Raw genomic sequence first — 72,089 nt, forward strand, 5'->3', positions numbered from 1 at the left:
TAAGTGATATGTTAAAAAACATGGAGTCTTTTAAGCATATCTTGCCATGGCCAAATTTAAAATTACTAGGATAATATTATTGTGGTGGTTGTATACTATATTTTGCAAGTTTTTCAGTTTGATATCAAGTCATCCTTTTTAAAAGGTATTTGAATGAAGTTGTTTATATTGAACAACCCCATAGTTTTATTGTTGTTTTGCAAGAAAAGGAAGCATACAAAATAAAGAAATTAAGCCTTATATGGCTTGAAATAAGTGCCTTGATCTTGGTATAACCAGTTGATACATACTTCTAGCAAAATGATAAAGTGGAAAATGATGATGTTTTACTTATATGTATGTTGACGATATCTACTGGCCCTCCAATGAAGATTTGTGATCAATTAAGTTAAAAATAATGAAGGAATTTGAGATGTCTGATTTAGGTTGCTTGCATTACCATTCGGGTCTTTTGGTAAGACAAACTAATGACGTGATATTTATTTCACAAGAAAAGTATAAAGAGAGATTATTGAAGAAATTTAATCTAGATAGGTGCAAGAGCAGTTTTACTCCTATTAATGCAAGAGAAAAACTTAAAATTGATGATGGAACTACCAAAGCAAATGAGACATTTCTAAAGCATTATGGGTACTCAATGTATTTGACTCATACATGACATGGCTTTGTGTTTGCAGTTGGAGATTTCAGATTTGTGTATAACTTAGCTGTTCATCATCTTCTAGCTACAAAATAACACCATTTTATATTTGAAAAACCTCAAATTTGGGGATTTGGCTTAAACCAGTCACTGCTTTAAATTATATGGTCTTCCTGTTAATGACTAGGCAAGCTCAGTGCAAGACATAAAAATTATGAAGGGGCACATAGCCTATCTTATAGAGAAGCCTGTGGAAAACCGTCTCTCTCTACTGGTGACGACTGAGGGAGTTGCTGCGGGAGAGCACTTCGCCTCAATGTTAAAATAGAAAAGAAAATACAAAAAAGAGAGGAAGCAGAACCAAGTCAAGATGATACGGATCAACCCGTTCTTTTTGCGCCAAAGATCTTATCTTCTTCCGAAGGAACTGGAGCTACATCTCTTTTCAATTTCCATTCAAGAGTTCTTATGTGTTTCCACGCCCTTTTGGTTTTGAGACCTCGAAAAATGGATAAATTCCTTTTATTAGGAACACAAGATTCGTCACTACAAAAAGGATAATGGTAACCCTACCTAACCTATAGTAATTGAAATACATGACCGGGACAACCGTGGCTAGAAGGCCTCCTAGGCAGGATTCATCTGATCCGTTCAATAATTTCTTAAGGTCTAGCGAACTATCCACCCTAGAGGATGATCATCATAATTTCACTTGGAATAACCACCGAACGGGACTGAACAATATCTGCTATAGGCTGGACTGGGTGGCTAGAAACCATGCTTGGTCGGCTTTCCCAACATCCAGTTTCGTCTTCCTGTGTTGCCTCGGTCGCCCTCTGACAACAACCCACTGCTGCTAACCACCTCTAGGGCCCTTCCTCCTAGTGGTGGACGTGGACTGTTTAGGTTTTACTCTTTTCTGGACTAGAAGACAAGGCTGACATGAAGTGGTTGAGCAAGCTTGCAACAGTTTCCCCGGCGGTTGTAGAATGATAAAAGTTATTAGCAAACTTATGTTCCGCACTTGATCATGTCCAAATTAGTTTTGTGGTTAATGGTCTAAACGACCCGAACATTGAATGGCTTATCAGAGAAGAACTAGAGCAAACTTTGAAAGAGGAATTCTTGTTCTGGAAGCAAAAATCCAGAATCGCCTGGCTACAAGAAGGGCACCGTAACACTCTTTTTTCAATCAAAAGCCAATGCCTGGAAATGCAGAAAACAGAGTCTCCTCTATTAGCATAAACTATCTTATTTACTCTTCGCCCGCTCATATATAATGGAGGCTTGTTCTAATTACATCGCTGATTTCTATAGCGCAGATGCTTCAAGTGGACGCATGTTCGAGTCTCTTCCCCAGGCCCCTTTGTCTCGGCGGAAGAGAATAGCTCTGTTTTTGCTCCAGTGCAAGATGAGGAAGCCACCATGTTGTATTCTCTTAGGAAAGCAAGAAAGCACCGGGCTCAGACGGCTTCCCAGCGGGTTTCTATAAGTCTTTCTGGAACGTGGTCGGCAAGGAATGTCACGGTCCACATATTTTTCTCTCAATCTCAACCTCTCTCTCTCTTCTCCACTGATCGCTCGATGAATCTCCGGTCTCCTCCATCGGTAAGTCTCTCTCTTCCCCTCTGGCGAATCTCCACTATGCCTCCACCGGTAAGTCTCTCTCTAGTTCCCTCTCGTGTGGTCGGATGAGTCACAAACCTTCGGTCTCTCGTGTGGTCGGGCCAAGGGTGTCTATTTCTTTTTCCACAATCACTCTCTCCCTCCATGGCCGATTGGGAAAGAGGGCTTCGAAGCTCTCCTGCCGGCCAGAAAGTCCCCTTTCCCTACCAGAAATGAGGGCTCTGAGGCCCTCTTCTGCATCGGGAAAGAGGGATCGAAACCCTCTATTTTCAACAGAGGGCTTCGAGCCATCCTCTCTCTCTCTCTCTCGGCAACGACATAGGCTTTCAGTCCTCTTTCTTTAACAAAAAAAATGTCTTCTTTTCTGATGGTTAGGAGTTTTGCTTTTTCTGAGTTTATGGATGCGTCTGAGTTGCTGTGAGTTTCTTCTGATCACTATGATCACATATGTGATCGAGTGTTTATTTTTCTTGAACGCTGGAAATCCTTTGTTAAAGTGTTTGACCAAACCTATTAAACAGTTAAAGTGATTACTAAAATTGTTTTATGCAATAACCTACTTACTTTTGTTGTATATGTGTCCTTTTTTTTTTCCTAGTTGGTTGCGAGGACAACTGTTTTCAAGACACTTGTCTTTTGTCTTTATGTCCTAACAACAAAGAATCCTCCTTTATATGTACAAGCTATAATTTTTTTAGCATTTGTTTATATGAACAAATTTTTTAACTTGTCTTATCCATCGTTTGTATTAATGACTAGATGAACAAGTTTAACACATGTTTTCTATTTTTCTATATGTATACATTTTTCTCTCTAAAGCACATGATAAAACAAATAAAGAATATTTTTTTCTCTCAATAAAAAAATCACATGTGACAAAGGAAAATATTTTCAAAGCACACTAGAAATACAAACAAATAAAAATATTTACCCCCTTTTTTCTTTTTCTCTCTATACGCATGAGAAACTTAAAATCAACACAAAATGAAAAAACTAATAAAATATATAAAAATACTCCCTCTAGCTCTTTCTATGTCTACAAATACAATCAACCTAAAATATACTAACAAACAAGATACTCTTTTTTGTCTTTGCTCGTTCTTGTTTTCTCTTTTTTTGCTCTCTCTCTCTCTCTCTCTACAAATATAAATGATATAAAATCCATATATTATAAAAAAACATCAACCAATTATAAAGAATACAAAAACATAGCTGAAGAGTAAACATTCAATTTTGTTAGACACAAACCATATAAAAATGTTTAGAAAGTTTCTAAAAATCAACTACACATATGTCTAGAATGTTTAGAAAATGATGGTGAACACATTTGATCAGGTGGCCACTAGCAACCATAAAATAATGCTCATCATTGCATCTTCACCTTGTCCTTGCATTTCAGCAACAATTTATGTAAATATTATTGATAATACAATATACACTAATAAAGAAACAGTTCACTTGATCTAGTCAATCATGTACATTGGGCTAGCAGAAATAAGAATGGTGTTAGGCTGTTAGCAAGCTTACCAAAACCAAAAACAAATCTAAATAATTAAAGATAAAGCATTTCAATCAATGGAATCCAAATTAAACGGTTTCTTGTTGAGCTCCCCCATTGAACAAGGACCACACTGCAAAATGGTTGCTACCCTGTGTAATTTTGCAAACTAGGTACGTTGATTGAAAGTTTCTTAGTCCAAATTTACACGGGTAAACTGCCCTTAGGAAAGCAAGTCATCGTCTATTACCAATTATTGGTAACAATTTGGTCAGCCCAATTACAATGACCAGCTCACAACCATTAGTCAAGTAATTTATGCATCACTTCCATTTCCTCCTAGCTGTCCTCATTAAATAAGAGTAAAAGAACTGTCAAATGGATGGAGACTGATAGAAGCAACCTCTTTTAAGTGTATCGGACCTGTCTATGACTTGTCTGTAAGTAGATAGAAAGTTCTTCAGGCACTTCATAAGCATTCGAAAGTAGTGCAAAATTTGTGGGGAGCATTTAATTTTCTAATAGAATAGAGAATGAATAAGGTATCATATGCATATTGGTACTCTAATTTTCAAAAATGTAGAAGGTAAATGTTGAACTTAATAAGTTTGGAGCAAACTCTCCAAGAAGAACCTCAAAGAAAAAGAGAAGTGTCAGCATTGCATCTTTGCAACAGAGCTGGGTGTCCACCACTTCTTCCTTGGCAGTGCCCGACTGGTACCAACATAAGTCGGGAGGAGGTCTGCCATATATAGTCTCAAAAGGGAAGATACCTATAGAGGAGTGCCTTTTTTGGCTGATGAAAAGTAGCCTGCCTAGACTTTTCGTCACTGGCCTACAAAGCAATAGAGGTATGTCTGCAAACTTTTCTTAACAATTTCGGTCTGTCCATCTAATTGTGGATGGTAGGCCGTCTCATATGCAGTTTTGTCCTTTATAGTTGGAAATCCTCTTTCCAAAACGCACTCAAGAAAAGAGAGTCGGTTGCTTACAATGGAAAGTGGCGTGCCATGTAACCTCCCTACTGAGTCTTGGAATGCATGTGCCACTGATTTGACTGTAAATGAGTCAGCCAACCCTATGAAATGTGTATGTTTGGATAATTGGTCGACCACCACCAAGACCACCGACTTACCCCTAGAATTAGGAAGGCCTTCAATGAAATCCATTCAAACGCCTTCCCAGATTTGACTTGAAATGGGCAATGTCTGCAGCAGTCACGCGGGCTTCCTTGTTTCATGTTTATTTCGCTGTCAGACTTCACACCTTTGAATATATTCCTTGGCAGTTCGTTTCATCCTTGGCCAGTAGAAGGTGGCCTTGGTACGCATGTACATTTTTTACTGTCCTTCAAGGCCTGCAACCGTAGAATTGTCAAAATAAGCCATGAGCAGCTATGGCAGATCTGTTTCTGGTGGAATGTAGATGCGCCCTTGATAATATATGTATGGATCTTGCCATTCATACCCATAACATTTCTGCAAATTGTTTTAGAGTCTCTTCCTCACTTGTTGTACTGAATCTGCTGTGCGATGGGCCTGCTTCATCTGATCCCACAGACTAAAATGGGCCTCGGTGATAGCGGTTAGGATTCCTCCCTCTGATCGCATGTACGCGACAACCCATCTGCCATATTTAACTTCCCTTTTCTAAATTTCACTTCGAAATCAAAGGCCATCACTTTGTAAATCCACTTCTGTAGAGTTGGGGACAATGACTGCTGCTGTAGACAATGCCGCAGGCTATGATGGTCGGTTAAGACCACGAACTTCCAACCCATCAACTAATTCTCCCACTTGATCACTGCTAGCACTATCGCCATTAGTTCATGTCCGTAGGCAGATCGGTTGCAGAATGAGGGTCCAAGGGCTCTGCTGAAGAATGCTATCAAATGTTGTTCTTGGCTTAGAACAGCTTCCACTCCCCGATCTGAAGCATCTGATTCAACGGTGAATGGTATACAGAAATTTGGCATGCGTAGGACTGGGGTAGACGTGATGGCGTGCTTCAGGGCGTTAAAAGCAGACTTTGTTGCTTGGTTCCGACAGAATTTGTCCCCTTTGAGCAGCTCGGTAACTGGTGCTGCCACAAGCCCAAACCCTTTGACAAACTTGCGATAATATCCCACTAACCCTAGGAATGATCTCAGTTCCATAATGGATTGAGGGTGTTTCCACTGTCACACTGCCTTCACCTTGTCTTCCTCCATCTCTACTTGACTTTTACTAATAACATGCCCCAAGTAGGTAAGTTGGGATGCTCCAAAAGTGCATTTTGATAGCTTCATGTGTATATAGTACTGCTGCAGTGTCGTGAGAACCACTCGTATCCACAACAGATCTTTAGATCTAAAACTTGATCCAAATCTCAATTCTTGACTCATTCGATCTAAGTTTGTGCCTTCGTATCAGTTAAGACCTGATCCGAACCAAAGATCCAAAGTTTAGATCCATATCCTTGTTTGATTATAAATTCTTAATCCAGATCCAAGTTTATATCCAATTCCATGTTTTGACCTAAATCCAGATCTAAATTCGAGATTCATAACCAAATATGAGTTAGATCTAAATTCGAGATCCGATTCCAAATATATTATTTTTTATCGATTCTAAGCTTTTGATCAAGATCCAGCTCCAAATCCAAGAGCTAGATCCATTTTAAAATTCGAATACAAGTCACAGATCATTCTCAAACCAATTAACGAGATATTATGATGTTATCACCTCAAATTTTTCCAAAAGATGGTATCCTATACCAAGTTCATGATTATTCGATCCATAAATGAATTTTTAAACCCATGTCTGAACCCAAACGCAATACCTAAAAACAAAATCTGACTTTGTAATCTGAATTAAATCCAAAATCCAAGTTTAGATCCAAATCAAGCATTTCAAACTTAAAATCCAAAACTAAGATCAAAACAACAAATTTGGTGCTACGAGAGTCGCACACACACAGACCTTCCCTTTGTTTTATATTTCATTTTCACACTTAAATGTGTTTTAAGCCTAAATCTTGCATTAAATTGCGTCGGTGACTAATTAAATTGCGTCGGTGACTAATTGAACCCAATTCGGATTTAAAAATGAATAAAGAGCCATTCAAAATGGAGTCAGACCACTCATTTGGAACATAAACTAATTTTATACATATTTTAAATAAAAAAAGGTCTTATGCCTTTTATACTCAGTCACCTGGGTGCATACCTTTTGAGCCCACACCCGCACCGATGCGTTGCGGGTGCCCAATCACCACCCGCTGATGAGCTCGCACCCAAACCGCACCCGGGGGGGGGGGGGTTGGATCTAGTTTCGAGTCGAAACCAAATCCAAACCAAGTTCATTTGCGTGTTTGGTTTGAATCTGGCCGTTGGCCATTACATTTAAGTTAATACATCTATAGATATATTATATGTTCTCTTTTCTCTTTCAAAAAAACGATACATGACTAAAGAATGGTGGCTTTCATAAAACGATCTGTTTGCCTTTTTTCAAACATTTCTTTTTTGATTTTTTACCACTATCATAAAATGTATAATTTTAATTGTGTTATTTAATTTCTACAAAAAATTAATAATAATAATAATAATAATATTAATATTAATATTAATAAAATATCTTTACCGCACCGCCGCACCTAATTTTTTTGAGATGTGTCGCATCGGCACCCGCACCCGCACCGGCACCCGCACCCCGCATTCAGGTGACATAGCTTTTATATGAACAACCCTTTTTATTTATTTGTTTATTCATGTTATCACTTTTATTGCATTTTATTTCATTTAAATATAATAATAATAATAATAAAATAAAAAATTGTGCGACGCGCAATTGCGCACCGAGTGCCACGCAATTCACAAGCACACACCGCAGGACGTGCTGCTCCCCTGGCATGCCTGTGTCTAAGCCAAGACCTGCATACGTCGCAAGCCCCATTTTCATGCAAAAACTACCCCTTGGAGGGTGGTTTTGGGCCTGTTGGGTGGGCATTAGTCCTACCCGCACCCCAAAAAAGTATTTACAGTGCTAATGGCCAATTTAACTTAGTCAAAACTATTTTTTTTAAATAAACATTCAAAAATACTTGAAATTCGTATGAAAATCTTATCAAATTCAAAAAAATTTAAATGTTGAGTTTTGGCTTCAAAACTCTTTATAAATGCCCTCACAATCATTCTTCTTGGGTATGAGCTAACCCTTCAGGTGAGGAACCTGTAGTGCATTCTCACTTAAAGACTTAAAGTCATCCCTTAGCTCTCATTTTCTATTTCTTTCTTTTTCTTTTCTTCTACATCTTCTTCTTCTCTGCCATTGAGAGAATACTAATTTAAGGTCCAACTCTTGAAGGGAGTACAAGCAAATCTTCTTCTTCTTCACCATTGAGAGAATGCTAATTCAAGGTCCAACTCTTGAAGGGAGTACAAGAAAGTCTCTTGGAGCAATATCTTTATCACTGTGGAACTTCATCCGAAGTAAGAGATCCATTATCTAAATCATTTTCATTAGAGATATGTAATCAATATCTAACTCCATTTCTTTAATTTCTCCCTTTTTCTTTTTTCCATGAACATATAAGATGACTTTCAAATCTCCTCTTTGGAGTCCATAAACTATTCTTAAGTGCACCGGAAACATGAGAAGGTGAACTGATGTTTCATTTTAGGATTGAAATATGTTCATCTCTTCTTTTGAATGTTGATTCGTTTTGAGATATTGTTCATGCATAGTTCATTGATTTTTTCATTTATGTATGAATGAACGGTGAGAATGAGTGATTGGGTTCAGATTCTTTTCTATTATTATATTAATTTTGAGGTTAGAGATTGTCTAACTCGGGGATGCCATTCACAAATATATGCATGTTAAAATGCATCTTCATATCATTACGTTTAGTTTCCTTTTAATCATCCAATTAGGAACCCTCATGAGTACCTCGTTATGTTGCTTGATTTTATTCTATATCCAATGGTGAAAGAAATATATCCCTTGTAACAAACCAAATAATAACATTCTATATTAATATATAAAATATTTGAAATCATATTTTACAACAGATTTTCGAAAGCAAGAACCCTCTCTAATATGGCTTTGGAGACTTAGCTTAGGCCTTTGCATGAACCCAAGTTCATCTCCGACCTACATAAAAGTTGAAGTCGGATATTTTAGGTCATTTATTGATTTTTAATCTCATGAAGACACATACATATATACATGTTATATTCGTATATGTGTACAAGATGAGGTTCTTTATCCTTCTCTCTTTATGGTTCTACATACTATTTTATATATTTTCAAATATACATAAATGCATGTGTTTTTTTTTCTCTAGAATCTTTTATTTCTCTCTTTAAGTTAAATGTCTTCTTTTACAAATGATATATATATATATATATATATATATATATATATATATATATATATATATATATATATATATATATATATATATATATATATATATATATATATATATATATATATATATATATTTCCTTTTTTTCTTTTTAAAGTTCCACTAAAATCTTTTTTTTCATCGAATCAATATCTATCTTTTTATAAACTTTTATATATGTGTATGTGTGTTATTATGTACACATATTACATATATGTGCATCTCTCTCTCTCCCTCTCTTTCTTTTAATAACTTTTTTTTCCTCTATTTAAGTTATCTTTTCATTTTCAAAGGTTTTTACATATATATATATATATATATATATATATGTATATATATATATATATATACACACGGATGTGTATTTGCTCGTCTTTTAAATTCTTTCATTTTATGATCTTTAAAATCTCTCTTTCTTTTTATGGGATTGCTTCATTTTTTTCATCATTTTGGATTTTTTTTTACAAAGATCTAAGGTATCATCTTCCTATTTGTTGATTTTACTAAAACCAAAAAATCAAGTAATGACTTAATATTGCAATCATGTTTTTTTTTTCATAACCATATTGTTTGTGGTGGTAAGAATGGTTATAGATGAATATTGTGGTAAAAATGAATGATTTTTCTTTTTAATTATGTAGGGTCAATGCATTCACACTCACTCAACATCACTTATGATTATAAGCACCTTTCTGAAAAGACTTAAGCACGATGAGATGAAGCTCTAACTAGGTAGTAACTGAATTAGAGAAAAACCTCAAACCTATTTAAAGTCTTAAGAGAACACCAAACTGTTTTTCAAAAGTGATTTTTAAACATTTTCAAACAATATTTGTAAAGATTTCTCAATATAAAAATTTCTCAAATCAAAATGTTTTACAATCTCAATTGATTCTTCAAAAACTTTTCAAAAGTTCGAAAGGTCAAATTTTCAAACATTTTCTCAAACACAATTCCACATTTAGAATGAAAATATATTTAAGTCAAGATAAAATGCCTCAAGAATAAACATAGCCCTTGGATTAGCTACCATCGATAAAAGCACAAGGAATGGTCGATTCTCGTACCGACGAGTGAATCCTTTTTTCTCTCATTTCAAAAAAAACCTAACTTTTCTGGAGCATCCCAAAAACCAAACCAAAATTTTTTGGGAATGCAAACAATATCTCTTTCATTCTCTCTTTCTTTCATTTTTATTTCTCTTTATGTATTTTTATTTTTCACTTTGTTTAAATTTTTCTCTACCTATTCTTGCTCTCTCACCATATATCTATCCTTTCATTTTTCTATCTAATTCTTTATTTTGATGGTTTGATTGTGTGTGGATGTGTATTACGATGTGAGGATTTGGGGTGAGTTATTTTTTATTTTTATTATTTTGAGGTTGGAACTTGTTCAACTCACGAAATATCCAAACATGCTTGATGTACATGTTAATTTGCATTGAACATGTCATTTTCAATTTTTAGATTTCCAATCTATCTTTTATATTTTTTTAATCATTTTTTAGTCTTTCATTGGCTCACCTATATTTTTAATACACCCTTCAGTGACTCGCTAGATGAAATTTTATCTCTATGAATTTTCATCAATTTCTTTTCATTGCTTCATAGATGTATGTTGTGGTAGGAAGTCCTTATTTTTTTGTTAAACATATAAAATTTATGTAATCGCATACACAATCACTTATGAGACTTATGAATGTTTACAAGTACATCTTTAAAAAGACAAGATCAAACCCTCATGAGGTGATAATGGAAGTAAGGCAAAATCTTGAAACTTAAGATTCAAGGGAAACAACCCTACAAATTATAATATTTTCTTGTTTCAAATATCAAATCTTTACACTTTTCGACATAATATTTGCAATATTGCAAAATCTCTCTCTTTGGTCCTATGGTGAACTAGAACTATTGTCATCGTCCATCTATTTTGGTATTTTATTTTTCAAACAAAACTTGAAAAACTTGCTTTTGCAAAGCATGACAAGTTGAAGTCATGTTTTGTAATGCAAGTAATTTATAAGTCTGTTTATAATCATATTTCCTCAAACAAGTTGAAAAACTTCAATTTTATAAACTATTTTCAAATATAAATTATCCTTTATTTGAGTTATAGTGACAATATTTGAATGATTCAAATGATTTTACAAGTGTCTCTTTTAAACAATTAGTTTTTTATATTATTTGGTTATTTCAACAATTTAATCTCAAGTTTCTAAAGTTACTAATTATTAAGGGTTTATTAATCTTTATGACCATAGTTTCCGACTTGAAGGCACCACTATTTTTTATAACCAAACTATGTTTCAATCATTTCAAAGTTTGTCTTAATATTTAAAAAAAAAACTTGAGCACACATGTATATAGGATTTATGATAGCATTTCAAATATCGGAATGTGCAAGACAAGAGGCTAGTTTTTAGTCAGTTTACTCCAATAAAGGTGTTGGAAACGGCCGAACCTTGTACCGACAGACAAATCCATTTTTCTCTCATTTTAAAATAAAATTTTATTTTTTGAAGCACTCTAAAGACCAAAATAAATTTTGGGGATGCAAGCAAAGTACCAAAAAGCAAAGTAGGGTAGCCAGATCTAGTGTCAAGTCTGAATATAGAGTGATGACATCAACAACAACATAACTTACATGGATGCAATTCTTAATAAAGGATATTAGAATTCGTATTATCAAGGTTCCAGTATTACATTATGGTAATAAGAACTCCCTTTATATGATGGCAGAACACTGTTTCATAGTATGCAATTTGAGACTAAATAGATTTCAACCAACAATCAAGTTGCTGACCTCTTTACCAAAAGCTTATCAAAGCGATTTTTTAATTTCTTAAAAAACAAACTCAGCCTTCAGCAGCGGCTTGATTTGAGGGAGAATGTTAACAAAATTGACAAACATGACCAAAGTGTTAGAGAGAAAATAGTCAATCAAGAAAATCAAAAGATGGATCAAGATAAGAATGATAAAGACATCAACCTAAAGAAGGATAAAGATAAAAATGACAAGCTGGTGATTGAAAATAAAAATTGGATAAAAAAGGAAGGTAAATCTGAAGATAAGAAAAACCAACACTTTTGTGACCTGCCTTGTGATGGGACGTTGTAGTCCTTTTATAATTCTTTATAAAACCACTCAACACTGATCTTGTAATACATCTCCCACTATTAAAATTCAAATTGGAGTGCTTTTTGATCGTATACGTAGGCTCAGCCAAGCCGAACCACGTTAATTCATGCCTCTTTTCCTTTTTTGTTTTCTCTTCCTTGCATTTTCTTTATGTATTTGTTGCAATCTGGTGAATTTGGTCACTTTCTTGATTATTCTCTCCTATTTTTCTCCTATTTTGACAGTTTTGGTGGTGAAGAGATTTCAACATTTCAACCACCTCATTCCTTTCAAAGGAAGGTACGAACCAGGCGTCGAAACAAGCTGAAAAGTATACAACAATTCCAATCATCACATATAAGAGAGCCAATTCACCCAATTTGTTTCACAGATAAAACTCACCAAAAGAAGAAAAAAATAAACTCCTGTGGCTTCTTCGTTGATGAATTAAGGATAAAGTAAGAGTACACAGGCTTTGAATCCCAGTAGAGACTAAGCCTGGTTATCTTTTCCCCCAACAGGAGTATCATTTTCGGTACCAACATCATGGAGCTCCACATGTACCTCAGACTCTTCCAGAGGAGGCAAGCTACCAGCATCAACAGCCTGAATCTCTATATGTATTTCAGATCTATCCGGAGGCATAACGTTGGCATCATCGGCATCATGAATTTGCACGTTTATCTCTGCTTGGCTAACATTTCTTTCAAGGACTCTCACTTGGGCCTCAATCCGTGGGCTCTCACTTGTTCGCTTTCCTTGCGCTTGGCCGTTAACTTGAGCTACCACTCCACCTTCTCCTCCTGCATCACCAACCGCTGCTGCCTGATCCACAGCTCTGCTGACGATCAGCTGAACATTAGAGGCCCCGACACTCAACCGGACTTCGCTTATTACACGCTCACTCGCAGACACCTCGGCTCCATTCCGCCTACGGTACATCAAGTACAAGACGATCTGAACGACTCCCAACAAGAAGCCCAGCACATTTGGAAGCTGATCATCGCCAGACAATGTGACAGTCGCATCATAATACACTCTACAAAATTTTTTGTATATATATATATATATATATATATATATATAGAGAGAGAGAGAGAGAGAGAGAGAGAGAGAGAGAGAGAAGGAGAGAGAGATCATGAATCACTTGAACATCGAAGCAAAAACTTGGTAGGGTAGAAATTTGAATGATGCTACGGCTGAGGATTTGCTTCATGCACAGCCGACCCCATTCATTTCATTTCAAGGATTCTACTCATGCAAGCACCCTGACGCAATGCATTTGCGTAAGTATCTAAAGCTGGTTATATGCACTATTGTGTATACAATGTACCATTCTAATATAATGACGATAACGCCTCTGGTTTTTAAAAGGAAAATCGTTATTTATAATGATGAAAATGATAATTGAAAAAGTTAACAATTCCAAAAGACATTTCTTTTTAAAAAACCTATGAAAATATGTCAACTCTCAGTTCCTTTTTTAGTGATGCATGCAACTTACTCTCCTATGTGAGTAATGGGATGGATAGAACCAAACTTCGGATATAGCAAATTCAAGAATATATATATATTCAAAGAGTACAAATGGAAGTTGCTAGATAGCAAAAATTAAAAAATTATCACTATGAAAGAAATCGCCTCGGGAGCTTTTATGACGGCTTATAGTGGAGCAAGATTTATAGTGTTTTCATGGTGGAGCGTGATTGACATAATCTGTTTCATAAAATTTCAAGGGTATAATATCAATATTATTGATCTGCAAAAAGTATAATAGAAGGTGTCAAACCGTGATTTTGTAGAATTTTTCTTTCTAATATTAAATTTTGAAAAATTCACCACCCCTGCAAGGAAACATGAGTGTTGAACCAAGACAACAATTCTGGAATAAAATTTTGAATGGATATTTTGTGCTAAGCATGGAGAGAAATAATTTATACAATTTGTAGGATCAGCAATTAGACGTGGGGCTAAGAACAGCGGAGAGATTTTACCGCAACGAAGAGATCACGGATAACAAGGCCATAGACGAACCAGATGACAGCGCCCAAGGTGAGAAAGCAGGACAAGTGAATTGGCACACCCTTCACGCACTTCGTCCTTATCTCTTCTCTCTGAAGCACAACTGTTTCAGGTAAGCACAAAAAGTGAAGGAAAAAATAGGAAACTTCTTTATATTACTAGTGCTCACTTGATTAGCAGTAATTGCCCGTATTCATGCTCTGTTTTCAAGTTTTTCCAAGTGCATGCTCTACATTTCTTCTTTAAAATTGGATGAAATTCATCTCCTTGAGTTAATAAGAAAAGTATTTTATCCTACCATGCACCAGAAAGCCAAAATTTTCACCCTTTCCTTACCCAAGGTTCAGGCCTGTTTCTAGGTTTCATGCAGTGTGCTTTAATATATGCATTGATGACTTTCTTTTTAGCATTGCAAAGGGTTGACAACACCCTTGACAGTCAAATCAGAGACTGACTGCCCTACCATCCTTGACAAGATTACCTAAAAGAAAGACTGTCCCACCTTTGATTTAAGGATGATCTTGGACATAAACAAAGAGGTAAAGATGATTTTAAAACAAAGAATTAATTTTAAAATTGTGTTTTCTTGTTGTCTAATTAAGTATGATCCTATAAGGTTTTAGATATTAACAATCCACATTCCCACTTATAAAATTCTTTTCAATCAGTTTTTGGAAGTGAAGATGGCATTTGCTGATTTCCATGATTACGTTGAGAAAACAAACATACCTTCAAACCTCGACTAGATAAGAAACTAAAGGAAACGGAAGGACATATTTGTCAGTTACTTATAAGTCTGGCACTTTTGGAAAACCTAAATGAGGCTCCCATATCAAAAACATGAGAGATGTCTTTCTCTTTTTCTTTTTGTACCTTTTCCTTTCTTTTGAACAAAGAAGGAGGAGTTTGGCAGACACTTACGAGATTATCAAGTGCAGTTCCAGCAAGTACAACACGTCTTCGACTTGGAAATTTTAAGTCCAACCCTTAGTCAAGTGAGTGAAACTCTTATTAGCACACCTATTAGCTTATGTATTGCTAATGGTTTTTTATTCTAATGAAAAAGTTGAAAGCTAAGAAAAGTGTATGATTGAACAACATAACACTTTATCATTAGGAAACAACACACACACACACACAAACAGGCACAAGCACATTCATTTAATGGAGCCTTAAACTTGACAGTTCAATTCAATCACTGACTATTAATTGTAAACAGCGGTGGAGAAAGTTCTTTGGCTAGTTTGAACCAATGTTGTTAGTTTTTAAACATTTGCACAGTTTCTTTTTTGTAAAATATTTTTTGTTAGTATTTTTTGCCAACTCGCCATTTCAGACGGACAATCGTCATTTAAAACACTGGTTATTGGATGTATTGTATCGGACAGACATTCTTATAGACGATTTCAGTATATAATATATATAACTTTTCTTGAATACTTTTACTTTTTACAACTTTTTTGTATTTTTCATTAATTTCTTTTAAACCAACTTTTTTTTTAAAAAAAATTTTGGTCAACCAGCAGGCTTCAGCTGTTTCCAACACTGAATAGAACTGAATTTGACCGTCGAGTTATACATATGAACGAGGAGATACAAATCAAGGTTAGAGAACTAGGAACTGAAATACAGGGTAATTCAAGTACCCGAAATGTGTTTGTGGTCATATGTTTACATTTGTCATAAATAATACGAAACGCCACTATGCAAGATTCACCTTTGACTACGTTACTGGAAAATTTATTTTATCGTCTATTTAGAGTTGCGATTTGTGTCCGAAGCTGCATGTTATATTTCTCATGCTCATGCCGCGATCAAACCGTAAAATGTTAAAGCATTAAGACTAAGCAATAAAGTACCGCACATTTTGCCCGTGGCTTTTGGTTGTCGTGAGGGTTCGAATCCTTCTGTCCCCAATATTGACTTTTCCATGTAATAAGAAAAACGATGCATCGTCCTCCTGCCCCTTCCTTCTTGTTATTACAGATCCATCCCTTATTAGAATTCGACAACAAATACCATTTTTTGCTGTTTTAACTTTGTGAACTCAATGCATACTTGCCCAAAATATCCACGCCCTATGGTTTTAGGGTTTATGCATTCGATGAAAGGAAAACCAGCTTTATAGCCAAAATTAGTTGAATCAGTAATTTGGATTACTTAATAAATTGAAGGGAAGGATACCTTGTTAATAATGTCTATGAGGTAGTTATATATGAACGTGTCCAGGACTCATATGGGGCCAATGATTTCCTTGATTCTATGTAATATACTTTCAACAAAAAAATAGGCATGCATTCTTGTGCCTATAGGCATTTTTCTCTGAAACAAACCACATAAAAGCTTTGTGTTCATGCCAAAAACCTAATTACAGACATAAAATTAAGTAGGATTTTCCCATGCATGGATAAAACTGTATAAGCAAAAAATTTTAAATGGCATATCATATACATACACTAAGAGGCCGTTTGGGAGCTGGAATAAGTGTCCCATAAATTTGCCCCCAAATAGTGGGGAATTGTAAGCATTCCTCATGGCTAGTCCGGTTGGGAGCTTTTCGAGAATTCCCCACCACCAGCACTGTTGGGAATTCTCAAAGAATTACCAGTAGCTGATGTGCATTGGCAAAGCCCTGTATTATTGCCAACGGCTTTTAATGTTGGAAATTGAATTCCCCACAGTATTTTTCCCGACGGCCATGGATCCATGAGAAATTCATTTTCTCATGGCTTTAAGGGGGTTTGCCAACAGTTCAAGCCGTTGCTAAGACCCAATATTGTTGTATAGTGTTACATGAACCTGCATTAATCTTTGGGTTTGATTTAAGGGGCACCCACATAGTGTTTCATCTACCAAACAACCGTTAACTAGAGTATGTCTTTCTTGATTTGTATGTGAACTATTAGATATTTGAAAATGGAGAATGCTTTTGAGCAATCAAATTTGGGAAAATGCAGTCAATTTTTTTCCAAAGTTAACTTCCAAGATCGCCCAAATGGATTAAATTTGTCTGCCTCAATGGAATATTTGGAACATCATGAAAGGGGGGAAATATGAACGTGGTAGAGTGTTTGTTAAATTTTATAAATGCTTGAAAGTAAATTAATGACATAAGTAGGGGAAAGGATTTGTACCAGTTTGCTTAGTGGAGCTGCACAGACGAGGACCGCAACGACAGAACAGATGCCTCCCAGGATCCCTTCTTTCTTTTTTTTCGAGCATCGTAGCAACAATAACGGCAGCAGAATGCACAAAAAGATCACCCCATTCAGCACCAGAAGTTCAATGACTGCCCGTATCTGAAAAAATCAAATAGACCCATTACAATCAACATTTACTAATCCTGTTTGCATTGCTATGTGCATGCATTTGTGCGCACGCATGTGGGTACAATCGAGTAGAATGATGATTTCCAAAGGAATACTTTAAGATCCTTTTTTTTTCTGAAAATTCCAATCATATCGATGCATTGATCTCCCTATTTTGGAAACTCACACATCCACTCTTGCATCAGTTTAGTCGGCACAATATAAGTTTGAGGTCATATGCTTGTACTTTTTTACTTTTTACCTTGGAGATGGGATCAGAAGTTAATTGACATCAGGGGTGATTTGATTACTTCATATTTGAAATCCATAGGTCTAATGTGGATCTATGCTTTTTCTAAAGTGGCAAAAGGTCCAAAGTAAAATCCATGATTAATCAAAACAGGATCTTAAGTATGACCGAAGATCCACATTTGAAATCCTCATTTTGTCTTTTTGAATTAAAAAAATGGTGGGATTTTAGATAAAACAAAAACGCATGTTCCTATAATAAATGATCTTTTTTTCTTAAAAAAAATCAAACGCTTTCCATTAAGAGGAATGGTGTTCACAAAGAATATAGAAAAAAGAAAGGAAAAGAATTACAAAGAACAATCTACACAGGCCCAACATGGCCACAATAGGCCTCTTCACAGTAAAAAATAGCCTTCTTTGACAGGTAATTGCTACAAACAACAGTATCTGCTCTTGACAGCTTCCCAACCCCAGACCTCAGACAATCATTTTGAAGTGATAAAGAATTTATCGTTTAATATATATTTGGTCTATAAAATATACAGCTACAAGAAAAATATACGGTTATATTTTACCTTCCCCTATAAAATATAGGGGTATATTTTTCATGCCGTTACTAAGGAAAAGAAAAATTAATCTGAAGAGTTTGAAGCGACAGATGTTGGATCAAGTCCCAGCAACCTTGTTATGTGCGTGCTATATAATGGTGATGAATACGGTGATCACTTGTGGAACAATTTTGAAGTGCATAGAGGGACGTATCATACTCTGGCCTTCTTGTCTGCATAGCAGAGGAAGATAAATATGTATATACATTCTGCAACACATCCTACGATGTTGATAAACAGAATAGGAATGTTAACGCCCTTCATAGCAGTATAAGCCACCCATAATGAGGCACTGAACAGCGCAACAACGTAAGGCACCGAGTGATAGTTGCGAATGCTTCTCTTCTTCCTCACAATTCCGGTAAATGTTATCCTGCACGCGTGGATCCATGTAAACATGCATGAAATTTAGTTCCCACTAATTAACCTCAAAAGGGTGAGCACTTGAATGCATGAAACTCTTGCAGGACATCAAGAGAGGAAGAAAGCCATAGAAATTCCACTTACGCTGGTACAAGGAAGGACGAAAATGCCACCACGTTGCCTGACTTGAGAAATAAAAAATAGGGTTACCATGTGCCGGAAGCATGAAAGAGGAACAAGAAAGGGTCAAAAGAAAGAGATGATCAGGACCCCCTAGTGGGCCTATCTAAGGAATTACATGCATCTTACCAACCCTTTTATTGGGGTTTTCTAAAATTATAGATATGATGTGATTCAGCATGTAAAATTCTATTGATGGATTATTATATGTTTGATTTGCATTCAGAAACTCATGTTCATGCAGTACATCTGAAAATTTAAAAGAAAAGCTAAAAAGGATAATATTGAACATGTTACTGCACAAAATTTTGTAACTACATTGGAACAGAGGCTAGCTATCTATCTCAAAGGAGCAGAACCAGGTGCCATGCAACATTAGAAGAATTGTACGGGTTGCATTTTAAACGGTCAATTGATCTTTCTTTTCAAAGTTTTAACCACGAGGTGGCGATCGCCCGTGGTCAAAGGTTCTCAGAACTACTACTCGTCGATCTTGGTTTATTTGGAACCATAGATTAAGACTTTTATGGCGTAAAATTTCAAAAGAAAGTTTAGATGTCTATAACATGAACAACAACGATTTACAACAAAAAGAAAACATTTTGGCGCTTACCCAGAATACTAAAAATGAAAGCCACCTCGTGTGGAACGGCCATGACTCCGATATAAGCTAGTGAGGGAGCGGGCCTTCCAGATAATGCCTGTTGCAAGGGTACGTACTTGATCAGCAGGTTCTAAAAACCAATGCAATTTCCCCAACTGGTGCTCGTCATTAGCCTCATTTATAGCTTTCTGAAATGGGGGCGTGAGACATCTGAGATCTCAAGCGGGCCTGTAGACGAATTCAACACATGTGGTGCAACTGATCATCATGTCGACGGCGTTGAGTAATTGGTGGTTGTAGAGCACTATTGGCTGAGTCATTAGAGCTGATGATCGCCGGGAATTGACACTCCGTTGGTAATGAAAATTATTTTAGAAGTCTAAGTAAGCCTACGTCATCGAACGTGGCTACCAATAAGCCGTCACTTTTCTGGTTATAAAGCTAAAGACTTTAAGGTCGACCAAAGTTTGAAACGTTTGACCATCTTACATTGTCGAGTTTATAATGTTAGGGGTCAATGCTATGGATTTCAACATCAAAAAGCTTTAAATCATAATAGATCTGAGGTTTGTGTATTTCATTTGGATGTGCAACTTACGAATCATTACTAATGCTCTTATAATAATGATTATTTTGCCACAATAGATTTTTAATTTTTAATCATCCAGCTACATTTATCATTATTTATCATTAGACATATTTAAATCCTTTTTTTATATATATTTATACTCACATACATACACAAAGCATAACAGAGCCTTATGCACACACAATGCACCAGAGTTTTTGTAAGGTTTTCATAAGGGTTTTGAACCAATGGACGTCTTAGATTTGCTCGCTCAGTCCTCATATGTACACGATTTTTTAATGTTCAACTCAGCCGATTTCTTTTGCTTGGTTTCTTTCTTACAGTTGTGCGACTAATCAGATCTTATGGCTTAGTGTGTAAAATAGACAAAAAGAGGCTACATGAAGTGTCTTTGCTAAAAAATGACTTAAATATTAAACAGAACATGCTGGCACATGAACCCACGAAGAGGGTTTTTTTTTTTTTTTGTGTCACCGCTTATGTATAGACACACAATTAATTTTTGGGACTCATTCTAACATAGCGTGTAAACTTTCAACAGCTTTTGCAAAACATAATTATTTAGTTTTGATCTCCATATTTGAAAACATATACGTTGATATAAAATATTATGGCTTTTAAAAATTAGAAAAAATCAAACTGCTAATTTTGAAATCACATTTGCAAACATAAAAACTACTGTTTCTAATTAAATTCACATTTTTTCGAATGTAAAAATCATATACGTAGGATAGACAGTAGAAAAAACCAGTCAAACAAAATCGTTAAAAATTGCAAAGGATGTTGTAAAATCACCAATATAAGTGTGTGGGAGCTTCATGCTGTCATGTTGTGGATGTAGTCAAATGACTACAAATTAAAAATCTATCATTAAAAAACAATTGTCATACGAGCATTAACGATGGTTATGATGCAACAATGGTTGGTATTTTTATAAATGAATCATGGTGCATTGAATTAGCAACATCTGCCATGTTGATGTGGCAGCATAGAATTCTCCTATACACACACAGTCCCCTCCGAAATTTTTTCAGAAAATTTATTTGGTCATGTTGTTTGTCATGGCTGGCCTTTAAGAGATTTACAGCTCAACTAAAGGCACGGCGTTGTACGGATTCATATTTGGACCAGATTTGGATTTGAATAAGTATTCCATATTCAATGCTCTTACATTTTAAAAATCAGCCAAATTCGGTTAAAAATTCTGATTCGGATTCATGAATGTAAAAATTGGACTCGGATTGTCAAATTGGATTTCAGATTTGAATATATTTTTCCTTTATTCATATCTGAATCTGAATATGTTAATATCCAAAAAATCACATATCCAATTCGAATCCTAGGACATCCTATGGCTGTTGATCACATATTTTTTTACTTGTAGATTAATTCGCAAAGCAAAATATGGTGTTTTATTGGTCAGTAAATCCAACCAGAAGCTTGTTGGCTTCAGTAGTATATTAGAGCTTAAGCAGCGACAAAACGGAGAACTAATTTTTCATTTAAAACAGTGAAAAAGTTTTGGGTACCCAAGCTGTTGAGTGTCATCCCGTCCATGATCATTAAGGCTATTTAGAAGGTGATCAGTAAAGGGAAAAAATTCACAATATATATATATCGTCATATCTAATTGGGTATGAACAGGGGCCGAGACTGGTAATATTAGACCAACCCTGCAACTGACCCACATACAACCCTTTTGACAAGAACAAAATGCGTACTGGCCCAGGCTGGGTCTAGGCATTACCAAGTCCAATTAAGTCGTCGGGTCCAATGAAATCAAATCCCAATCCAGATAGAATTAATGGGTAAGCTCAGTCCCAGACCCAATTAGTTTAAATTATATCCAGAGTTAACTTTTAGTCGTATAATATTGATCAATAGGTTTCAGACTTCGGTCATGTGCGTACCAAACTGAGACAAACCAGATACTTGTTCTGGATCTCGAAGTGTCACCTTTATTTTTCACTACTAAATCCAATTACACGAGAACTTGTTTCTTCCTTATTGACGAGATGATAAGGGCATGAATGTGGCGAATAAGATATGCAGTGAATATAATTTTAGGCGCTCTCTGTCTCTCATGCGATGCCCTACAGTACTAGAGATGCAAATGAAAAACCGAAGGATTAATTTCTCGCCGCCAATGAATGCTCCGTTGACAAGTGGGGTTGTATTTTGATGATTGTCTTGTTTAGTCGTACTTGAAATGGCAAACAACGAAATTAAGCTATGAATTTAATATAGCAAAGAATGAGGTATACCGATTTTGGAGAGAGAACGAGACCAAAATCTGGTCCATCGTTCTCTTATCTTCCCCTACCAATGATGTATACTTGAAATACCATGCAAGACGATCGAGTTCACTCTTGCACTTTCTCTCTCCGAACAGAAATTAATGGAGTCAAGTTACAGACTCATAATTGCCCTTTCTAATTCGTAGCATAACCATGTGTTCCAGGGTGGTGAGACCAGTCTAGGAGCAGTGATCCTTGTCTCATAACATCAATGACTCGGATATTCAAAAAACAAACGGTAGAAAAAGATGACATCAACGACTCCCGGCCATTACTTCTAAAATAAAAAATATGTGCGAACAAATAGGCAAGGGAATCATCTCTCACTCAATTTACTTTGAGACGATACCAGGGGTATTTATTTTATTCTCATAACACTACAACAAAATGGGTCAGGAGTGGTGCTATTTGTACATTATCTCTAGCGCTAAATTTCGAAGCACAATTGTGCCTTAAAGAACCCTGGGATTGCTCGGCTGATTGCCAATAAGTTCTTTGGCAGTGGTTCAGGAAGTGCCAGAGTTGGTCTCAGCTTTATGTGTGTAAGTTAGGTGAGAGCTCTAGCGCTAGTGCCATAAATCTCTTGGTGGTGATCCATCGAAAACTAGAGCCACTAAAAGAGGTCCAGCTCTATGTTTCCTAGCACCAGCAAACCTCATTTTTCGTGAAACCATTACAACCAAAACCTTTTCGCGTGACGTGCAGATGACTTCCACTCAATGAAATCCCTCCCTCTGCATCTCTCGCCGATGAAAGCTCTCTCCACTTCATCTCCCCATCAGGAAATCAGACTGTGTAGGTTTTTCATTCGATCGTTTTTGGAGGCGGTCCTGCAAATGTTTTTGTGTAGGTGAGAATAATATGTGGAAAGATACACAAAACTCTTCCGGTTACTCAGCTTCCTGCTGCCCCTTCCCTTCCCCTCTCATGCTGCTCATTGGTGTTCCGGCAACATCTAGTCTGACCAGCTTCCATCCTCATGGCCGACCGGTTGTTCAGCCTGCCTGGTTATTTCCAACGTCCTCGGTGGCGACTATTTTTCGAATAAAGACCCTTTTGTATTGAAGTACCTATGTCGGCAATGTCTTTGTCTCAATCTCGGCCTCTCTTCCTCACCCGAAGCACCTCCCACCCTCTGAAACGACGTTAAAGTTTCAGTTTCCTAATTCATCTCCCTCTCACTCTCACTCTTTCTATCCCTCTATCCATCTGCACCATTAGCCATATGTGGCTGTGGATTTTTTAATTACCAGTAGTCACTTGCTCGTTCTGCTATTTTCTCTCTCTCTCTCTCGGTTTGCTTTGATTCACTTGATGTGGTTTTTTGCATCCCTGCATAGACTTGCAGTGTGTTGTGTTGACTGGAACGTAAGATCATTTGGTGGGCCGACATATGTCTATGAGGAATTTCAGACATTATAGTTGTCTTAACGTAAATATCCGCTTAAGTGATTGCATTTTGGGATATTACGTCATTTTAGATGGTATGAGATAATTTTGAAATGTATAGATACCAGTACGCAATTACGGACTCTTTGATGGGTCGAATTCATAATTGTCCTCATTATATAATGGTAGTGGTCCCTGGGGTCTTGTAGAACAGTTGCCTTCAGTTTCTAGGGTTTTCTCTTCCCCATCTGAGAGAGACCTAACGCGCACTGCACGTACCCTGGAAGATCCTGCTGCAATCTTCTCGTAAACCAGATCAGATGGATTCAGGTACGCTTCCGCTTCAGTCTAAGGTTTTGTTTATTTCAATGATTTAGCATGAGTATGATCCTATTTTAGAGTATATACGTTTGGTTTTGTATATGCATGAGAGGAGAAATCCCAATAATTGGTATCAAAACCTATGCTCGTTGTTGAATCGTTGATTTTTTGGCGTTCTTCCCTCTTCGATTCTTCCCCTGTTTTCTGCTGGAAGAGTTTTAAAAAAAAAAAACCTTTGCGTGGGAGAGCAACGGAAGCCGTTGGACTTCTGCTGCAGTGGCCTGAGGCATAAGGAGGCTATGGACGGCCAGTTTTTCGGCAGGCAATCGTCGTCGGAAGGTGATGGCCGGCTGCCAGCCGTCCTGGCGCGACCCGCCGGTGGCTCCCTTGCTTCCGTCACAGCCACGAAAGGGGAAGGAATAAGAGCGGTAGGGGCAGGCGACGAAAGGAAGGTGCGACGGCCATCCAAGGGCTGCCACCGACGACCTCGATGCCGCCGAACGGGCTCATGCGACCCGCCGGCGCCGACCCAACGTCTCAGGACACCCGCCGGTGGTTTTCCCGCTGCCGTCGCCGTTGTTTTCAACCCCACACTTCAGAAAAGGGGCAAAATGAAGATGAAGGGGAAACCGGCCAGAATCGACCGGATTCCGGAGGACGTCGGTCCGCCATTGTGGCGGACGACGTCCGGCGACGCTGGCGGCACCCGCCGGCGGCCACCCACGGTGTTGGGTGGCCTGCCGATGGAGCTTCATCGCCCACCTGCCATTCGGCAGGCGAGCAGTAGAGGTGAAACCTATGCCGATCGGGCGGTCAATTTGGGTCGGACCGGGTCGGGTCTTGACAGACCCGATTTGGATCCATCATGATTTTTAAAAAAAAAAAAAATTATCGCCCGCCCGCGCGCGTGCGTCTGACTTAAAAACGGTTCATTTGTTTTTAAGACCGAACCGTATCCATTTGGTTTAACTTTGGAAAAACGGTTCATTTAGTTTTAAGACCGGTTCAGACCTGTTGGGACCGATTCGAATATCCTCTGGACCGGTTCAGTCGTTTTTTTTTTAGACCATTTTCGGACATTCTAAAACTGATTCGGACAGTTTTCAGACCGATTTAGGGCATTTCAGACCGGTTCATTCAGTTTTGGAACCGATACGGTCTAATTTTGAATGGTTCGTTCAATTTTTGAACCGGTTCAGTCCTGTTTAGGGCTATGTGGGTGTTTTTCTTGTGGTTTAAGACCGATACGGGCCATTTTAAGTCCGATTCAGTGGTTCTTGACCCATTTAAACATAATTATGGTACCAGTTCATGAAATTTTGGACTCTTTTCGGCCCATATCATTTAATCATTTGGTTTTGGATTTAATGTAGGGCATACTTGCATGTGAATTTGGTTTATGCATTATGTTTTGCATGTTGTTAATTTGTGGGTGTACTTTAGATGAATGTTTGGAATGTGAATTTGAACTTTGGCCATGTCTGTTGTTCAAGATGAGTACGTTTGTACTTTATGTCACCAAAGTGACTTCTGTTGTACGAATTTGCCTGTTTTGAACATTAGATGATAGTATACTTGATCCATACAGGCAATGATCAACTCAAAGGAGGATTGTTGCTTGGTCAGGTTTAAGTATACAGGGCAATGAATATGTGATAATTTTTCAGGTTTTCATGTGAATAGCGAGTCAATCCAAAGATAGGCTCATTGTTTGACAGTGTTAACTATCTATATTCATTGTTGACCAAGAATACCACTTGCAGTTAATATTTCAATCCAAAGATTGGATATTGGCGTTGCACTGGTACCTTGTGATGGATTTTGGGCCATTGTGTTTAAATTCATTTATATTTGTTATTTGATCTTTGTACATGTATTGATTATGAGCATGCTTTGGTTTGTTTTTTATACAATGAGTTCTGCTTCAATGATATTTGCAAATTTGAGTACTATTACTGAGATAAATGATTCGATTCTTATAAATAAGAAAAGAAAGACTGCTAAGGAAGTTGCAGTTGACCAATCATCCGTTAAGAAACAGAAGAAGCATAAGGAAGGCCTATTAGGCTGCTTCTTTTTGTAAGGGTGAAGGTCATATAAAAAAGGATTGTACTAAGTTTCACGCATGGCGTGAAAAGAAAGGTACACTTCTCACTTTGGTTTGTTCTGAGGTTAATTTAACTTCAGTACCCGGAAACATTTGGTGGATAGATTCAGGTGCTATTACTCACATAAGTGTCTCTATGCAAGGCTGCCTAAATTGTCGAATGTCAAATGATGCTGAAAGATTCATCTATGTGGGCGATGGCAAGAAGACAAAAGTTGAAGCCATAGCAGATTTTCGGTTATTGTTAAAGACTGGTTGTTATTTGAATATGACAAAAACTTATGTGGTGTCGCTTTTAGACGGAATTTAGTTTCTATTTTCTCATTGGACAAATTTGGTTACTATTGTTCATTTGGAGGAAATTTAAGTTGTTTATGTATTCAAATTTGATTGTCACTGGTTCTTTGCCAAGTAGCGATAACCTCTATTTGCTTGATAAAGTTGCTTCATATAATGTAACCTTGCATGTTATGTCTAGTGGTACTAAACAGAAATTGACCAATGAGAATTCTGTTATGTTGTAACATAAGCGCTTAGAATATATCTCTGAAAAGAGGATGAAAATACTGATGTCAAATGGAATTCTTGAGTCCCTTGATTTTGTAGACTTTAATGTTTGCATGGAAAGTATAAAGGAAAAACGAACAAACATTAAGGGGTTATAAGTTTTATAATCCAATCAGTAAGTCTTCATTTGAAACGGGAAATGCCCATTTCTTTGATGATATTGAGTTTGGGAAGGTGATCATGTTAGAAGCATTGTCTTTGAAGAGGGACCTGAGTCCACTCATACGGATGTTGTAAGCAATAGTCAGGTATTCATTCGTGACATTGTTACATCAACATATTCAGAAGAAGGCAATGATGTCGATCTCCCTACTGAAGAACAAACTCAACAACCTAAAGAAAATTAAGTAGAGGTGTCACTGAGGAAATCTATATATAGACTAAAACGAGCTTTCCAGTCAATGGTATTACAAATTTCATCAAGTTATAGTTTCATTTGGCGTCGAAACTAATATGGTTGATGAATGTGTGTACCAAAAGTTTTGTGGGGGCAAATTTATTTTTTCTGATTTTATATGTCGATGATATATTGCTGGCAAGTAATGATGTGGGTATATTGCATGAAACTAAGAAATTTTTGTCAATAAAGTTTGACATGAAGGATCTTGGTTCTGCATCTTTTGTTTTGGGGATCCAAATATTTCGAGATCGTTCTCGGGGTATTCTTGGATTATCACAAAAGGCCTACATTGATAAGGTACTTCAGTGATATGGCATAAAGGATTGTAAACCAGGAGATACTCCAGTTGCTAAATGAGACAAGTTTAGTCTCAAACAGTGCCCTAAAAGTGAAATCAAATCTAAGGAAATGAAAAGGATTCCCTATTCGTGTGTTGTGGGATGTGTTATGTATGTTCAGGTTTGTACTCGTCCAGATATTACATTTATCGTGGGAATGTTAGACAAATATTTAAGTAATCGAGGTATGGATCATTGGAAAGCAGCCAAAAGAGTATTGAGGTATTTACAAAGAACAAAAGATTTTATGCTCACATACAAGAAGTCAGACCAGTTGAAGATTATTGGGTATTCAGATTCTGGGTGCCAAGACAATCGCAAGTCTACTTCAGGCTATGTATTTCTGTTGGCTGGAGGAGCTATATATCCTGGAAAAGTGTCAAACAAACACTTGTAGCTACTTCAACCATGGCAACAGAATTCATAGCATGTTACGAGGCATCCAATCATGCATTGTGGTTGCGGAATTTTGTCACGGGGCTGCGCATTATGAATGGTGTAGAAAGACCACTAAGGTTATTGTGTGACAATAATTCAGCAGTCATGTACTCTAATAACAGCCGCAGTTTGTCAAAGTCAAAGCACATCGACATAAAGTTTTTTGCTGTTAAAAAGATGATACAGAATGATCAGGTGTCTTTAGAGCATATTGGGACAAACTCTATAATTGCAGATCCGCTTACTTAAGGTTTAACACCTAAGGTATTTCACGAACATGTTGTTCGTATGGGGGTGTTATCCTTGGATGATGTGCTAGTTTAGTGGGAGTTTGTATTTTGTTTGCTCTTATGTATGGACACATATTCAGTTTTCTACAGAATAAAGTTTAAAGTTATTTGGTTTCATTCTGTGTTTATGTGTGTGTTTTAATCTCCATAAGGTTTTAAAGTTGGACCAATTGAGAATAAACATGTTGTAATCACATTACATGTAATTCTCATGCTATACATCCATATCAGATATGTCATTGATTATGTTAACATTTGTAATCATTGAAGGTTTAGCTAATTTTGATATAGCGAAAGCCGCTTTGGTTCTGTGTAGATATGATCATGGACGAGATTGGTGAAAATGATGTTTAATAAAATAGCAGTTACGAGTTCTTAAGGTTTTATGTAATGTCTGAATATATAAAGACATATTTGGCCCAAGTGGGAGATTGTAAGATCATTTGGTGGGCCGACATATGTCTATGAGGAATTTCAGATATTATGGCTGTCTTAACGTAAATATCCGCTTAAGTGATTGCATTTTGGGATATTACGTCATTTTAGATGGTATGGGGTAATTTTGAAATGTATAGATACCTGTACGTAATTACAGACTCTTTGATGGGTCGAATCCGTAATTGTCCTCATTATATAATGGTAGTGGTCCCTGGGGTCGTGTAGAACAGTTGCCTTCAGTTTCTAGGGTTTTCTCTTCCCCATCTGAGAGAGACCTCACGCGCACCGCACGTACCCTGGAAGACCTTGCTATGATCTTCCCGTGCACCAGATCAGATGGATTCAGGCACGCTTCCGCTTCAGTTTAAGGTTTTGTTTATTTCAATGATTTAGCATGATCCTGTTTTAGAGTATATACGTTTGGTTTTGTATATGCATGAGGGGAGAAATCCCAACATTGACATGTCTCATATGCATGTTTGAGTACACTTGTGTAGCATGAATGGTGCATGCTATCTGTCATTCAGTATAATTTGCACCAATAGTGAACTACAAGCTTGCAGATCCCTTTAGTGTAATTTGGAAGACTCTGGTCATTGAAGTTTGCAACAAATAGTTGTTGTAGCTACGGTTGCCAAACTGTGCTTATCCGATAATGGGAACAGATTCTTATGCATACGATGATAAATTGAAAAAAAAAATTGATGGAAGGAGCACAATATAAACCTTCGCTCGCTTTTCCTCTCTTAACCTCTCAGTTCTCACCATCGGCATATTAACACTTGCTAAGCAGTGGCTTCTTTCTTCTCCACGAGTGAAGCGAAGGGATGGCTCTCTACAAAGAGAAGAGGTTCTAGGTAGTTCCTTCCATCCTTCAGCTCCACAGGGTTGAAGTTTTCATGGAGCATTCAGTGTCTTACTCTGTACGTGCCATCGGTTTCTTTCGAGGTTTTGATTTTGTCTATATTGAAGGTTTTAATCGGATTTAGGGCTAGGATGATTCTTCTTCCTCCTCCTCCTTATCCTCTTGTTAGAGAGATAAGCTCGCTAACGATCAGCGAGAAACTCCGCTGGGAGCTGATTCCGATTGTTACCATCCTTGATGTGGTCATCTGCATGATTGTCGGGTGCCTTAAGTAGCATTTGGTTTGGAGGAAGCTCACCCCACCACTCTCGTACGTCGCGCGACTTTTGCTTAATATTCATTTTAATCCCTCAGTTCTTTTCATTTATTCATGCTGGGAAGAAAAAAAATACACGTCTCTCTCTATCTCTCTCTGTCTAATGCCTATTGTACATTTCCTCATATGTCGCTTTCTCTGCTTTCATTGAGCTAGTGACTCTTCAATTCTTCTACATCTTTTTTTCGCTTGTGTTTCTCTTTTTCTAGTTTTAGTTTTCCTTCCCAACATCATGTGAGCTGCACCGAAAGATTTGGAATTTATCCTTCTAATATGCCTTTTTACTTTGTTGTGTTCTTTCTGGTTCCAAATTTTGCACTACTGTAGATTTTTAAGTTTTGTAATATTATGCATCTTAGGGACCTAGGACTTGTTTTTTGTGTTGAAACTGACATTGCTTGACTTATGTACGAACTCTAAATGCAAAAAGGTTTTCTGAACTTTCAGTACGTTCCTAGTTTCCATACATTTTGGTGCATGAGTTTTCATTAACTGTCCTATGCTCGTTAGGTGCAATGCATCTCAGCATTTTGCTCGTTAGGTGCAATGCATCTCAGCATTTTGTAGCTTTCTCAATTTATAATTGTCAACTTGTTTTCAGAATGATTTTCTTATACTGATTCTATTGATCATAATAAATGCTAGTATCGACAATTTGGTGAGGCTAAGAAATATTTTCATGAACTCTGCTAGGTTTAAGAGTGCTGGTTTTGTATTTTCTTGAAGGTATGGTTATTCGTCCAGTTCTTCCATTGTAACTATTTTCTGGATCAGATTATTTGGTTCTGGATCAGATTATTTGGTTTAATGTTGAGATCCTTGCAAGATTATTGTATGTGACCTTTATGTCCAATGTATCGAATAGGGAGAGGCACTCGACAAAGTTATTTTTACATTCATATGTTTAAATTTAGTTGTGCATTCATGCATTTGTTTCTCCTCAGCAAGGTAATAAATAATAATATGTTACACTTCCTCAACTGGAAAGACATACGAGCTACGTAGTTTGGAAAATCTGCTCTATTATCTTATGCAGTTTTTTTGTTTGTTAAAGGATGAAGTTAGTAACTTAATCAAAGTTTCGTTGCAATGTTTTTAAGCTTCATCTCTCTATTACAAAATTCTTCAATGGTAAGGAAGATTTTCACCATAGGAAAGAGAATCTTATCATGTGGAACATTCTTTGTTGACCAGACATGGAAGGTGGAGTTGGTCTCATGGATATCTATGAATTAAACAAGGATGCTTGATTGTCAACATCAAGCATATTAACTTTCATAATATGGATATAGAAGGAATGCAGGAAGCACTACAAAGAAAATCATGCCATCACCATTGATGAAGTCAGAAATTTCTTGTTAAGAGGCACTCTAAGTGTGAATTTCAAACTTGAAGGGGCACTCATATGTAAAAAAGTAAAATCAATGAGGTTTCTATGTTTAAATAATGTAAATTTAGTGGTCTGGTGTGGGCAATTGCCTACTCCAGCCACAACGTGGCTCCGCCACTGGCATCACCTATGCATAGCGAGATGGCCATTGGTGAAGGTTGACTTTTACCGACATCTGTAAAAGGATGCATTGAATGCTAATGTCGATGAAAGTCGACTTTCTCCAACTTTTGAAGTCCGGCCATCGGCAAAAGTCGATATTCACCGATGGCCTGTGACAAATGTTGGTGATTGGACAGTGGCCGTCAGTAAAGGTATTTATGCCTGGTCAAAGAAATTTCTAGCAAACTATTACCGACGTCCCTCCTGGGCATCAATATAACTATGGCTATCATCGATATGTTCTAGTCAGACGTCGAGGAAGAAGAATTTCACCAACATTCACCACTCATAGGTGAAAGTTTGTTATTTTGGGCCACCAACTTTCACTGATGTTATTAAGTTGGCCATCGGTGAAATTTTTTTACCAATGTCCACTTGTGCGGTAAAGGCTAGACTGACTTTTTAACATGTTGTTGGAAGCCCTCTCCCCCTATCTTCTTTCTATTGTTCCACTAGTGATCACCCTTGAATTCTAGCACCCAGACAGTTTGCCATACAATTTTCATTACGTAGATAACTTTCGGTAAGCTCTTTAACCTTGATATTTGTTATTTATCCATTTATGAATGATATTAAAGTATATATTGTTTGTATGCATAGTTTCGAAAATTTTCAGAGAGATTTCACCATTTTTTGTTGGGGTTTGGCCATGAAGCTTTATAGTTATGTTTACTGAACTTAGTAGAGTCCGATTGACATACTAATTGCATAAAAATTCCTCACATGCACAAAGTCCCTATGTTTTTCCAAATTTGTGACATCGCCGAAATCTGGCTTTTGACGGTCAGATTTTGATGAGATACTTTGCATATTTTTAGTTCCCTTATACATTAACTTAGTATCAAAAAATCACCTTGACTGGAGCTTGCTTTAATGCATTTTTTGGTATTTCGAAGTTTATGGTCCCATGCCTTAAATTTGATAAATTGTTTGAACTACTTAGGACATAAAATATTGTTGAGCCATTTTAATTATAGTTGTTTTTTAGATATCATCTAGCATGTTCATCATTGGATTGTACATTGGACCACTTATTAATGCTCTTTGATCCAAGGATAACATCATATTTGTGTTGTATATTTGTTCAAGGTGCCATTTTATGACGTTTATTTGCTGACATATAATGGTCAGAATTTAAATTTTAAGTGCTTGTTGAAGAGCTTGCATAATAAGCCATCCAACAAGTATTAATTTGCATGAATTGGATTTTAAACTGTTAAAATATAGCATTCACAGCAGGGTGGGTTAATAATAAAAGTTGGATTACAAAAAGAATAGAATTTGAAGTATGTAACTGGGGGTTAGACAACTCTTCAACTTTGCTATCGCACATAATGTGATAGTGAATGGAATCACTCAAACTTTATTTGTTTTATTCAAAGACCCCCAAGTAGAAATACATGTGGGATCACTTGAGCTTTAGCAACAGCCTATTTGAGAAATGACCCGCAACATAAACTAAAGATGAACCCATTGGGCTAGCCAATTGGAATAGATGTTAAATACTTGACGACACATATCAGTACATGGGCACGTCATCCTGTTGTTATGCTACTACTGTTTCATAAATTTACTGAGCTTATGTCATCCTTCAATATAGATCTTTGGTTGCATATACAAGTATGTGATATTTACATAAAAGTTATGCAATGTAGTTTGTTATACTGACTTCCACTTTATTTGATGGAAACAAGAGAAGTATGAATTTTCATCTAGGGCCCGTTTGATGGGCTGGAAATCCATTGTAGCTCAGAAAAATAAAATTTTTCCATTTTATCAAACACGAATTTTTTTTGAGCCTGTTGAGGCTGGAATTGGAAAATTTTTTCGGAAAAATGTTTCCACCGCAAAAGGTGGAAAAATGTTTCTGGAATTATTTTTTTACCCGTTAGGGCTCTTCACGTCGGGCTCCCATCATCTTCCTCTACTCATCTTCGTCCTTTGCTGCTGCATCGTCTTGCTCTTGTCATCTTTGTCCTCTGTCGCTGCCTCGTTCTCATTCTGTTAAAGCAGGGAAGGAAGAGGGATGAAAGACGAAAACGATAACAAAGAAAAAGAAAAGGGAAGGAAAAAGAGAGACTCATTTCCCTTCCCGAGTCATATCTCATTCGAAGTTTTGTTGTCTCTTTCTCTCTGCGAGGCTTCGTCCTCTCCGGCACTCCTTGTCCGAAAGGATCAGTCAATGGCTCGCTCCAACCATTCCCTCTTCTCCATCTTAAGTTAGGGTTTAGGGTTTTCTTCCTCTTCTTCCAACTCCCTTTTTTCCCCCAAAATCCCCTTAGATACCCATTTTGGGTCCAATTGCTGACAATCAAAGCGGGCAATTTATGGGCATCCTTCATTCCCTTCCATCCATTGTGCCATCGATCTGTTGATGGACTCTACCAAAGAGCCATCGTCGTCCTCACCAGTAACGCCCTCTCAGTCTCCACCAAAGGAAGATGGCATCCTATCCACCGCGTCCGGCATGGCCAACGAAGCTGCCCTCCTCTTCTAGTCTCACCATTACCAAGAATGTGTTGATGTCTTGAACCAAATCTTCCAGAAGAAGGAAGATCTAATTTCATGTGTTGACATCTTGTTAAGTTCCTTGTAAATAAAGACCCTGAATTTTGTGTTGTATGATCAATATAGTTTTGTTGGATCTAATTTCTTTGAGAATGCCTGGATTTTGTTTGTTGATTTGGATGTGAATGGTTTTGATGCATTTCTTAGTATTTGATCAACAGATGCTTGGAGTTTTCAGATACATGTATGTGAATGGCAGTTTCTTGTTTAACATTGAGTCTTCCTGTTTATGCTGCAACAGGTGAGGATTTATACATGGTTTACTAACTTGATTTATATTTATATGAGGAATTATGGACAAACTTGATAGAATCACAATTTTGTTTACAGGGACTTCCAGTCTTTGGAATTGATGTGGGGCTGAGTACCTTTGACAAAGCATCTGTAAGGATCCACCTATCCCATGAGTGACAAAAATATCAAGTTCTCGATGTTTCAATGACTAGAAATATCTATTGAACTTTGATTGTTGAACAGATATTATTTGGTTGCTTTGCTTTTTGTAACTCTACAATATCTACAGAAAGCAAGTAGTTGAGCGGCCAAAGTAGGATGTGGTTCTGTTGTTAAGAAATAGAAAATATATTTCTTTTTCATCAAACTAAAAAATATATTTCTAGAAATATATTTGTCAGTCATCACACATACACACATCAAAATGGGAATCAAAAAGATTTTTTCCATTCCTTTTTTACAAGAAATATATTTTCAATTCCAGATTTCCAGGCCATCCAGGCACCTTAAAGGAGAAACATATTTGCAGAAGTAGGTGATTCATGAATATTCATGCTTTGTATAGGTGTTGAAGGCATGAATATAGAAAAATTTTCAAACTTCCTGTAGGTCCACGAACTAATGCAACGTTGCAAAATTGATAAGCAAATATAGCATTCCACAAGATCATTGGTAGTCAATTTCAGATTTCTTTGGTGAGGATTAGTCGAAGGTATCAATAAATTGTGTATATTATTAGGTATACCATATAAAATATATGTGCTTTGGTGTTTTAAGAAATTAGTAAAAAAAATGCGCAAACATGTGCAAAATAAAAATCTACATAAAACAGGCATGCAGAGTTTCATACTTTTTAAGGTGAAATAGACAAATGTTACCATGATTCATGTATTTTATGGTTGAACATATTAACTTATAATATCTTGTGCATTGAACAATTCGCGGAAAGTTCGGAATAGCCATCACGTGCTGAGATATTCATTAGAACTAGTAGGGATCTAAACTACTCAAACCCATAAACCAATAGTGTCATTGTAAGTATTATTAGAATTTGAAACAATCATCAATTGCAAATGAAGAAAATTATTAATATTTAATAATGTTTGGAAGGACATCGGTCATACATTTACTTGATGTTATTCTGGGCATTATTCATGCTTTCACAAATGCTTTTAGCAGCCATTGTTCATATTTTCGCCATGTTTAATTACATGTTAGTAATACTATGATTGACATCCACATGCATGTCAATAATAATTCTCACTTATGTTTGATTATTGATGAGGATGATTACCAATGTGTGCTTACTCGTTGGTGATAGCATTAGTGATGTCTATACACCAACATTCAACACTCGTTGGTGAACATGATCAACCTCGACAAGTAGATTGAAAATGTCGGTGAAACTTTTTACCGACGCTTAAGCAAAACATTGTTAAAATTTTTATTGATGCTTGCCTTACCTTTACCAATGTTTTTCTGCCATCGGTAATAGCAGAATTTTTTGTAGTGAAGGCTGCTTGGTTCCTTTGGGGATAAGAGGAAACTGCTCGACAGTATCTAGCTTGTTTGTGAGAGAAGAATGAAATTCTGGTAGGAAATGGGCAGTGCACAACCATTATCGTCTTTTTACAAGGAAAAGGTGATTGAATTTAGTACTAATGGTGTGGGCTTTTTATCTCTACAGGTTTTGAACTCAGGCTCCATTGTTGGCTCCAAATTTTAAAGTTATCCTTGATGAAGCATACTATTCTATCCTTGGATCGGTGGCAATCAGCATTTACTACTTTCAGATAAAAAGCAATTAAGATTCTTTCTATGACCTTTGGCATATGGTTAAACTCCTTCTTGTTGGAAGCAGGCTTGGAACAAAGAATGTCACCATCAGGCCAAATGGTTTGTCATTGCTGCAAACTATGAGAGGTTGTCAACCTTGGATAGGTTGAAGAAAAGATGCATTTACCTAGCATTAGTGTTCCATCTGTAGAAAGCAGGAGTGATCTTCATCTCGTTCTTTTACTTGTCGTGTTGCTATGAATACATGGACATGTTCACTGAAGTTCTTCATGTTTCCTGTGTGCCATAGGAAAGACATAACCCCACTTTTTGTTGTAGCTTCAAGCGTGGACAGTTGAACAAATGCTAGAGAAAAACCTTCCAGCTGATACTTTGCAGCCTAAAAAATTTTAGAAACTCCAGCATGCACGGTAGAGGAAGAAGTTCAAGATACTTGGAAGAAATGCGAGGACTTTCATTAGGCTAGCAGGCCTTCAAATTTGTTTGGACATAATATGTAATTGAGAACAGGGCTAATTTTTAAAGGATGGTAATGAATTCAGGGAGGCTCGTAGCTAAGTTATGTCCATCGAAGCCAATGACAGGGTTCTAGTGGCTTTTGGAATAAGAAATGGCATGGATTTTCAGTTTATTTCATTTGTAAGGGGTATCATCTTGGGAAGTTTTTGTTGAAACAGGTATTTTCGAATTTTTATGTGTATAACTCTGTGCAAGTGTCTCTAACCAAATGGGTGATTAAAGTGGAAAAGGCCTCACAACATTGAAGCTGGTCTTGTCAAACGATTCAGCCACGGTAGCGAAGAAACAAATCGACAAAGTGGGTAGGCCGTCTTTCCTCCCACTACTCGACACATAAAGGACATATGCAAGTCAGAATCCCTAAAATTGCAGGTTAGACAGTGCTTGGTCTTATGAATTCTTCTCTCTTCAGTTTCACAATTCCTGAATATCTTTTGCTGCAGCCTTACAGATGATCATCACCATTTATAGTGGATCTGAGCATTTTCCTGGATTGGCTTTGTTTCTTGAAGCAACAGAGAGACAAAGCTACATATTATAATTAATAATAGCATCCCCATCATCTGTTGTAAATCGAGAAGATTCCCTACATAGCTTGCAAATCAATTAAATTCATACCAAAGAGCTACATTGTTGTGCGCCACCAATAATCTCTGTGAGTCTCTCAAGCATTAGATATGGGGGAGGGGGAAGAGAGTTGTCGGCCATGCCTAATCGGTGCTCCTAGAGTCCAAATTCAGAACTCGGACATTTTAGCGTTGATCAATATGATTGGTTCTAGAAAGGTTTCTATTTTCCAGCCAAAAAGTTTAATTATATTTTCCCTGCACAGTTACTTTTAAAGATTTACTAGTCAAACATTGATGATGGGGAGTGAGATATCTTTCAAGGTAACGCCTCTGTTAAATAAACACCCCATCAATGGATCTTTAAATTATGCAGCGAAATGTTTTTAAAACATCTAATCATAAATGGGGAACATTAAAATTCAATACTATCAAATTATAATGTTCAGTTCTCTCGGATAAAAAAACTAAGATGAAAGTATTATAATATATATATATATATATATATATATATATATATATATATATATATATATATATATATATATATATATATATATATATATATATAAAAGTGAGTGAGTGAATGGTGAATAGTTATTCAAAGCCATCCAGCAATCTAATCAGGGTCGTTCATGTATGCAAATGGATGGTTGAGGGGAAAACATAAAAAAAAAAGTCAGAACTGATACTATGTAACGAAAATATCCATCACCATTTTTTTTTCATTTTTCTCTTAATCATCTATCATAGTAAATCGAATATCATAGTAAATCGAGGAGCACTATCCATCACCATTTTTTTCTCATTTTTCTCTTAATCATCTGTCATAGTAAATCGAAGAGCACTAGTTAGATGATGATTGTGTGATTCTGAAAGACTAGAGTTACCATTCAATTTAAGCCAGTCATTTCCTATGCAGGAGACGGTGGTTTGAGAAAAAGGAAAGAACAAAATGACTCCAACGTGCGGACCAATTGAAATCAAGTAGGAGAGTCCGTACCGTTAGGGGGGAGCGATATAAGGCCATGCGTGCTGAGTATGGTGAGTGGCCATGGGAGGACTCAGCCCGTTGAACAAAAAGATTTTCAACCTGCGACGAGATCGGACAGGACTATAGTTACATCCCATCACGCCGCAGTATTTTTTAGTCAAAGGGTTATGCGCACGATTAATGACGTTGCAGTTTTGCTTTCCTGAGATGTGTTTTAGCATAAATGGTCTTCGCATGAAAGCAAGTTGCTCAAGAAGATGGTCACCTCTAACCGGGCGTTGGACTGCAAAGATCAGATGTCAATTGTTAAAGGGGGTTCGCTGGCCAAAACCCCCTGTCCTATGACCGTACGTAACGGTACTCTTTTCTTATATTATCCACACACGGGTCTCGGCACCCCTTGTTCCGTTGACTTGCATATGGGTTTAAGTACATGACAACTTCGTTTCTGGCACTGCAGAAATAAAAAAAGAAATTGAGGGAGGGCAGTTTTATATTTTTAATCTCGAAAATTTTTAGAGGGAACTAATCAAGTTTTCAAGAAATTCTAATAGAGTTACTTAGGTTTTCTATTAAACACAATGAACATATTTTTAAAAGTTTTGAGAATCTAAAGGGCCTCTGCGTCCCCACTCTTGGCCCCTATATGAGCCAGTGGGGTCGGCAGATGCCACAGCCCTCTTCCCCTTGTATTTTTTTTGGAAAAACACATTAACATGGTAATATTTTGAAAATTTTCAACTTGTTCTTTGTAGAAACTTTGAAAAATTGAATGTTCCCAATTCATATTTTGAAGAGTTTCAACTTGGCATCTGCTAAAAATTTGATATCAAAAATTTCACTTGTTAATATTTCGAAAATTTTTATGTTTTTGATTTATAAATGTCTATGCGAGACCTACTTAAGTTTTTTTACTAATTCTAAGAGAGTTATATAGGTTTTGGAAAATTTCACATGTTATTGCATTAACAGGTATTTTGCTTTATTTTCCAACATAGTTTGGACATGTTATTGTATTAACATGTTTTTTGTTTTTCACACCCATTTTGGATATAAAATGTCTGAAAGCCTCCTTGCCTAATCTTTGGTGAAGAGATCAACTAACTGATTGTTGCTTCTGACTACGGGTGTACATGCAAAAATCTTCAACCTTGCATTCAGGTGTCAAAGGGAGAAATTTACCTGTATTTGCATCCGTTAGCTCACGTGGGTATCCACAAGAGATTTGACCTGACCAATAGGTACAAAGTTTAATTGTTCCTAACACCTTTAACTGGGAGAATCAGATTAACGACTATTTACAATCTAACAGCTAAGAATTGGATGTTGTTGAGATCCCAAGTTCATGAAATCTTCTCTAGTTTTACAAAGGAGATTCATTTTAGAGACGTATGTGGACCATAAGGAATAGGTTTTGTGAACTGGAAAACCCTCAGATATACTGTCATTCCCATATCATCATTTATCGATGCAAGAATGAAGCTAGACTAAGATGATGCATCCGACTAAGTCACCTTAAAGTCAAGGTCAGCTTTCTAAAGGGATTCAAGTCTTGGGATTCGTTCAGTTTTAGGAATATGGGACATGACCCTAGGACATAACTTGAATTCATTGTGCAATCCTGATTAGAAGCTCGACAGAATAAAAATCTGATCCAATTTCAGAACTCTAGGGTTTAGCCAAGGCTTAAACGATCATTGTCTAGGATCTAATGACCAAAATCACACTTCATATCTTTGGTATCTAGATTCAAATTCATTATGAATCTAGTGATCCACTTTTATTCCCAATCTGGAACTGACACGTGTATAGTCTAAGGTTTGAGACTTATTTAGAGTTTAGAAGATCCGATTTTTGTTTTCATGATCCAGATTTGATATCCAGTGTCTCATATTCCAAGATCAAAATGGGTTCCGATATCCTCAATGTTCAAGTTCTAAAATCTAACATGAGATCCTAAGTTCAGCCTTCTTTCACTGACGAGGAAAAAAAAACCAAGTGAAAATCAAAATCTAGTTAAATTTTTAAGAGACTGAAATACCCCTCAAGGGAGGCAAGGGGTTTTCATCATGAAAACCCATTTGTTTTCTCTTTTGAAGGGAATTTTAATTTCTTGGAAATATAACTCTGTTTTTATTTTTCCAACTTAATATTCACCTTAGATATTTTTGAAATCAACCGTTCAAATAATTCCCATCAAGTTTGGCATAGGAGTGTCAGGTACCTATCCATGTTATAAATTCAGAATGCACAACTTCACAAAGTTTATGCTTGAACATGCACACCACTATTTAAGATTTCATGTATCACTCCTTATCTTTTGAATTAAATTTGAATTTATAGCTATGAAACTTTGTATTTAAGCAAACTTGTATTAGGAGTTCTAGCAATCATATAATAGTTTTTGTGGTATCCTTAGTGTTGGGGTCACGTAGTTAACAAATATATTGTGTTGAAGAGCCACAATTCCAAAATAATTCACCTGATTTTGGCCTAACAATGCACTAGTAGTAGGTGCTTGTAAATGGTTGGTGAAAGTTCAACTGATAATGCACTGCAAATCTGGAAATTTTGCTTTGTAAGTTTAACCAATATCTTGGGGGCTCCTGCAGCATTGTCTCCTAAAAAACCCCAAGTGGCACTTATAAAAGTAGGTATGTGAATCAGCATGGAAGAACACATAGTTAAAAAATGAAGTTGCAAGTATTGTTCCTATTCTTGCTCAAGATATGGTTCCACCTGCTACAACTGAATAGTTTCCTAAAGATCTTTGTAAAGGAGAAATTATTAACCTAGTAGTTTCCAAACATGAGGAATTTCATGGCATTTGTAAAAGGACTTCCAATATGAGTAGTTTTTGTCTCTCAGGCAGATAATCTCTATTTCTTTTCTTTGCTCATTCCTTTGTTTGCTTTGACTGTTTTGGCTCTTGTTCTTTCTTTAGTTCTTTTCTTTTTCTCTTTTCGTCGGGCCAACCTTTACCTATAGAGGAATTACCTCACCACCCCATAGGCTACTATGGAGTGCCACTGCATTGGAGATTATGTATAGTTCTCTAATGTGCAATGTTATGTCTATCGGGCATTCTACTAAACCTATATAGCGAGCTTTTAGGCCAATAGCTCCCAGACCAACAGGCCTTATGGTACTACCATTTTGCATCTCATTAGCTTCTATGATTTCTTCAATTTTGTTCTTTCTGTTTCTCTCTTTTTTTCTCTCTTGGGATAATTGTTTGTCCCTTGATCTATTTGGGATTGTTTTGTTTGTCTGTTGGTATAGGAAAACCTACCACTGAGGAGGTTTTTGAGAACTTGATGTGTAGTAAAAAGGGTTTATCCATTGATGGAGCCAAAGAGAGATTGAAAACTTTTGGACAAAACATGCTCGAGGAAAAGAAGGTGAATGGCTTTTTTGCTTTCTTTTTTTTTTCTTCTAAGGTTGTTGCTTGTATATTTAATTTTCGTCTTGTGGGTTTTGTTTAGGAGAGCAAAAATTTTGAAGTTTTTGGACCTTATATGGATACCCTTTATTGTGGGTCATAGAAGAGCTGCTATCATGGATATTGCCCTTGCTAATGGAGGAGTAAGCTTTATTAGTCCAATATGCTATTTTTCTTTGTAGCTAAGAAGTTCATCTGTCTTCTTCTTCTTCTTCTTGATCTGCTTATTCTCTTCCTTGGGTATTTTTGTTTAGGGGAAACCTCTTAATTAGCAAAAGTAATGGTAAAGGCCAATCCTACACAACTTCTTGTATTCTTTGTCAGACTCATCATAAGGCTTTTGTCCCCTCCAACTGGTTGAAAACTAATGTTGTTCCTTGATAATGGTGGGGAAATGTTAGGTCCCTAGGTTGGGCGATGAAAAGAAGAAGATGCCTCCATTTTGGTTCCAGAAAACGAGCCCTTGATGTCTGTCTTCTTGACATCAGACATCAATAGGAATGATATTAACGCATCTATCTTCTTGAGGGGGATCCATTGAAAATTAATGATCAGGTTGCCTAGTTTGTCATTGTTTGCAAAAAATTCTGGTCTTTTGGTGTAAGCTTAGTTTGATCAATTGGTTGTAATTCATAGTCTGCACTTATTGAAGAATCCTTGCCAGTAACTAAAAGCCCTGGAGATGGCATTTACTCTGGTTCCACATGTAAGCTACTCATCTTGTTGATACTACTAATAAAATTGGTCATTTTCAAAAGGTATATATTTAACATATGCAGTTCACATCAGATATGCTTCTGCCTTCCTTGCTTCACAATTTATTATGATGGTGTTTTTCGGTTTGTCTGATTTGTGAGGCATTTCATCTTGTTAGGTTTTGATTGACTGCAATTGGGAACTTCTATATATGTTCAATTACTATGGTTATAATAATATGAATAATTCATGGAGTAACTGCATCTTGTTTGACATGCACACAGAGGAGGTAAAATCATGGAGAATGTTTCTCTACCACTTAAAATCATTTATTGTCACAATTAATTGGCAGCTCATGAAACCTTGTAGCTTGTGAATCAGAGAGGCTCTGATTCAAGCCATGTGCATCACAATGGAGTTTTGTTTTGACTGCTTTATGTTTGCCTTCTCTTTGTTCAATATGCATGATTTTTTGTTTCATATGCATATATGGGTCCATAGAGGAGAACCTTGCTCTCATGTGAACCCATAAAGATATACATGGTCTTTGGAAATGTTGTAATGTTGTTTTTAGTCTATTCAAATGTTTCCATAGATTAGATTGGTAGTCTATGTCACATAGGTATGGTGACGCTGGTATGGGTATGGGGAAGCGAGTATAGGTACGGTGTTTTTGTTAATCTTGGTATAGCAGTATGGTGATAATTATATATTTTAATCTCAAAAAATAAAATTGATATCATCACATTATTAAGACAATGTTCCTTTCATGGTTATTACATATAATCTTGTAAAAAACATAATTGATATCATCACATTATTAAGACAATGTTCCTTTCATAGTTTTTGTATACAATCCCATAAGAAAAACATAATTGACTCGGATCATTCTTTCAGTTCTTCTTCCTCTTCCATGTCCACCTCTACAACCTCCTCCTCATCCTCCTCTACCTCTTTGTAGGGTACATGGTTCATTTAACCCCGAATTAAGATGGTCTAGATCATCCTCTCCTTCAAAGTTAAATTCATCACCATTCAAATCCCAATTTTTACTTTTTCCTTTTCTATAAAAGGATAAGAATTAAGAATATAATTATCAAGTAGTCAAGAATATAAATAAGAAAAATTTATAAGACAATAAGTGTTGACTTACCTGTATTTATCATTGCTTTGTGAAGGTAACCGAAGGTCAGAATGCACATAAATTAAATCTTCTACACACTTGCTTGTAAGTTTGCTTCTCTTAATATTGTGAATATGTGAATATGTACTCCAATTCCTTTCAGAGTATGAAGATGTAGCAGGCTGAACTAACAACCTCAAAGAAAGGTATTGAATAGTGGGATAAGCATGTCCATGTTTGACTCACCAAGGAAGAAGTAGATATATGTCTCTATTTACCATTGCAGCCATTTTTTCATTTCTTATAAAAAAGCTTGTAAACTCATTGTCAGCTTGTTCATTTTGATATGAATCTCTAAAAATTTGATTATGACATGTCAACCTATGTCTTGATAATTCAAGATCTATATATGGTGGGGTTCTTCTAACACCTTTAGGGAGCCACTTTAACCCATAATACTTAAGGTTTAATGAGTGTGCCATGCATTGTAAAGGAGTGTTGCACTTATCTCATCTTGTTGCTAATGTATTGTGCACATGATAAAAAAAGAATACAATGAAGCATTGGATTATCACAATCAAGAGCCCTCAACATCTCCCAAATAGGCTCTGTGAGCAATAAACATCTTCAACAAGCAATCATTTGATAGTTTGAGCCTTGTTATCATCATCAGCACGGTAAGAAATTTCAATCATCATCTGTCGTTATATTGATTAATGCACCTTGAACCTTATTGATTCTCTTCATCATAAGATCACAGAAGCAAAAAATGTCTCTACAATTCTTAACAACTTCAAATCAATATATCTATTATAAATGGAAAGTGCATGCTAATGATTAACTATGAAGTTTCTAATATTTTTAACATCTCTCTCCAAGTCTTCAATCCACGAACACAATTCATAAGCACAAAGTACTTGTTCTTTGCTTGATGGATTGCATATGCTTTTTTAATGCCAAATTTAAACTATGGATTGCACAAGGTGTCCAAAAAATGTGAGGATATTCATGTTCCACTAGAAGACTGGCAGCTCTAGACAACCTTATCCTTTCCAACTTCTTCAATCAACTCTACAAATAATCTTTTCAAATACTCAACATTTTTCAATTCACCAAATGCATCTATTATTTTTAGAAAAATTGGCCCATTAGCTAAAATTGTAACAAAATTAATAAGTGGATGTTTTTGAATATCTGTCTAGACATCAAATATAACTAAAACTCCATATCGCTCCCATGTCAACTTTTGATATTGTAGCAATTTATCTATTTGATTCTTCTCTTGTTGTAGGATGATTGTTCGAAGCTTTTCAGAGTTTGGTGTAACATATCCAAACATGTTGCTATTTGCCAAAGATACAACTAGATCCTTCCAATATGGGTTTCTAGCTGCATTATATGCAACTAGAAAAAAAGAATGTTCCAACTTTTCTATCTAATTCCTGCCTTTTTTGTAAAGCAAACGACTGCTTAATTGATTTTTGGGGATGTGCCCACCTTTCTTTTTTCTAGCATTCGTACGCATCGTCGTATAAGAGTACTGAAGGAATGTTAATAAAACCAAATGAGTTCCCACTTTTCTTCATATCATACTGTTTTTGCTTCTTTTTTCAACTCATTCACACTATCAATTTTGAACTTTTTACATATTTGAATACCATAATTTTTCATTTGCAATAGATGTGTTTTAATTCTTGTATATATCTGGTTGAACTCCTTTCTACAAAAAGAACATTGAAAGACTACATTCTGACCACCTCCATGAGCTTTTCGTTGCCTTTCCACATAACTCCATAATGGCTGGTCCTCTTGTGACTATGATAAATTACATGTAGTTGCAGTTGTCGATGCATAACTTGTAGGGCCAATGGCAGAACTAGTATGGGCAAGGCATAACAATGAAGTTATTAACAGCATATAATAAATAACAACATATAACAAATAAGTTATTAACAACATATAACAGATATTAAGTTATTAACAACATCTAACAACATATAACAAATAAGTTATTAACAGCATACAACAGCAACAATTATAAGCTGCATAACTTATAAAAAAATTAGCCACAAATAAGTTATTAACAGCATATAACAACAACAATCATAAGCTGCATAACTTATAAAAAAAATTTAACCAAGATGTCTGAAAACGGCAGGTGAAAGATTTTGATTTTTGAAGAAGGATAACCAAAGCAGATTTGCAAAAATGGCAGAAGAAAGAAACGTCAACCAAAAGGGGATATGGAAAGCAAGCCGCCAGCAACAAGGGCATATGCAAAATAGGAAAGGGAAAAAAATTGCAGCAACCTTAAAAACTGCCAAATGAAAAAATAAAGAAATATGTTACTCTGCCAGCGAAGCTGAAGGGCCGCCGCCATCCATCGAACGTCGCTGGTGAGTAAGTTTAACATATTATTATGGTTTGGATCTGGATCAAACCCGAAACTAGATCCAAATGTATCAAACCATACCCGCGTACCCGTTTTGGCGTACCAGCGTACCAGTACGGGTACGTGGTGCATTTCAAGTTGCTGCTTTGGTAGCAGATTTTTCTGAAATATGAGACTCAACTATTTCATAGAATGACAGACGAAATAATGCGCCGATCTTGTTTTCTCTTCTTTCTTCTCCTCTTATCAATGGCTTCTCTCTCTACTGCTCAAGGTTAGCACGATTTCTTCTGTTGTTTTGTCTTGGGGAGAGAATTATTCTTCTTTTCTCATCGCTGTTTGCTTTTGGTAATTCACTTCTTTAATCTTTCGTCTATTTGGTTATCCAGGATCGGAAGAAAAGAAATGTAATTTGGTATAGACCAGGTTCTTTTCCCTTGGTTGACCATGTTACGGTTCTTCTTTGGATATTTTCTCCTTGTAATTTCAGGCAGCAGTTGTTTGACTCATTTTAATGGCAAAAATTTTCTTTTTTTGACAGATCTTTGGAATGATTAGCAGGTTTTTTCTAGTCATCCTCATGTGTGTTCAGTAACAATTACTACACGCATGAAGGTACTTACTAATTCTAGCATAGATCACAGATACTCATTTTATGGTTTCATGCAATAGCTTTCACGTTTTCTAAAATATTAGGTTGTTTTTTTCCACAAGGTATCAGTTATGCAAGTAGCTAATCAGTACATGCTGTGGGAAATGCAGGAAAAGCTCATAACCTTTTTGTTTAATTTTTATGCAATTATTGAATACTCTCTTCCGCTCTGTCTCTCTTGAATCAGGGCTGCACACAAGCCGAGCTCCCTCCCTCCCCTGACACAAGCTCGACCTCAACTAGATTGTACAGAATGGAGCTCGAACTCAACTCCCGTAACTCGATTAACTCGTTTACATTTGCCCACAAGTAACCAACCACCGGCACCGGAGGTGCCACCAGCAGTCACCAACACCGGAGGTGCCACTTGTAGTCGCCAGAGGAGGAGGGATCCAGCCAAGTCCCTCCGTATCTCTCTTTTTCTTCATTTATGGCGATGGCAGCAGACAATCGCCAACAAGAACTCGGACCTCCTACCTTCGTTTTAGCAACCAGAGAGGGGCCCACAGCCCCTTTCTTGCTGTTGCACACCACTGGGGAGGAGGACCATCGGCCCCCTCACCCATTGCCCGAAAGGAAGCAAGGGACCCGACAAGTCCCCCTCCTGTTTCTCGTTCAGTAGATTGCGGCAGTCGTTGCCGCTGCTGCAATAGGGAAGAGTTCAATGACCCTTCCTCTCTACCGCCTGCAAAAATGAGGGACCCTGATGGGTTTCTCCCTCTCTGCTCCACCACACGATGAGGAAGGCCCAACCAGCGCTACGACCGGCCTCTTTCTCTTCTTTGTGATACGATGGAAAAGAAGCCATCTTGTCTAGTAAAAGCAGCCTGCAAGAGCAGTTGGAAAAACGGAAGGCCGAGCTGCCAAAGGTCATCGTCGTCGGAAGAGGGAAGGCAGCAGCCTGCAAGAGAGAGAGTGACAGAGAGGCAAAAGCTAGAAGAGTGGTTTCTCAAATCGGTTTGTCCAATCATTTGATTGTTACAGAATTTAAATGAGTTCAGTTCTGAAAACTCGAAAGGACTCGTTTATTGTTTCCAGTTTAATAATTTTGAGCTCGAACTCAACTCGTTTACAATGAAGCGAGTTTGAACCGAGCTTCTTCGAGTGAGTTTAAGTCAGGTTGAGTTGGCTTCATTCCTTCAGCAACTTCAGCAACTCTATTCTTGATATATATATATATATATAACAGAACGACTGTTCTAGTTGACCGTATCCCACGAGTGCTCACGGAAGCACTACGGTCCGTCCGATGTTTTAATCGGACGGTGGAGATACTCGCAAACCAAAAGTCGAGCGGGGATAGCGGTTGGAACGCTTTCCCGACTTCCCTCTTCTCCCCTCTCGCCTGCTCAGCCCAACTCTCCCCTCCCGCGCTCCCGCCTGAAGTCTCGCCCCAACCATCGGACGATTCCGACGGACCTCCACGGCGACCGCCTCCGGTGACATTCACGGCGACGACACCGTCTCGCCTCTCCCGCTCCCGCCTGACTACACGCGAGAGGCATCGTTCATCAGTGACGAGAACAGGATGGACCTCCCCGGCGACCACCTTCGGCAACAGTCACGGCGACGACACCTTCTCCCCTCTCCCCCTCCCGCCTGAGGAACGTAGGCCTTCATCGGATGCCATTTCGATTGGAATGCCGTCGGCGACCCCCACCCGACCGTATCGGCGAGGTTTCAAGCCAAGGTCACCGAGATACTGTCGGCGACGGCACCCAGGTATGCTGCTGCTTTTTCATTTCTTCATTCAACTTTCCTTTTGATGGGGTTTTTGATTTCCACTTTACCATGTGTGCTATGTTGGGGTTTTTACATCTGATTTTATTTATGACTCACTTTTGGTTCAATCGATTGTTTGCTCTAATTCATTCTACACTTGCTGCTCTAGATTTATTTGAATTAACCTTGCTTCCAGCTTCCTCTTTTTGTATCTCTTCTTGTGTCTGCTTGTTCTGTTTGTCTGCTTGTTCTGTTTGTAACTTCGATTAAGCATTGCTTATGGTTTTACCTATTTGTTTCATTGTTTCTATGTAATCTGCAGAACTTCAAGGTTGCCAGTACTTTATGTATTTGGAAAAGCAATACTGGATGCGAATGCTTGTGCAAAATTTTTATTTGATTTCTTGACATCAGGATGCAAATCGACATTGGTATGAGCTCACTGACCTCTCTGTAACACCATTTTGAACAAAATTGACCCTTCAAAAGTTTACTTTTGTCAGTCATTAGTCAGTCTTGAGCCAACACTGACCTTATGCGGAACATGCTTGTGCATTGGCAATCGGCTGGTTGCAGTTTGTGACATTGATGTATAGTTGCTGAGTAATGCTTTTGACCGCTCAAATATGGAGGTATGGACCTGAGGTGCATGTTATATCGCGGTGCATGTTATGGTCCTACGGACATGTTTAGCTGGGTAAAGCACTAAGTTCTCTTTCTCAACATCATCCAGATGCTAAACTGGTACTTATGCTCTTAATATTGGCTTGAATAATTGTAGCCCAATCGTGTGTGTGTGTGTGTGCGCACAAACCTCAACAGTCACCATTCCCCAGTAGTTGCATTAATGTTGACTCTGAAATATGTTTTATTAAAATTTTACGTATCATTTATTTGGAACCTACATTCAAATTGATATATGAATCATTACAAGATTGCTACATTTGACTATGCTTTTTGGTGCGATAGGCATAGTCATTGGGCCGCAGGACTGCTATCAAGAGCCTCCTTGACTCCACGACCTCATTTAGGAGACTAGAAATCGATTTCTTCTACTTATGATTAATCTTTCTTTGTCCTTCTTTTGTGTCCTTTTCTTTGTGCTTCATATGTCATATAAATAGGGATTTTGTTTTGAGTTTTTTAAAAAATATATATGATTTTTTCTAACATATGATTTTCTCTTGTAGCATTCTACATCTTCATTGGGCGTGAATATGGATGCAAGTATTAGCTCTAAATGTTCAAATGTGGCAAGGAAGTTAGATATGTTTTGCCGAGTACAAGTACAACAAATGTTGTTGATGATGAAATGATACTGGTCATGAACATTGATGATGATTTAACAAGAGATGAGGACAATACGACGACAGATGTTGAGGCAACAGATGACCTGATGGTGATTACGAATATTGATATGCATTAACAAAGGAAGGAAATGAGGCATGCCAAGCTGGCATTGAGGGACACCGTGGTGAGGGACCCTTTGTTGATGTTGAGGGAATAGACATAGGCCAACAGTTAGTGACGAAGGTTGCTGTTGAATGTATATCACATGTAGGAATGGAGTTTGACAGTGATGCTCAAGACTATGAGTTTTACAAGTATGCAAGAGTAGAGGGTTTTGATACAATGATACGTGACTCCAAAAAGAAAAAAGGCATTATACATTGGAAGCAGTATTCTTGCAAGAAGAATGGTTCCAAGAAACATAAAGGTGTTGACGAAAATGAACATGTAATAACAAGATATGGATGTAGAGCATGGATGCCCATCGAATTCGATGCATAGAAAAATAAGTGGCATGTGCGTAACATATATTATGCACACAATCATTATTTGCCTTCTCCATCAAATGTAAATTTTCATACAACAATAATGAAAATGAAAACTCCTAAAAATAAGGTAATGATGGTCTGATGTCATGACCGCAGGCAAAGCGACTGTGTTATGCTTGTGAGTGGGACCTTTTCGAGTTTTACAAGCTTGATTTCAAGCTTGCAAATGTTATTATATGATATGCAAAGGTGTCCATAGACTAGTAATGGATCAAGATTTACATGGATGTGATTTCAAGCTTGCAAATGTTATTATATGATATTGTACGATGACTCTTGTACTTCTAAGTGTATTTGATTAGATAATGTGATATGAGCTTGTGTGGCATGATATTGTATTATGAGCCTGAGCATGAGACATATGTAGAATAATGGCTAATGGTCAGTTTTCCTGTGGATAGACTTTACCAACTGGATGCCAATTGACCCTACCATAAAAGGGGTTAGGTGGGCAGCACAGGGGATTAGGTTCCGACAATAGACTATATTGTGAAGTCCTACTCACTCGGGCAACTAGCAAGGAGCCCGTCCCCATGTAAAGGGGGGCGTCACTGCTGCTGCAGTCATAACTGAGCTCAGCCAAGTGTGGAGTCATGGTTGGGGTTACCACATACTCTTTTGTCACTGGTGACTTAGTTTGCGTATAATGTCCTTAAGTTGCGCAACGGCATTGTCTACATCCTAGTGGCAAATGCTTTGTTGCTTAGTGTTCAGGACTATGCATATATGCAGCTGTTTCATTATGTTATTTATGTTTATTGCTTTGTTATATAGATGAACTATATTGTGTGACGACACATGTAATTTGTGTCTTATAGTTTGTTTGCATTATGTATTATAGGCCCAGGATAGGCCATACTCAAAGTTTAACTTTGACGCGTTGATGTTTAGGCAGTGTTTCTCGATTGTGCTGTTGTCAAGATAGATGGTGATTGCTGAGAACTATGATTTACGTCATTCTTTGTCTTTTTTTTTTTTGTTGTGGACTTACTTTCTGTATATTTCAATCATTAAGGGCAATGTTATTTGAATTATATATATATATATATATATATATATATATATATATATATATATATATATGTTTTGGGTTTGACCATTAGAGTATGTATGTGTCACGAGTTAGCTTTGATGTGCACTCACTAACGCGCCAGTGTGATATAATAAAGCACATATATGGGTATGATAAGTCGAGCCATGCGTCAATCATGCAGGCAGTTATTATACTGTATCATAAGATACGTTGTGCTCTTCACTAATTGTGAAGAGTGAAGGAACCCATGAAACTTATGTGTGACAATATGGCAGCCATATATATTGGGATAAATCCTTTTTTTCATGAGTGTGCCAAACAGATCGAAGTTGATTTTCATCATCCAACCACCACATGTGGAAAGTGAATTTCAATTGGCAGATGTTTTTACAAAGTTTCTTGAAAAAGATCGCCATAAGTACCTCATAATTAAGTTGGGCAGATTGACATGTGCTCACCAACTTGAGGGGGGGATTATTTGTGGTACCAAGAAGAGGAAGCTGTTGAAGAAATGCAATATTCTTGGCGAAAAAAGTTATTCTTGGCAGGAGATAAAGTCACAAGGCAAGAGATAAAGTCGACAATATGGAACACCATTTTCGAACATTTGGACAGCCACACCTGGCTAATAGAGTAATTGTTTCATATTTGCAGTTCTTCCTTCACCCTTAACCATTGGATATGCTTTCTCCCTAAGGCCCCGTTTGATAGTCGGGGTAAAACGAGAGGGGAGGGGAAAAATGGTATGGGCGGGTGAAATTTCACCCGCTCAAAAGTCCGAGCTCGCAGCTCGGACTTTCGAGCGGGTGAAATTTCACCCGCTCGACACCCTCCCTTCCCATCGCATTTCACTCCCTCCGCAGCTCCTCCTCTCTTGCAAAAAAACTTCCCTGGCATCTCTCCGGCCTCCTCTCTCGCAAAGAAACTTCCCTGGCATCTCATCGGCAGGGAAGACTGGGCAGGATCCGCCGTCGCTGCTCCGCTCCTTCGCTGGTTCACCAATGCCACAGTCGCCGCTCTCAAGTAAGGGTTTCTCCATCGCTTTGTCCCTTTCAGAAACGCCCAAATCGTTGTGTTTCTATCCTGTTTGATTTTTTGCCATCGAGAGCATTCCCTGAGAGGCCTTGTTGTTCAATCATGAAATGTTATTCTCCTCTATTCGATATCTACACTCACTTTTCAAAAGCTGATGAGTTGAAGAAATTGGGCATTTCATTCGCTTTTGATATGTTTCTAAATTGGCTACGCGTGCGTGTTTCTGCCAATTTCTTTTCATCCCTTTCAGTGGGAGCGTTTCGTTTCAGTAATTGGGAGAACGCTTTTGATATGTTTTTAAATTGGCTACTGTGAAAGAATTTTTTTTCCTGAGCTCCATTCTGTTTCTCTATCCCCTTTTTCTTTTGTGAGGGTTTCTTGTCGCAGAGATTGATTTTGTTAAGTTTGTACATTTAGCAGTTGACTGGTTTCTTCGCAAATGCATTAACTTCTTAACTTGTGCTTACCAATTAGATTGACAATTGAATGTTCTTGTGTTTTTCTTGTAAAAGCTTGGAGCTAGAACAGACTCATCAAGCTCTGCCTTTCTTCTGTCCTGTGGAAAGGCAGAAACCCTGCTTACTCCTTGGCTGTACAGGTTAAATGACGATGCAGAATGATTTGCTGCCCTGTGGTTGAATGAGGTGTATAGGCATCTGATTTGGGCGTTTTTTGAGCGTAAGTTGGGCGTTTAATACATTTTCTTGTCATGTTTTCGATTTGCTTGAAAATCTGTTATTTAGTTTTCAATTTTTGGTTTCGATCTCTTGAATTTAGCTGCATTCAAATATAGGTTGTTTTTCATTAATGCTTTACTGTTGGCAGGAGTTACTACAAATGCACCAATGTTGGATGCCCTGTTAGGAAGCATGTGGAGAGAGCCTCGCATGACCCAAAGTCTGTTATTACAACATACGAGGGAAAACATAATCCTGATGTACCCACTTCCAGTTCCACCAACCGTGAAACATCTGCACCAATGCCAGTGCAGAACCTCAGTCCTTTGAATACCAATATGCAGGTGTCTCTGAATCCTGTTATGCTAATGCCACCTAATCAGACTGAGGCTAACAGGGCATTGCCTTATTCTAGAGGACCTGATGCAGTTAGTCTGGATCTGGGTGTGGGGATCAGTCAAGCTGCTGAAAACAGTTCCCTTCACAAGCAGAATCAAGCAGAAGCATACAGCATGTTGAGACAGGTCCATGGTGGCAATGCTCCCAGTTCAGGGATCAACTGTCCAGTTCAATCTGCTGGGATTTTACCTTTTTATGGGAATGGAATTATGGGCAACCGACCTGATCATTACAGAGTCAAAGAAGAAGATGGCCAAAATTTCAACTTCGATGTGATGTCATCGTTGAACAATTTCCATCGTGGCACTGGGAGATTTATGTTGGGGTCCGAAGTGGATGCATCTCATGCTCAACAGTTCACAAGATAACCCAGTGTTGTTGTGGTTTCTTACTGAGGTGATCCCCACAGTCTCAGATTCTGCTAGAGTTCTTTCTTCCAGGGACAATAAAGGAAAAAATGATGTATCTCTTGTTGTAATATAGCTTCCACAGAAAGCTGTAGTTTTTTATGTATCTCTTGTTGCAAAAATGATGTATCTCTTTAAAGCTGCTGAGAACTTAACTTTCAAAAGCAACTGTGTTCGATGCTTCCCCTTTTTTCTTTCGTTAAATATGTCGGTCATATTTCAATGCATCTTGAATGCGTATTGAATGTTGGTAGGTCTTACATTTTTCTTTTCATCGTTGCACTGAAATTATTCGTTGTTGCACTGAAATTATTCAACCCAAGCAATTTTTTTTTTCTGGATGTCTTGAATGTTGGTAGGTCTTACATTTTTTATTGAAATCTGTTGTCGGTACCTTATGCATCTTCTTGTTTTCTGAATGGTAGAGAATACACCCTCAACATTTTGTTCTTGTTAGTTAAATTTATCATATTAAATTCTTCATGTACATCAAACAAGGTTAAATTTACCACAGTAAATTCTTCTTGTGCATCAAACAGGGTCTCAGATTGGAAGAGGGAGAAATTTCATCCTGTAAATTTTTTCAAAAAAATTTACCATGGTAAATTTATCATGTTAAAATTCACCCGCCCATCAAACGGGCCCTAATGTAGAGACGAGAAAATTCCACATGCCAATGGTTGCATTTTAAGAGTATGCAGCTTTGACGCAGAGATTACTGATGCCCAATTTCTTCAAGTGATCTTGGTTGGGAGCTTGTTGTTGCACACTAGATAAACAAATAAACAAAACAAACTAGCAGTTCCTTGCAAGATGGAGTTTTGGTCTCTCTCCCGCCTTGAGATGCTGAACCACTCGACCGCTCCATACTAACTGATGAGGACTGCTTCTGAATCTAGGCTCTAAACTGCTGCATTTGCTGCAGGGCATGAATTAATGTGCTCCTTATGGGCCTCCTTTGCTTCAATTATGGAGAAGTTTTTGTCACTCATATCAGGCCGTAGCTTTCTTCCTTAAGTAGCGATCCCACCATTTACCTAAACAGAAGTTTATCGACCTTTTATCTCACACCCCCCATTTCACCTTGTCTTCTATAGTCGCCCATCTTGCCCTAGGCCTTTCAGCCATGAGCCTTTCCAAGGCTGTCTGATGGACCAAAAGCTTCTGTAACGCCTTGGGTATTTGCTTTCCATCCACGTCTTAGTCACAGAGTTATTGTTCACTAAATTACTAATTCTACCTGTCAATATTCCTTAGTTCCACCTCTCCAACAGTTTCTATCCCACTCCCCCTCCTCTTTAGAATTGCATAATGCTTTCCACTATATCATATATATGCAATTTTCTATTGCCATTATCCTCCTTAATACATAAGAATCGCTGCATACATTTTAATTTTAATTTCTAGCTGATGAATTATCCATTTGAACAACCTGGAAGCTTGCATCCAATGCATGGCTTTGGATGAAAGATTTTGTCTAATATATATTGTATAATATTGTGGCACAAACCGACAGACATAATATTCGATTTCCATTTGCTCAAATTGTGTTGCATTTTCTCAAATAGAGGTTGACAATTAAGGACAGAAGTTACATTGACGGCTTTACAGCCGCAGGGAAATGAAATGCCAATGGCTCACGAGAGTATATACCAACCCCCTTCCCAATAACGTGAAGCGCTAGAAGTTACAAAGGAAATTGTGAGGAAGCACCACGAGACTGGAGGTTCCAATGCTTGTATTGGTTATTTCAGAGCTTTTTAATCATAAAAGAGAAAATCTTTTCCAAAATCAAAATTCCCCACCATCAAACACATCTTTCAAACGGCTTTGAATGGCAAATATGGTTGTATACACTGCCCCCATGTATGAATTTTTATGTATCATTTTCATAACAACAAAAAATACCCATGATTAATACAAAAAAAGGCATTTTGCATAGAAGAAAAGGAAACCACAAAAAGAAGTTTTGAAGATTCGATAAAGGTAAAATTTGTTGGTTTGTATTACATATCGTTATAACCAATATACTCATTTAAGTAGTAAAAAAAAGTCTTCATTTTTTTATCCTGCTCATAGCGTTATCTCATTATCTCATAAATATTTTATTATCTCACACTTATGTTTAGTGTTTTCTCATACATCCATCCGTTAATTTATTATCTCATAAATCCTTTTGTTATCTCACATACATTATCTCATATTTATGTTTAGCGTTATCTCATATATTTGTCATTATCTCATACCTATTTGTCATCTCGTAGACATTTTCTTATGCACATCCATATGCAATGTTTTGGATATAAAGGTAAATATGCATATTGACAGCAATGTTCACATCCACCATAAGTTTGTTATATAAATGCGAGCTTGATCTCCTTGAATGAATGCATGAGACTAAGACAATAAGTGGTCAGTCAAGATCATTGCCTTACATGTCATGCAAGATTTGATTGCATATGTTGAAGGCATGACTGTGCGTGCGAGGCATTCGTCGTCCGCTTTTGGCTTATCCATGTAGTGGTTAAGCATTTCATTTATATACTACCATTTAGTGTAATTTGAAAAATGCACTTCACATTTTTTAGGCCTCACATTGCGGACGACTGTTTTGCTGAAAATGGTTAAACTAAGAAGGTTTTCACTCATCTGTTTCGCAAATGATCTTTCCTTAGGCATGTTCAAAGCAGATTAGTTACAGAGAAACTCTATCTAGTTTTCCTTTCCTTTTATCGATGAGTTCTCATTTTACAAGTGCTCATTTTCGAGTTCAACAACGTGCATTCCAGCGGCATGTCCATCTTCGTCCACACCGTCATCGTCTTTCGCCTCCTCACCATCTTCCTCACTGCCATTGGTGCCCACATCTATGCTGGGTAGGCATAGACATCAACCACTCTGTTCTGTAAGTATTCTCAAATTTCTTCTTTTTCTTTTGTTTTTATCTTCTTCCTCTTCTGCCCACTTTCATTCTCTTTGTTTACTGTAAGTTCTGTTTTCTACTTCATGCTTCCAGTTTGAGCAGTACAGCCCTAACTTTTCTATTTGCTTTTCCTTCTGATTTTTTAAATGCTAGGCAATGAGAAACGGGTTCATGTTGTTGTCCTTTTACGTTAAATACTTTTGTTGTTCCTTTCTGGGGTATAAAGATGAAGGGGTTGTGAAGCTTTCACGGTGTATCGTTCCTAGGGAAGAAGATCTCTCCTGAGAACATTTATCAGGGGACAAAACGAAAGAAGTGCTGTCAAAAACCATTATGGGTTTTGTATGTGGAGAAGAACGCTTTTGTATGCAGTATTATTAGAATTGGAGCAAGCAGAGTTGATGACCAAATACCAATACTAGATTAACAAAAATGATGGACGATGTGATGCATTTCTTTTTTATGGCCAAGTTGTTGGATAGCAATGGACTTGGCTTTGAGAGAGCAAAAGATCAAAATTTATTTTGGAAATTTTCTTAAAGCAAGAAAAGAATGTCTGCATAAAATTTTCTTATTACTTTCAGGAGACTTTCACGGAATCAACTCACGAAGTTAGACGTTAATAAAAAAAAATTGTTACTTCTTTTTTGTCTTAGAATGAAGGGGTAACTTTTTTACTAGAATTGTCTTTGTGAAGGCATAACTCTTGGAGGAGGTATTAGTAGGTTGCTAGTAGTTCAAGACATGATTTGAGGATTTTATCAATTTCTACTGTACTGGATTGGATTTGGATATGAATTTTAACTCTAAAATTCTTATAAGAATTCTTTTGAGATTAATATATAAAATAATACCAAACAAGTAACCGTAAATAAAGTTCGACTGCCTGAGCGTGACCCAATCAAACTCAAATCCAGTACAAATCCCTTCACTTGGAGACGGCCCATTGCTCTCATATCCTGTAGTTGGAGTACTGGACCAATCATTTGCTTTAGTTGGTGTAGCAATTATTAGGAAAATGATAATTTTTTCTGTTAATTGGTACAAGGATATTTTCTCTGATGACTACACAGTACAGACAATTGTCGACGGCGAATGATATGTCGACGGCTTCTTTCGCATCGGAAAGATTTTTTAGAGCGTGTGCTGAAGAAAGACGATGGCAGATCAATATCAATGTATTCTTCTGTCTAAGAAAGAGAGATCAGGCTATTCTCATGGCCAAACGTGACCGAATTTGGCTACTTCCATAGGTGCCTCACTTCTCGTATGAAGAAAACTTAAAATACCAAGAAGGGATGATGGATATGACCCTAAAATATTATTGGCATGTAGAGATCAAAGAACTAACTAATGCTCTTTGGAGCAAATTCCTAGGTATCAATTATATCAAGAAAATATTTTCTTTGTTATTCCGAAAAAAAAGGGAAGTGGTTAATAAAAATAAATAACATGGACAAATGAACTATAGGACACAGATGTATAGTGAGTGTAATGTGAGCGAAATCTGGGGCAACCTAACTTGCTTGGATAATTCATCCAAAAGACAATCAGTCGGCGTGGTATGTACAAGAGTCATTCAAATAATGTTCCAAAATTTTGAATCGCCTTTTGAAGTTTTAAAAATGTCTAAATTTTTGGACTATTGTTCTCCGAAAATCCAAAAAACCTTTGTTTCTGAATTATCCCATACCTGTCCTTAGAGTAAAATTGGGTATAGTGAAACAACCCATACATATAGAAAGATACACAAGGTAAAAATTGTTCAGAGAAGAACGTTATTTGAACGAGTGTGCACATTGACGCCACAGAGACCAAATGCTTTCCAGCTAAAGAACCGCTGAAAAGGAAGAAGCTGTGTGGGTCGTGGGAGAGGTGTGGAGCCATCGACCAAGGAAGGCTTTCATCGAGAGTAACCTGTTGGCTTCAATTAATTTTTCTATTTATTTTACGAATCTACCGAGGAAATTTGAATATTACTTTATGTGCTATGGACCTCACGACCACATACCTGCAAGAACGAGCCCATGAATTCAAGAGGATCAGGTAAACGTTGATTGACGTTTGAAATGCTGCAGCTCCTTGACCTGCATTAATTATATGTTCTACAAACTAAAGTTGGGTGCAATTCTTGTTGTTGGAGAGGACTGACAAAATTTCGTGGATGTTTTTTTTGTACATGGTGAGTCAGGGGTGGACATATAATTTGTTTTTTGAAAACAAAAACTCGTATTAAAATTTTAAAGTTTTTTTTTTTGTAGCAAAGTCATTTAATGAGGGACAAGGAGTTGCAGCATTTAAACTCATACAATTTCATCGTTTTTTTTTATATATGGAGGTTCAGTATTGGACATCTCATTGAATTTTTGAAAAAAAAAAACTTGTATTAACTTTTATTTAATCTAATGTTAGCAGAAGGAGTTGGAGTTCTGATGAAATAAAATAAAAAGAACAATTAGATGAAAGTTACCCGTAAAAACCAAATGTGATAGCGAGGGACCTAAAGAATGAAAAATCTCCTTCACTAACAAGCAGGATTGTGTGAAAGCTAGAATAGTCGTCCAAGAAAACCTCCTCGATCTCCTCATAACTAGTGGTATATGTTTAAAGAAAAAATCTCTCGCATCCACTCTAATGCTCCAGTGTGATCATCTTCTACATTATCCTCTTATTCTTGTTCTTCTTCTATTGTTGTCATCACTGCCATTAGAAGGCAGTGCAGGTGGAAGGTGAAAATCAACAAGGGTGCATTAAGATTTTGAATTTGGAAAAAGTGGAGAGTTTCATACCGGAAGTGAGTTATTGGCGGCACAAGCAGAAAGGAGACTTGTTCATGAGAATGTAAAAAATCGATGACAGTTAGGAGGAATGAGAGGCTAGAAAATCTAAGTATGGGCAGTATCAAAAACCTATCCAAACCAGAGAAAGATATGGGCAAGGATTTTGATACTCCCATACTCAACTTTTCTATCAACTCAGTCCACCTACCGTCATCGCCACCACCTTTGCTCTTCTTCCCCAAACCGTAAGGATGTGAAAAATATGATCGCTGAGAGTACTGGTGGAATGAGAGGCAAGAAAGTTTAAGTATAACCAGGCCCAGAAGCAAAAATTTTGATCCCAACTTTTGAACCTCCCACTCTAAGCTTTTCTTTCAACTTATTCCACCACGATCAAACTCTTTTCTTCGATGCATAAAAGGATGACCCTCTCTCGCACTTATATATCATAAATTTAAGCGATGGTAAGTTTTGAGAAACTGCATTCCATGCATGATGTTGTAAAACCACTTGCCTATTATTGGAAGTTTTGTAAACTTACAAAAAGATTGGACCTCTCAGAGAATAAGTTTATATAAAGAAAGTGCCAAACCTTCTTTCTCAATTTTTGGGTATTTCTATATTCAAATCCATTACCATAAGCGTTCTTTCTATTTCCGCTACTGATTTTATTGTATGCTCATGTCATGTTGTCATATAATGTTATAGTCCATATATTTAAAAGAGCTTGATTTCATATTTTTTGTTACTAAAGAAGGTTTTGATTTATATATCTATTGAAATGGAAATTATGGCAATGGATTTCAACTATAGAAATATGTAACTTCTCTTTGACGAAGGAGAAATACAACTGAGATATACAAATGTAAAAGAAAACACAATTTATTACACCTTGTTTCCCTCCTTTGATTTCTTATTGGCTTATAATCTGGACTGGTGATGCTTTTGTAGGTTTTCCAACTGGATCCATGTAATTAGGTGCAAACTGCACCATGCCCTAATCTGATAAAAAATGGACTTCATGAAACTCGTAACATGAAACCGAAGTCGTTGGGTCCAAATGCAACACTTTGACCTTTTGGCATTTCTAAGTGTTCCATGTCAGCATAATTGAAAAAGGATTTGTTGGATCACATACTGTGAGTTCCATAAAGAGAAAAAAAATGGGTTGATTCGCCTAGAACATGACACACTTTGCACTTAAGATTGTATACACTTATCCAAGGAAAGTAAGATCTCACACCTAGGCTTCACTTGGTCCATTTAGAAATTAAAATTCTTTGGGATCTTTTTGTATGTCTTTAGTTTGCAATTGGATAGTGTATCTAATTTGGAGAGGCCATACTCATTTAGTAACTTTAATTTTTTGGAAAGCTCTACTTTTTGTAGTTTGGTGGATAATTTCTTTAGATTACTTCATTTAAGTATGTTTACATGAATAGAAAATGAATCTTCTCCGAATAGGAAGTTAAATATCTTATTTAACTTTACAAGAGATTTGGTGTAGCTGATTTGATTTGATGAATTATGAACCTGTTTCTCAATTTCCTTTGAATTTATTTATTTTTATGTTACTTTCTTCATTTACCTGTAATTTCTTTTTGATTTCATGTTTTCACCTGTGATTCTAAATTTCGTTGTAAAGTAACATATATAGTCTAGTATTTTGGTGATTGCATTGTCACATGAGGATCATATTGCATCCATAAAGCAATAATCTAGAATTGGTCTTAAAATATCACTTCACTCAACATCCATCATTTTATTAGTTCACAACTACATAAAAGTGCTTGCTGCAAACATATGCATAATTTAAATCAAGTCAGATTCAGATCTGCTAACCTGCATGCGTGTGTGTGCGTATATATTGACTTCGATGCAGATCAATTAGATGTGATCAAAAGACATGAGATCCATATCTATATTTACTGGCTTATTTCAAGAATGCTTCATATCTTTAAAATTATCTTTTATTTTTAATTCAATTTATAAAAATAAAACACAAAAAACTAAGACTAAACTCAAGTATGTTTAACTCAATAGGTCAAGCTAAGTTCAGATCCATATCCAAAACAAATATATTTGTAACAATGAACATATCCCAAACATATTATTTTCAAGACAAATCAGATTTAGATCCAAATCACTTTTGACAGTGCAGTGCAGAAATGTACTTTCAAAACAATATAGACCCATTAACATGAGCACCCCGTTAAGGCATGGGGAGGAGGAAAGGCGTGGGTGAGAAACTGCATTCTGCCACCTATCATGAGCACCCCATTAAGGCATGGGGAGGAGGAAAGGTGTGGTGAGAAAAGAGAAAAAAGAGAGGAAAAATAAACCACGAGCATGGTGAAGAAAGAGAAAAATGGGAGGAAAAATGAAAAGAGGTGTAATAATGGCAGTCTCGGCCTCTAAACCTTGCTGTGGCTGCAAGGAAGTCTCGGCCTCTAAACCTTGCTGTGGCTGCAAGGAATGCACCATAGACCACGCTTCGCACGATAGTGGGATCAAAACGTAGCTTGAATCGCCAGTAGCGGATTGCCGGCCGTCACTTCTCTAGAGATTCAAACGATAAGCGCACGGTGGACGAGAATCCACGATGAACATTCACTCTCCACGCCAAAGCAATGAAGAAAACCTCGAAACTGAAATTGAATTGAATAATGAATGCTTAACAAAAGAGTCACGGTCTCATCCTTATGTAGTTCATGGCTGAACCGGCGCACACCCATCTCGATACGAGACGCACACCAACAAGAATCAAATAAAGTGTTTCTAAGCAAAAGCAAAGCAATAAAGGTTCGGGCTAAGCCCGACACTTGCTCAGGTGACCCGCCTGAGCTCGTCCACATGTCCTCCATCAGCTGTATCTTGGGTGGGCTTGGCCCTCACCCGCCTAGGTTGGCCCTAGGATGCTGCAACTAAATCGCTAGACTCGTCCATCTCGTGGCTGGCTGGCTGGTCGGGCCCGGATGTGATCTCCGTGTGTGCTTGGCCGAGCTGCGTTGGCGCACTCTGCTGGCCCGTTGCGACGTCTGTCTGGGATAGCCTCACATTCAGCTCCTCGTTCCCCTCCATGCGCTGCTCCTGGTCCTCACCAACGGCCTCGGCATTCTCGGCTGTGGTCATGGCCATGCGTGCCGCTGCTGCGCGCACATTCCTTGGCCACTGGTCAGCCTCCTCGGCGGGACTCGGCGTCATTCCAAGAGGGTCTGTATCAAGCCCCCACAGTGGGCCCTGCCATCGCTCTTGCGAGACGGCAAGGGGAAAAGAGAGAGCAAACATACATGCATTTTCGAACTTCGAAGATTTTTTTTTTGGTAAAGTAAAATATTCTTTTCAAACTTTTAGCTTTTTTGTTATCCTTTTTATCCTTATAAAAAAAATCTTTTTATAACCAAAGGTACTCCGATCATCATATATGATGGTGCATAATTTTTTTTTGTACACACCATGGTGCATATAACTAGCTTTGAAGGGCTAGAGCTGTCTTTTTTTTAAAACCTTTCTTTTTCTTTTAAAATTTGTCAAGGAAGAGTATTTTCATATTTTATAATATTATGTTAACATTTTTGTTGGAGAAGCCGTTGCTTGGAAGTTTGGGGGAAAAATTGCTGACCTTTTTATTGATGTTCAAAAGTTAGTCACCTCTTTTTCCTTGTATCATTTGTTGAATGCCAATTTTTAATCTTTTCCAAATTTAGTTTCACAGATTTACATTAAAACATATATATAATAATAATTTGAATTGGAAGTAGTAAAATTTTACTAATTTATATTTGTGTGGCACTTTAAGAAACTTATTGAAGAGTGAATAATCGATTAGGATTTTCAGCAAGCAAAAATAATTCTTGTTATTTTTCTTTACCCTTTTAAAGTTATTAAGATGAGAAACACTATAATAAGGGAAGTCACCTAGATGAGAGTGCAAAAGGTTAACCATTTAGAGAGAGTAGGGATAGTTTAATTGCAGCTAAAGTTATTTAAAGACATTAAACACATGAGAAAAATGTTCTACATAATTATATTCCAAATAACGAATGAGAACTTCCATTATCAAAGAAAGAGCACCCTTATTGGTTCATGGGAAAGAGGACTAGAGGTTATTAAGGGTGGGTGACGGGCTTAGGGCCCGTTGAGCTTTCTGGCTGTGCCCGAAATCAAATCAGGCAAGGGTTGTGCTCGGATTGAACAGGGTCAGACCCAATGTTTATACATTTTTCATTACACATATATATAATATTTTATTTTTTTATTAATTTTTTAGGGTTTAGGGTTTAGGGCCTAGAGTTTACAGTCGAATTGAGGTCGGATGCGGTTTATTAGTTCGTATGTGTTGTAAAACATGAAGGAGCTCGAAACTGGACTTCATGTTGGCACCAAAGTGTAATGGGTACGCAGCTCTGAGTGGGTTTGACCTAGACTTAGGTCGTTTGATAACTGTCCTGGTGGATAGAATGGCATGACGTCTTGTCCATTGCACCAATATCCTCTTATTTCTGTCAATGTCATTCTTTCTCTATGTTACCATGTGGAGTAAGGTCAATCATGATTATGTAAGCCATGTGATGGCTGGCAATGGGCATGCCAAGGAATCCCAGCCATTTGCCTGCTTCTTCTGCTGGTTCAGTTGGTTTAGGGGAGAGGAGAGAAGGGGAAAGGGACGAGGTTGATGAAGAGTCTGCGTGCTCTCTCTCTCTCTCACTAGGAGTGGGATTCGCGAAAAGAATATGAGGGCGTTCCCCATAGAAGACGCGATCAAGTGCAGCTTTGTAGAGGTCTCTCCCCATTCGTCGATCGGCTTTTTCTCGATCCTGGCAAGGAAGGATTGGCGTAGCGTCACCGTCACGAAATTGACTCCTCTTTTACTTTCTTCTCATCCTTTACTTTTTTTTTTTCTTTTTTTTTTTTTTTTTTTTTTTTTTTTTTTTTGGTGGGGGGAGGGGTTGAACTCAAAAAGGAAAAGAGAATGAGGACAGCTTGCTCTGTTGCAGCTTTAATCCTCCATCCCTCGCATCTGCTCTGCTCCTCACTCCACTGCCAATCCCAGCTTTTGGTCTCCAACCTCACAGCAAGAAACACTTACACGGTTACTAGCTTTCCGACAAATACTTGGCAAAATATAGGGTTTGACTATGCAAGTATATTAGAAACGTATTCTAAGCTGTTTGGATCATTTAAATTTAGCAAATACTGCCCTTTCACGAAAGTACGCATTGCACAGAAGAGTGAAAGCTTCTAAAACCTTCCTCTGGTTCTGTTTTTCCATTAAAAGCTAGATGCTTAAATTTCCGTGAAAGGGTTCGGAAAGAAACTTAATTTGTCCTCTGTCCTTCAACCGCTAATTGAAGTTGAAAATTTTAGTCAGTTACATGTTGACGTATACTTGTCACGGAAGACATCGCTTTTAAAAGCTTCTTACGCACACTCGCAATATTCTCCACTACACCGAAAGTTAGGAAGTATTCCTTTTGGAGGAGGGATAGAGAAAGAGAGGGAGACATATATAAAAGTGGAGACTCAATGTAAGGTACTATAAAACAGTAGATAACGCGTGTATTAAAGCAGCATGTATATCAGTTATTTGAGATCCCACAGATGACAAATCCTCATATTTGAGACCGACACTCTCCTCACGGTCAATTCTCTTGTATAGCGTCAAAAAAAGTGTGATTTGAGCAAGGTATTGGGGACCTAATGTACTTAGAGTGAGGGTTTTTCACTCAAAGCCGAAGTTTTCATCCAATACTTTATATACCTAATGTACAAGGCTTTTAACTTACATGCCAATAACTCCTTTTTGCAAGACAAAAGTTTGATGCATGACTATCTATCAACTCTTGCCCTTACTGTTGTGCCAACTCCAAAGAAAGTACCATGGTCGATGGCAAATTACAATAAAAAACCTTCTCCATATGTCATGATGAGGCACACCTTTCTTTGGTTCCTAAAAAAAAGGGTGGGGGGAGGAGGGGGGCCTCATGGGGCTAAAAATTGCGAATCTGCCACAGCTCCTCTCCCACTTAAGCCAACTCGGGTCAAAAAGTGTAATTCTTTGCTTGATAAATATCTGCAATCTTTTTCCGTTGTCGGGGAACTCTAGCTGGACGCATTACCAAGGCATTTGTTCATATTAGAGGCATTTAAATGTTTGTTGTATTGAGCTAAAATTATTCAGCTGGTAGAATGAAACAAGAAGGAAAATTGGTTATTCCCAATGGTTGCATCTGCTCTATCAGTTACGAATTAAAATTCAAAAGAAAATGAGTTATAGAGAAGACCAAATAAGAAATTAAAGAAAAAGTACCTGTTAGCTCTTTGAAGATTGAAGACTTTGAATAACGTATGTTGGGACCTTTAAATATGAAAATTACACCCCCACAACTTTTTTTTTTCCTGCCTTGCAGCATCAAAGGGTTGTTTGCAGCAGAGATACTTTGTAAATGTCCCATGAGTCTGGTCCAAAGATTGAGTTAGGCTTATGAAACATTAGTTTTAGTGTTCCATGAATCTACCCAATAAAACAAATTCATAAAACACTCACAAATTGTTTTTGCTGTCAAACAACCCTTAAAATTGTGCAATAATGTACTGGAACGTACATGATGTGTTCCTTTTTTGAGAAGTTGATACAAATGTCGAACATAAAACATGTGAAACAGCTCGGGCAGAGAACATGGGGTATATATTCTTGAGGTGTTCCTCAGCGTCAGGTTGTAAACCCTGCTAGACCTCTACTATCCTCCACCAAATTGATGTCTTGTAAGAGTTCCGTCGTGCACGTAGTGGCTTTCTCATAAGGTCCAAAATAGAGTTAGAGCCTTGTTGATGTCTGCATGGATGGGGTGCTCGATGAATTAAAATCCCCTCCCTATACAACACTTGGGCCCTTGACCCACCTCCATGACGGGCGCCATGGGCCCTTTCAAATCACCTCCTGGTGGGCTAAGAGAACCTGTGTCTTATATGAAGTCTGGATGCAATAGTACCCAAAAAAAAAAGTTTTTACTTAATGAGAAAAACACTAAAAATAAGCAAAACTTCACTAAAAGTTATACTAATGTTTCCACACTAAGTCAGCAAAAATTAACTTTTATTAATGTGATCGAATAAATATAACTAAAAATAGATTTTGAAGATTTATTTTTATTACTTTTACTAACACAATTATACATCACTAAAATTGTGATAGTTTTACTGATGTAATGCTTTCATCAGTGAAAAGAGTACTTTTCACAGGTTGTGGAAAATGAAGTGGTAGACCTACAGCGGTGAGACAGTGTCACTTGAATAATTAAAAACAAAGGAACTCTCATAACTATTATTCTCAATCAAGGGGGTTTTAGATCTTCAGCAACTTGGCTGGCAGATTAGGCTAAAAAAACCAACAAAAAAAACTAAATAAAATTAATAACAATGAGAACAATGAGAAATAAGAAAAAGAAGAAACAAAAGCAGAATGTAAAAAAGGAACTCACAAGAAGTTTGGCATCCATAATGGGAGTGGCAATTAGCATCATTTTGTTTCAATATAATCTAAATTGTAGATAAGTAATAAAAAACTAAGCATATAAAATATGTGGAGAGAGACGGAGTGAGAAAATGAGGGGAAGAGAGAAAGAGAGACAATGAGGGTTGGGAGTGGAGAGAGAGAGAGAGGGAGAGAAACATACATTTGAGCGAGTAAGATTGAGGAAACAAGGAAGAGAAAGTAGGAAAAAGAGGATGATGCATCTATTTTTATAACCCAGCTAGAGATTTACTGATGTGATTGTTTTCGTGTCACTAAAAGTTTAAATATGGGAAGAAAAGGAAGGACGGGAGGAAATTTAAATATTTAACGTTTACTAACATGAAGTATCGTTGTGTCACTAATGATTAGATTTTTGAAATAAAAAAATGTAGGAGATCAAAAAGTTGAAACTTTTATTGACATATACAAGTGACCATTGAAGGTCATAACCTTTATTGACATATAACATATACAGGTGAAGGTCAGCAATGATTGACCTTCACTGACATTTATTTTGCATTGATGGAAGTTTTCACTCAATGAACCTATACTGGTCACCACTATACGTTTATTCACAGAATCCCAAAAACCAACGACCTTTCAATGACCCAGATCCTTGTACTTCAATATAGACTACATCTTCACTGACATTTCTAATGATTGACTTGTACGATGAAGGTTTTCACTCTACGGACCTATAGAGTGAATATTCTCACTGCTATATGCTTTCTACACATAACACAAAAACACCAATGAGGATCCTTGCTTGTCAATATAGATACACAACTTTATTGATGTTTGAAGGAAAATGTCAGTAATGATTGATCTGTATGATGAAACTTTTCACTTCTACTATCGCCTGTACATTGAGATTGCATCGGAAGGCAACAAAGGCCTTTGTCACGACTGGAGAAATAGCATTTGATGAAGATATTACTCTAAGCCAGATATATAATTACATTGGTAAGTCGAATGGTGGGTGCGGGAATGTACACTTCACTCTGTCTCGCCTAAGAAACCACATATTGTTAAAAGTGATGAAATACATTAGTAGGTTAACTATAGAAAAGATCGAGTAAGGACTTTAGATTTTATAGTGCAATTCAATTGGATGATGATAGACATGTAACAATCATATTTTATCTAGAAACTTGATCATGAGTATATTATCAATGCTTCAAAGATGTTGTAATCTTCAATACCATAGTGAAGATCAACACTCGCCAGTGGCATTTTGCTTAATTTCTGCACATGAACCACATGCATAGAGTATGCATATTTATTTGGTGCATTATTTTATGATCAAACGACAAAAAATTTTGTTTAGTTGTTTTCAATGTTACTTACCATATTGAATTACATTTCTTTCTTGTTTGTGTTGATGGATTGCATCTAATCTTTTTTTCCTTTTTTGTATAATTTAATATGAAGTTGAGTTTCTAGAAATCTTGAACTTCTACAAGAAGCATGCGATGTTGAGCTGGTTGACCCTTTTTTGTGCATCATATTTTTCTCGTAATTTATTATTTATGAAGGTGTTCATGTCATTTGTTTCAGCTTAAAAGTGTTCAAATAAGCTCCTCAAGGATTTGAACAAGGGCTTGGTGAATAATAGGAGCATTCATGAGAAGTTTTCTACATCTTTTGACATGTATGGGTTCTTGATGTCTGAGATATTGAAATAGACCTAATCTATGGTAAGGTTTTCTCATTTCTACCGATTCTCTGTAGGTAGGTTTTCCCTTGTAACATTACATTGGTTCATGGAAATGAAGCTTTTGTTTCTCTTAATATGCTTTTGAGTTTTTTGGTTTTGGAATAGGAACTCTAGGTCTACATGGCCTTATAGAAGTTTAGATTTGGTTGTTGATGCTGAACTGCATTTATCCAAAGAATAGATCTAGTGTTCTTTTTTTTTTTGTCTTGCTTCCTAATGAGGTGGTTGCCATTGTTCTATTGCATTTCTTAGCCAAGTGATATGATGCTGCAATAGCTATGGGTTGAAGCAAGCAATGCAACTAGGATTCAAGGCCTATGCCAAGCAGGTCAAAGCCAATGCAATTGCTTTTGGCAATTAGTTGATGACAAGAGCTACAAGCTCATCATTTGTGGCACTTGAAACCACCTTTTGTTGTGGGATCTTTAGCCTCTTTGGATTGAGGAGCATGGTTCTTCTATTACATCTAAAGATTCTCCCATGGCAGATGGTGCTCAACAAATTGTCTTTTGTTTTACAAGAAACAAAGTAGAGAAACTCTTAATAAGAATGTTGTTTTTGAAGACACACTAATTTTCTGTTTGGACCCTAGCGATCAGTATGGATCATGGCAATGGACTTGGGAGATCTGGTGGATACACTCTGATGCATGGTGATATTATAACACTATTAAGAAACCAACCTTAGGGGAATTCTTGATCAATAACAAGAATGTTAAAATTTCAATACTAGAGTTCTACCTAATTATAGCTTACCCATAGAAGGAGAAACATGTGAATTTCATATGTTTCATGGATACATTCATCTTATTTTATAGTGATTACTATATCTTTTTCTGGCTAGCAAACTTAAGGACTCTATAAGCACTAGCCCGACAAGCTCTGCCAAAAAATGAATCCTTTGGAGTGCAGAAGGTAAGATTTATTTTATATAGACATTTCAATTGGAAGATAATTATTGGATTTGTTTAATGGCTGTTATGATTACCAGATAACAAGAAATATTTAATACCTCAATAACAAGATCAAACTCAATGTATTCAAAATACCCCCCATTTTCATGACTCGACCTTGAAGTCACTTAAACTAGTTAGTGTAACAAAAAAAGGTAGTTTGTTCTTGTCCTAATCAGTTAACTTTCTCTTTAGTCCCCTTTTATTGTTGCAGATATTATTGATTTTATGTTTATGTTGGAAATGGAAATAGACCTTGCCTGAGCATGAAGCTCTACATGAAAGGATGCATCAATCAGAAGGGATCCAACTAATCCAATTCCATAGGGTTAGTCTACAATTTTCTTGGATAATATTAGCCATGAGAAAGGGTAGAAAACTTAAAAATGGAGCTGCTGAGGACAAGTTCTAGTATGCTGTATTATGGTGCTTCATCTCAACCTTCATGTTATGACAATTTCATCAAGAGCAATGAGAGCCATATAGTTAAACACAAGGAGTGATTTTTAAGTTCTATGCCTTCAGGTTTTGATGTTTGGAAAAGTTTTGGAACCTGCCCTTCTAGAAGAAATATCACTATTGGCATTCCTTATCCAAGCTATACCTATTGTGAATAGTGGCCATATAAGCATTTGTACAACTATAAGGCTTCATACTGCCTACTTAAGTTTTTTCCACTCATAATGCCTATCCCGAATCTTGGAATACTTTTTTCAAATTATTTGTAGTTTCCAAATCACCATGCAAAAATGTTTGCTCCCTCTTTGGCATGATTATAAGAAGAAATATGGAAAGCCATATGATTTTGTGGTTAGACAACTAGAAGTAAGTCTTTATGCATTCAACCTGCAAATTTTGATTTTGTTGTTATTGTTAAATGGGTTTTGCTAATTTTCTGTTTTGCAATGTTAATTATTTGTAATTGAAGGATATTAAGAGTTAGTGAGTAATGTTATGTTGTTGGTCCTTGTGACCTACAATTATTGAGACATTTGCATGGATCTGGTTGTTAGAATTATGAAAACATATTTGCATGTTGTAGATGCACTACATGAACTATTAATTATGTAGCTTTTGTCTAAAACTATTCTTAATTATTGATATTCTTGTCATTTCATTCTTGTATAATTAATGTTGTTTAAAAGAATAAGTGATATAGAGTTGATTGGATGCAGAGTTAAACTTTGATGGCCAATGGACTAATGGTAAGTTTATTTTATGATTGACATTTGTTTCAACTACTTTTAGAGTGTAAATTTGTTTACATGGCTTGATTGAAACCAACAACATTGAATGAAGATAAACTTTGGATTTCCTATTAAATTGGAAGATCCACCTGCTAGTCCTGCATTGTTGGTTTACACTATTCTTGTTTTTGTTGGTTAAAATTTTTCTTGTTCCTGCAAATTTAGAAGTTGGTTTAGATGACATCTTTCCTTTGTTCAATAAAACATCGAATGTTGTGGCTACAAAGCCACATCTATAGGGAAACATGTGAGAAAATTGAAATTTGTATTCGGCATAGCATTAGTATTGAAAGTATTACTTTTAGAAGGGTGGATTCATTCAAGAAAATAATATTTCAAGTTAAGCTGAAACTGAAACCAATGGAAATACTTTGGTATGGTGAGTTTTATCTTTGTATCTCTAGTTGTGTAATTTTCAATTAATTATGTGAAAAATATAGTGTTTCTTTTATATATATATATATATATATATATATATATATATATATATATATATATATATATTGCCAAAAGTGCAACCCGTAGATACAACTTTTAGTCACAGTGCTAATGGGCACAGTTTGCACTACCTTTAGCTATAGTTTTGAACTATTGCTAAATGTTTTTAGCATTGGGTTTTGGTTTTTTAGCAATGATTTTAGCTATTGCTAAAAATGGTTTTTCTTATAGTGATAACTCTTTGAATGCAGTTGCCTATTTCATCTAAGATTTGCTGGACATGATATATATGGGATACTACATATATTTTCAATTGCAAAAAACCTGCTTACTAATGACATTAGGATGTTATCTTAGATGGCTTTTTTCTCCAAAGGAGTAAGGGCAAATTCTAATGAATTCACATACTACCAAGCTAAACAAATCCCCATATAGTCGAATGAATATGATTGTAGAATGTTCATCATTATTATGTACATGAAGTCTATTTTGCTGGAAGACCAAGTAAAATTTACCCAAAATGATATGTCATACTTTCGAGTACAATTGTTCAAGACATGATCAACTACATTAATCAAAAGCTTATGGACAAGTCTATTTCAAAACAAGAACTAGTAGAAGGCTATGCAAAACAACAACTAAAGAGGTAGACAGTATTAGCCCAACCCTACCAAGATGCAACTATGTCATTATAAAAAAAAAACTTGTTCAACAAACATAGGAGGCGTACTATTAGAAGAGCTCATTACTCAAAATTAGAACAAATGTTCATCACGAAGTGTCATTCAAAAGATATTAACACGATAATAATTCAAACCCAAAAAAGTTTGTCTATTGAAATTATAATGTCATCTAGTTTTATATCATGTTAATTAGGAAATATAAAATCTTGTTTTATATAAG

The 72,089-nt window shown here is 36.9% G+C and overlaps 2 protein-coding genes across 2 annotated transcripts; both read left to right on the top strand.

Annotated features, from left to right (window-relative positions):
• The first annotated feature begins 24,507 nt into the window (after nucleotides 1-24,507).
• Nucleotides 24,508-51,839, top strand: LOC116247487 (uncharacterized). Its single transcript, XM_050075899.1, has 3 exons — nucleotides 24,508-24,997; nucleotides 47,724-48,224; nucleotides 49,415-51,839. Exons 1-3 carry the CDS (start codon nucleotides 24,508-24,510, stop codon nucleotides 49,456-49,458), a joined length of 1,035 nt encoding a protein of 344 aa, XP_049931856.1. The 3' UTR covers nucleotides 49,459-51,839.
• LOC116247488 (probable WRKY transcription factor 61) lies at nucleotides 49,465-53,574 on the top strand. Its single transcript, XM_031619665.1, has 3 exons — nucleotides 49,465-49,605; nucleotides 49,656-49,828; nucleotides 52,956-53,574. The coding sequence occupies exons 1-3, from the start codon at nucleotides 49,465-49,467 to the stop codon at nucleotides 53,572-53,574; spliced, it is 933 nt and encodes a 310-aa protein (XP_031475525.1).
• The last annotated feature ends 18,515 nt before the right edge of the window (nucleotides 53,575-72,089 follow it).

This window comes from Nymphaea colorata, chromosome 2 (genome assembly GCF_008831285.2).
Source record: "Nymphaea colorata isolate Beijing-Zhang1983 chromosome 2, ASM883128v2, whole genome shotgun sequence".
Classification (NCBI taxonomy): Eukaryota; Viridiplantae; Streptophyta; class Magnoliopsida; order Nymphaeales; family Nymphaeaceae; genus Nymphaea; species Nymphaea colorata.

Bases quoted from the DNA above. Each gene is read 5' to 3' on its own strand.
- LOC116247487 (XM_050075899.1), top strand. From the start codon at position 24,508: ATGGACGGCCAGTTTTTCGGCAGGCAATCGTCGTCGGAAGGTGATGGC. The intron at 24,998-47,723 runs GTGAAACCTATG...GTATCCCACGAG, and splicing joins TCGGCAGGCGAGCAGTAGAG to TGCTCACGGAAGCACTACGG. The intron at 48,225-49,414 runs GTATGCTGCTGC...TTTCTCTTGTAG, and splicing joins CTGTCGGCGACGGCACCCAG to CATTCTACATCTTCATTGGG.
- LOC116247488 (XM_031619665.1), top strand. From the start codon at position 49,465: ATGTTCAAATGTGGCAAGGAAGTTAGATATGTTTTGCCGAGTACAAGT. The intron at 49,606-49,655 runs GCAACAGATGAC...GCATTAACAAAG, and splicing joins ATACGACGACAGATGTTGAG to GAAGGAAATGAGGCATGCCA. The intron at 49,829-52,955 runs GTATGCAAGAGT...TACTGTTGGCAG, and splicing joins CAAGACTATGAGTTTTACAA to GAGTTACTACAAATGCACCA.